Here is a 72,089-nt window from a genome sequence, read left to right as displayed (position 1 = left end):
ACAAGTGTCTGGTTGAACGAGACCAAGTGATGAGATTGACACGCGTGCATTCGCCATCTATTTGATTTACACGTGCTCATCGGCGATTTGCCACTTCATAACCTGTCCAAAATAGAAACCTTTTCCTTAAGTGTACCAAATGGATATATTTTCTATTTATTAATTCTAGTGTTCAATAACCATGAACCGAACGATGCTGCCACTTGTATCTATTGTAATAATTATAAAGTTCAGCGTTGGGCGACGATAATCAAAAAATTTTAAAAGCTTATTCGTATACATTTACCTGGCAATCTTTCTCTCAACTTCATTTAAATGGTCTTCGCGATGTCCTTGCACAGTTGTCCAATCTTGACAAGTCAGTTTGGGATTTCTTGGTTTTTCACAATACCAGTTGAGACCGTAATTTTCTTTTGTAAAATTACATACATCCGTCAGTCCAAACACGCTCGGTTTCACATTACACGGGGTTCGTTCTTGAAGGTCATTTTTGTTAAATCCGGCAGCCATGTCATGCAGTAATCCGTGTTTCTCAATAAATTTATGAACAACCGCAATGTGTTGTTTAGTTGCAGCTATTGACGTCTTTATGACACAACTACCTGTCCATAATGCCCTCACGTGACCTGTATATGATCCGTTCCCGTGATCAATGACGTAGCCATTTGCGCTAGCGTTCTTGGATGGAGTTGTTAGCCAAATTCTAAGAATATCTCCACCATATGTTAGGGGTTTCCCATATCCATCAAAGAGCATGATTCGCACCCTGATCAAATCTCCGAGTGAATATACTTCCTGATTTACAGCAAGTATTTGTATGGAATAGGTATTGCTTGCAATGCTTCTTAAATCGATATCGTCGTTGATGGACAAGTATGCTTCATAAGATGACAAAACATTTCTAGATACGGAAGCAGCATAATCGGAATCGGGGATAGCCTGGACGGCCCTATTGAAGATTTCCTGACTCAGCACTGCTGGATGGGTAGAGATCGTTCGTGTATCTAATAAACTGAGCGGCACATCAAAGTGTCGGACCGATGGATCATCACGGTGCCTGAAAAATATGGTTATAATCATAAACAAATATCATAAACAAAACCACGTTTACCTGTTGTTGGTTTCTTTTTTATATAGGCATTACGGTTTAAGGGGAGATAATCCCATTCCGTATATATATATTTTTTTTTTTTTTATTAGTTTGTACGTTAAGTCCAGATAAGTTAACCAGCACTTTGTTTTCATTTAGTCATGACTGAAAGAATGAAATTTGGCAGAATAATGTGAGTCAACAGTGCCGATGTTTTATTCTAGACTTACTTGCCTGAGATATATATATAACAATGACACCTCTCAATTCATATTATTAATGTATGCAGCGTTGACACAAAGACTCTTTGTGCCTCGCAAGGCCGCTTTATGCCATAAAAGAGATTTGGCTGGTTGCTATGCCTATTTCCCCAAAGTTGTGATCCGCTAGTGCGCGCGTGCCACCGTGTATTGTCATGACGCGTCCTCGTGTATTTTCATACGGGTAGCTCTATCGGACCCGAAGGGACATGCTCATACATTTATCACGAGATGCCATCTGTGCGCACAAGTTAATAATCAGTGCGCACGGTTTGGTAATCGCTGCGCACGGTTTAGTAACTCGTGCGCACAGATTAGTAAATGTTATATCATGTCCCTTCGAGGGCTCCGTAGAATCCTGTGTCTAAGAATAGATTATTGTAAACAGCCAAATTCAAGGCCGTGATTATTGATACATGCGTTTTCGCGATAAAGACTAAACACAATGCTTATTTCGCGTTATTTCTATGAATTCAAAACAAATAATATGCTGTTTGTAACGCAAGTTCGTACAAATATTACCAAGTCGTTTTGAAAGTATTTAATTTTCATTACTACTGCCTGCGTCATGTCGTTACCTGCTTTCATCTAGAATATGTTTTTCCTGCGCCTATGAATGGAAAAAATGATATATATATAATTTTCGAAAAGCCGGTTTTACACGTGTATTGCGCTCCTTACTTTGTCATGCGGTCTTCCTGCATTTCAAATCAATGAGACTGTCCTCAACGATGAATTTCCCCATATATTTTTTTTAAAATAAAAATGAACCTGAACGTGGATTCGAACTTGCACCGTGGCCAGTTCTAATGTTTTGCTCATGCTCAAAACTGTTGAGGTACATTCAAAGTGGGGAAATATCGAACAGCATTTACAGTGTATTCTAACTGCATTCTGACTGCATTTGAAGTGAATTCGTACAGCATTTGAGGTACCTTCCGACCAGAATTTGGGAATCGATACTCAGTGCGATGCCATGTACCTGGTACCCTGTGACTATGTACATTATTACCAAGGGATACAATGTTTTACTATAACCTACACAGAAGTACAGTGCTACCATAATTTAATAAGTTACGGACTTAACCTACATGCCGCGTGTTCGTTTTAAAATATTTTATTGTTAATACAAACAAAGATAATTACAGGAACTACAGACGAAATATAACAGTACATGCATAAATGCAGATCCTGCGAATTCCTCAAAATTGTATTAATTGTTTATTTATGTACATTGTACTGTAGAGTGCTTTTTAAAGATGCTTATGTTAGCTAGATAGGGCGCTATACAAAATGTTGAATATTATTATTAACAAATGGATAAGACAGCAGGCTAAGCCTGTGTAAGTCTTTTCCTATAGATAACCGGTATCAAATTATTTTAATTTCATTAACATAAGCATTTTTCATGCATAAAACAATATCTTAATTGTTATGATTCTGACTTCCAGTATGCATTTCACAAAAAGTCTTACTGCGTATTGAGCTTATCAACGGCGTCATCTGAAATTGCGTTATCTACATGGACCCCCCCCCCCCCCTTCAGCGTTTTACCACAGAGGCTAGCAACAATACGTATATGTATAAAAAGTAAGAATAATAAGTAAATATATACGCAATCAAATATTACAATACTAGTTAAGATTATTTTTTTGTTATTTAGTACATATACATCGTTGCTAGCTTCTGTGTTCACAGCTTAGAAATCATGCGACTGATTAATTTATCTGGAATAAAAAAAAAAACTTTTTAAAGCCTGTTTTAAAAAATAAATACAATATAAAATCAGTGCATATATCCCAGTACAATACAATAAGCTCCCAATACAAAGACACAAAGACACAAAGACAATATATTAATCGTTTGCAGACATGTGTGTTGTCTGGATTTCATTATGCACCTGGCGTAACTATTTTTGCAGTAAAGCACATCACGCCCTTTAACGGATATCATACATGATTCTAACACCATTTCTGTGAAACTACGTAAACTACGTATACTATAAAAATCATAAACTCACATAAAAGGGACAAAGTTCCACGCCATCACGAGTGCAAGCACAGAAATCGCCAGCCCAGTAAATACACACCTTACAACATACTTCATGTTCGATCTACTATTCTATAAGGGTAAAATAGACGAGCGTGTGTATAGTATACGTACAAGTACTATCACGTGTCTTGGTATCTATTTATAGAAATAGTTACGACAGTTATATACTCACTTTGAGCTTCAAGCTCATCAGTATACGTTGCGGTGATTCAATTACAAATAGAAAATTCACGTGCAAAATATCAGGCTAAAATATATGGAAATCAATTACCAAAAAAATACATTGTAAGACATACACATGATTTCACCGGCAGAGATTTGGAATCGATACATTATATTAAAAAAAATGTAGAAAAGATGACGAATTCGAGTCATTACCACACGTGTTCATTGACGTATCAAGTTGTATAAGGGCATTGTCCGTACCTGGTACAATGTAAGTATAATGTATGTGTACAAGACACATGGTACAAGACTCTTAGAATATAAGCCCTTATATAGGATTGTATTTCTACTTTGAAGAAAACGAAGATGAGAACACAACATACAGGAACTAAAATTTACAGAAGAACTTGAAAACATAAAAACGCTTCTAATAATACAAAATTACTGAAATAATAATTACTGAAATAAAAATTACTGAAATAAAAATTACTGAAAATAATAATTACTGAAATAAAAATTACTGGAGGAAGACGAACACATGCACACTATATGTATTTACACATTAGTATTGTAAAAGCCAAGTGGTTCGACCAAACCACCAATATGGTAGCGTGGCTGACTGCTACATACATAAGAGTTGGTATTAATCTGATTAATACCAAGTCCCCAAAGGACTAAAGACATGTCATCCTCGAAAGTCCCAAGTAATGTCGACTATAGTAAAAATGTCGTCAATCTCTTCTTCATAAACTGCTTTCATTTCCAGGTACTGGTTCCAACATCAATAAAGGTTGTCGATACAAACTGACTTCTGTTGAATTACTCAGTTCCAATTGACTAGTTGGATACTGGTAAACAGGACTAAACCCCTTTTGCGTTTTCTGCCCTTAGACCATTGCTATGACTTTAGACCAGGGATAGAGTTACATAAATTGTTATACTCTCTAAGGTAGTTCATTATACCCTGGATTCAGCAAAGACCCAAGAGTGAATTCAAGTTCATTCCCAATCACATAAGGTCATAATTAAGGGAACTGCACTGGTGTCGGAGCTTAGTATGCAAAATATTAAGTTTCCGATTTCCGATTTTAAAGTAAATAGGTGGACTTGACTGAATATTTGATGTTAAACAGGATTTGATGGAATTAATAGAGGGAAGGGACCGAACTGAATTTCTAAGTTATTCTAATAGTGAAGAGTAGAAGGTAGAAAAGAAAGGTTAGTAAGAGATAATCTTAAAGGAGGAATCATATAGTTATTATTGTTACGTAAAGCGTAACGATTAATTTCTCCAGATAAAGTAATCAGGAGTTAATTTATTATGCATCTTATACAATAGTTGAAGTTTCCTCCGTTTTCTGCGATTAGATAAAGTTTCAAGACTAGTTTCGTAATATAAAGTGTTAATAGGGGTATATCTTTGCTGATGATACGTCTTTAAAAACTTCTTCATCTTCTTGTCTAGATATGCAAACAGTTTTGAATCGGGACCTGGAAGCTTTAAATAGGTGGGCTAACTCTTGGCTAGTTACTTTCAATCAAAATAAGACGGAAATTATTTTCATATCAAATTCAACGATATAGATGAAGATCTTGAACTGATTTTTGATGGAAATATTTTGAATGTTAACCGTATGCATAGGCACCTTGGAGTTACATTCAATTCAGATGCAAAATGGTCAGATCATGTAGTTGAAATCTATAAATCGGTAATGAAAACAATAAATATTTTGCGAAAACTCAAATATATGTTGAAGCGGGATGCTCTCTTAAGAATTTACAAAACATGCGATGTTTGGGATGGTTGTACTCTGGTCGATTCTGAAAAGTTAGAGAGGGCTCAACGTGAAGTAGCTAGAATAATTACAAGTTTACCGTCATATGCTAGAAATGAATCATTATATACAGAAATTGGTCTTGAATTACTTTCGGATAGAAGAAAAAGTCGAAAACTTCAGTTAATCTACAAAATGGATAGGCATCAAACCCCAAACTACCTAACAAATTTACTTCCCACTAAGGTAGCAGAAAACCGACATGCTCTTAGAAATAATGATAACTATAAAATTCCCAATTTAAGACTCTCTACTACTAGTTTATCTTTCTTGCCTTCTTCATTAAAAATTTGGAATACTCTAGACTATAATATTAGATTCATGTCTTTCTCATCTTTCAAATCAGTCACCAACATACCATATACAGTACCCCCTCATTACCTACGTGGTGATAGAAAACTAAACATTCTTCATACCAAACTAAGACACGAATGCAGTCCTCTCAAACATGATCTTTACTGTGCAAACCTGGTCCAAGACTCCAATTGTATAAATTGTTGCTACCATTGCGAAAATGCCTATCACTTCTTCTTTGAATGTCAACCTTACACAAATGCTCGTCCTGTACTTTTTGATCATATAATCATTTATATGTACATTTAACGTTGAGATTATTACTGTTTGGAAATGAAAATCTGGCTTTGGATACAAATTGTGATGTATTCAAACAAGTGCAAACTTTTATAAGATCCAGTGGAAGATCTTAACATGTTTCGATTATGAACTTAACTTTAAAATATGTTGTTGTTTTTTGTATGTGTAGGTGTTACTTTAAAAATCGCTTCATAACTACTATGAATAGTAATTGACAGTTTATATCATCTTCTGTTGTTTTGAATTATTGTTGTAAGGAGATGGCTTTATAAGTTGTAATAACGTGTGACAAATCCTATTTTCAAATTCTGGTTAATAAAATATGTTTAAAGTCAAAGTCAAACTGTGTCTGACAGCGACGTCACGGAAGTGTTTGACTGTGGTTTTGAATCAAGGCAAATCATGTTTATGGCGGGCCACCGAAGCGTGTCTGCTATAAGATCCTTTAACAGGTCCTTTTTATCAGAACAGAATAATCCACTGTCCTCTAGAATCTACACTAGCGTCCGTTGCAAGTGGCGAAGCAGGTGAAATCGTCCTGGATCGTCGGCCAGTCCCCTCATCGATAGTAATACCACAGGAGGCTGAAGTTCTGTCAATAATGAATAATAACAGTAATACAAAAGAAAAATACCTATAGGTGTTTTTTTTGTATTACTATTATTATTCATTATTGACAAAACTTCAGGCTCCTGTGGTAATACATGCCGAATGCTCAAACGATTAGCTAGTCCTGTTGACACAGTCGATCGACACAAGAATTCAGCCAACAGCATCTTTTAAATCGTCATCTGGTTTCTAAGAAAACTCCACATTTCACGGATGCACTTTCTATCTCGTTGAAAGTCGAACCGCTTCGTTGCCTGATGAGCATAGCCGCTGCACAATCGTTTTTTAACGGTCAGCTTTCTCCGCGAACACGGAATAATTCTGACTTTTTGCAAATAAAATATTTTATATGGTATTTTTGTTTTAAATTTAGATCTACAGTCAATTTTTAAGATAATCAATGCTTGTAAAACATGCTGGTAATGTAAATTAAATTATCAAAAAATATGCAAAGTGGGACTTTTTGTTTATTGCTCAACTATGTATTTCGTCACCGTTGACAACGCATCGTCTTTCCTGCGAAAAAAACTGTTCAATTAATGTTGTTTTCATGACGGTGTTTTGCTTTTTACCGTGAAAAAGACTATTTTTTCTTAATTTCGAAAAATAAAAGTGGATGTAATAGAATGTAAATATAAGTTTTAAATAATGTGCTTTGGAATGAACGGCATACAATGCCTCTATGTAGACTCTTGTTACATATATTTACCTCGGGTATGTCTATAATGAAATGTAACATCGAAGAAAACAACAACAAAGAAACACAATTTTAACAGAAACAAAACAGAGAAGTAAGATAAATCAAATCAAAACAAGACAAATCATATAATGACAAAACAAAATAAATCAAGACAAATCAAATCATGACAAAACAACACAAATGCAAAATTCAACTCAAGCTCTTCCTCGCTCCATCCCCCTTCATCAAGTCTTGTTTAATTTTCACAATTTCTTTTCCGTAACCACAACACTATATTGACTTCTGAAGGAATTGGACTTCACTTCTTCCTTTTTAGAAATGTTAAATTGTCAAGTAAAGGTGTCCAATACACAGTAAGCGGAGACCTGGAAAAGTTCGGCCCCTGGCCCCGCTTGCACGAAACTTCTTAACTCCGTTCTCAATGCTTAACTTTGAGTGTATGCTTAACTTTAAGCATATGCTCAACTTTTGGCTATCTACAAAGTTCGTTATTCTCAATTCTTAGATTTTAAGCTGAGAATGGACCAATACTTGAGAACGGTCCTTAGCATGCTTAAGTCTCATTCTTAAATATGGTGGACATAAATCGAGCACTTCATCGTCCGCTTAAGAGAACTGGATCAAGTCGAGTGAATTTAATTCAGAAGCCAAGCGGGTATCTTTCACATACTTTCATGGTAGGCCTAATTAATGATGCATATGGACCACTTAAAGACATACAGTGGCAGATACCCCGTCTGTGCATGTATTGAAAACGTAAAACTGCCTCTCTGTACATGTATTGAACAAATGCCGCTTTGTACATTATTGAAAAGGTACAACTGCCCCTCTGTATATGCATTAAACAGGTGCCCCCCTGTACATGTATTGACAAGGTGCCCCTCTGTACATATATAAATGTGTAGAAAAACTAATGAAAAATTAAATATCAGTCCCCTAGCAGTAGGTTCAAAATGCCCATCTGGTATAACAATAAGATTACAATAGGAAATAGAAGTATATTTTACAGAGAATGGTACAATAAAAGAATAATGGTAATTAACGATCTTATCAGAGACCTATGCATTTTACACATTTCAAGAGTTCAAACAGATTTATGATATTAATACAAAGTTTGTATGATACCAGGGTCTCATTACTGCCATTAGAGAATATATTGTACAACAAGATAGGTCAAATGTAGAGGTAAGCTATCCATTTATACTAATAAATATAAAAATGATTTTGAAAAATAAAACAGGCATAAGAGATTTTTATAGCTTATTTTGTAAAAATGATACTATTTCAACAGGTAAAACAAATTGAATGATATATTTCAATTTGATGATGAAATTTGGATTTCTTTTTATAAAACGCCTTTCATAAAGACAAAGAATGCCAAACTACAGTGGTATTAGTACAGAATTAATCAGCACATTTTGACAATTACCGGGTAATGCATATTTGTTTGAAGTTGGCATATATAGTAGATAGCCCTTACTGTGACTTAGCATGTATTATGGCCTGGGAATGTGACAAAGTACAAATCTTCTACAAAATTTTGAGTTCTTATTAGATGCATTAATTAATCCATTTGATTTTAATAAACAAACATTTCTATTAGGTGCCTTTATCTATACAAGGATTGAAAAGTTCAATTAAAGAACATTACAATAATCAAAAATATAATGCAAATAATAAAGAGGAAAAATATCTCATTAACTTCAAGAAAGAATGGAAAAAATGGAAAAGACTTTTTGATATTTCCTAAACCTACAATTTGCCGATTATATGTTTTATCTTATTTACAATTGTTTACTATTTTGAAAAAAGGAGACAGAATTGAAACATATTATCTCAATTACGTAGCTACTGACACCTTTATATTACCAGATTTCTAATTTTCTATCCTTTACATTGTTTTGTTTAATATTTAATAGAAAAAATCCTCATAATTTAAGACTTTCTGTAAAACTGATATAGAAGACGAATTCCACTTCATTCTAGAATGCCACTCCTCCAGCGAACTAAGAAGTAAATATATTAAATTATATTATCGTGTTAATCCTTCTGTCTATACATTAATCAAATTATTATCAACCGGTAATATCAAAGAATTGACTAACCTGGGTAAGTTCATATATCATGCATGTTTACTACGTTCTACTCTGATGGCTTCTAACTAGTTTGATTTGCAAGCTCTTAGTTCATAAAAAACACCTGTATTTGTAAATTCCATATGCTGATTGTATCTTACAGCCTGTGCTGATTTTGAATTTGAATATTGATTTTGAATGTACATTATGAAATTTTCCGTTAAATAGATGAGATGTATATGCTCAAGATGAAATAAAGAATTTGAATTTGAAATATTTTGTCTCCTCCTTTGTCTGTCTTTCCAATTGTCTGTCAACCTGTCTTTCTTTCTTCTATTTCTTTGATTTCTTGTTTCTCTTTATCTGATTATCTTTCCTTTCCTATATAACATTACAATAAATAAATTGCCATTTACAAAAAGAGAAATATGGATTAGTATGAAAGTATATATGTGTAAAAGTGGAATGTATTATGCATAATGAAATGTATGTTATTGTAATGTGAAAAATACTTTGAAAAAAAAAGGAAATATTGAATAATTTGAAATTTAACAGTAGTTAAAATTCTCATTAAATGATAGCCGTTTTATCTATTCCTCTGTTGGTGGTAAATTTAACTTTATAACTGACTTATATTTTATATTATTTCATCATTTTACTGGTATATATGTAAATGTTGGTCACACCCCAACATCATTTTGTAAAAGTCAACCCTTAGTCAAAAAGACATACTTGGTTAAATATGTACATTTAAGCTTTGTCACAGCACAAAGCCACAAAGTGTAACAGTTGTAATTTATCTCAGGGGACCGTTAAGGCCCGTGGGCCTCTTCATGTTGATTGGATCTCTGGGATTCAGGTTAGAATCAATATAATAGGACAAATATGTTTCTTTTACTTGAGCATATAAAGGGCATGCATATCATTTTCAATCAACTTTTAAGATTTCACAATCCAAACTCCCTTGGAGTTTTATTGAGGCCACTTCAACGATCATGTTCACTTTGTATTATCTGAGTTACAAGTCATTTGTGCATGCTAGAAATGGCAGCAGTTGTAATATTTTCCTGCAACAGTGTATGGTGTATCATATATAAAATTTCAAAATATATAATTTCATCAGTGTCTAACAATGCCTTGTCGTGTTACGTCCAATTGCCTGCCTTCATCCCCTTTTTATCGGTGAAAGCCTCTTCCCGACTTTCAACTGACGACAACCGCTAAGAAGTTAAAACACCAGGTACATACGGTCACCCTTAAAAGCGTCTTCAACCGATAACAAGCGTCTTAAAGTGACAACCAGCGTCACCTGACAAATTCTTTAAAAATACCGAATATAGTAAGCGACATCAGAACACATGTTGTTAATATGACTTTAATATACCTCTATACCAAATTTCAATTTGATATTTGAAAAATTGGCCGGGTTAATGTTGATAAAATATGTAATATTATCACAGATGTACAATTTGGATTTAGACAAAACCGGTCCACGATAGATGCTATTTTCGTACTACAATCATTAATTAATAGAACTCTCAGAAAACGAAACAGACGTGATTTTGTTAGTCGACAAAATCTTTGGTATAAAATGATTAAGGAAGGTATAGAAGGGAAATTCCTGAAAATAATAAGTCTCTATGCCAATGTAAAATGTTGTGTTCAATTCAAAGGTGTTACTGAATTTTTCAAATGTGATTGTGGTTTATTCCAAGGGGAAATATTATCTCCCTTGTTGTTTACATTATTTGTTAATGATTTAGAAATGGATTTTATAAAAAATAATTGCTTATCACTAGAAACTCAAACTATTAATTTATTTTTACTTATGTATGCAGACGAGATGAATATTGGAAACACCAGAAGACTTGCAGAAAATGTTAAATTTACTACCAGATTATTGTAGAAAATGGAGCTTAACTTTAAATGTAGGTAAAACAAAAATAGTCTTTAGAAAAGGTGGTTAAATAAGAGCAAAAGAAAAATGGTTTTATGATAATAATGCGATTGAAGTAGCTGATGAGTTTATTTATCTTGGTCTCACTTTAAACTATAATGGAAAAATACCAAAAAAACCTTGCAGAACCGGGTCGAAAAGCACTATTTGCCACAAATAATGTATGTAAAAAGAATTATTTTAATAAAGAATCTCGTCTTGCTGTTTTTGACACGTTTGTCAATAATATTTTAATGTACGGTTCAGAAATTTGGGGATTTCATAAAGCACCCGAAATAGAAAAATTGCATATTGGATTTTTGAAATCATTATTAGGATTAAGAAAATCTTCAAACTCTGTATTTCTTTATATTGAATTTGGAAAATCTCATTTAGAGCTGTTAAGAAAGGTTAAAAAAATTAAGTATTGGATTAAATTTCAACGTTCTGATAACTGTGTGCTGAAAGCTTGTTATGATGATATGGTTGAATATAAAGACCCCTGGATTCTGAACTTAAAACATGAACTTTCAAGAGTCGGCCTTGGATACATGTTTGTGACTGATAGTATTAATCATTCTAGTGAAGTATATAAGCAGCGATTATGTGATAGTTTTCAGCAAGATTGTCTAGAGAAAGTTCATTCTTCTTCTACAGGAGTATTATATCAGCATTTAGTGAAAAGTATTAAATTGCAACCATATCTTCATAAGGCAATTAATTTAAATCATCTAAAACATATTTCTAAGATGCGTTTATGTGCGCATGACCTGTTCATTGAACGTGGCCGTTACAGATATATTCCTAGAGAAGAAAGAAAATGTATTTTATGTAATGAAAATGATATAGAAGATGAATTTCATTTTATAATTAAATGTAATCGCTATTCAGACCTCCGGTCTAAATACATAAAGCAATATTATTTCAAAAGGCCTTGCATGTATAAATTCGTTCAATTACTCAAAATCGAAAACACAAAAGAACTTAATAATTAAGGAAAGTATTTATCACTAGCGTTTAAACGTAGAGCAGATTTATTAAGAGGTCATCACTAGAATGTGAGTATGATCAATGACGAATGATTGCTGCTGCTGTTGCTATTATGATGATGATGATGATGATGATGATGATGATGGTGATGATGTGTGCGAGTTACTGTGAGTGTCCTTGAGTCTTTGTCTTATCTGTAATTGCCATAAATTGTAAAACTTCAGCAAATAAAGAACTTGACTCCGACATGTACGTAGGACTTCGATCGTTAACTGAACAAGGCCAGCCTGGATCATATTGCTGTATAAACATTGTTTCACTGACATGCTGTCAATTACGTAATATTTGAACAAGATGTTGCCCCTAAAAAGATCAGTTTATGCATAGTCTATGACAAAGGACATTTCTAAACATTTTCTGCAGGTTGATAAGTTTGGATTATGAGAAGTTCTTTTTTACACAACCAATACAATTTTCTATGTGACGTTTCGTTGACTAGTACGGTATGTAAACTGTCACCTTCATCAGACAAATGACCAGTGAAGCGTATGCACACAAAGGTGTAAAATGTGTACGAGTTGTCCATAAAATCGATGTCGATTTCGGCTACGCTGGAAACGTTTGTACAATAGTACCGAAATGACTCAATTCAGCTACGCTTTGTTAAACTTGGTCATAAATGTGCGAGAGTCTTTGAGCCCCCTCGTCTCGATTTTGAACTGGCCCACTGCAGCGTATACAGATGGCTTCCTTTATCTGCCGCTTGAACAGATTGCTCTCTCTGTCCAAAACTTTGGAGTTATTCCAGTCAATCACATGTTTTTTCTGTGTGGCATGGTCTGTGATTGCCGATTTATTTATCTGGGACTCCGACTGTTTTCTTTCAGATCTGGTAGGAAGTTCATTTGTCTGATGAAGGTGACAGTGTACATATCGTACTAGTCATCGAAACGTCACATTAAATTTTTATTGGTTGTGTAAAAAAAGAACTTCTCATAAAAAATAACACATTGCTGTATAAACATTGTTTCACTGACATGCTGTGATTGTATAATCAATTACTTAAACAATGAGACGTCTATTTTACTATATATATTTAAACAAGATGTTGCCCCTAAACAGATCAGTTTATGCATATTCTATGACAAAATAACACAAGAAAAGTTTATTGAATTGATATCTAATATAAAATCCATTACTATCTTGCAAAAGATTGATGAGTCGTATAGAACACATATATAGACAAAAAAGATTTTACCAACGACCCAGCGCGGAGTGTTTTACAAAAAAGATTGAAAAACAACAATTGCAAATCAATGAATCACATGATCAAGTTTCCAACTTATGAAGTTCCCGATCGAATTCAGGGTTTAGGTACTTTATACCATTCAACAGTCTCAATACTCTGATGTACCATTGAGTTAGATTAAGTCTAAGTCTGTGGATGGTGTACGTACACAAGTGAATGTCTAAAAGGTCGAAAAACAACCATTTCGAAATAATGAATCGCACAATAAGCTTATTCAAACCTCACAAGATTCAGCATGCATCAATCGCAATAACTCTTGATGGTCGTTGGTACCGGTGACTATGAACTGGGCGCGCACGCGCAAAATTTCAAGCTTAGTTGTCTTGCGAGAATTGTCAACATTTTGATAAAGCTCTAAAAGTTAAAAGTTCCCAAAACATGTATGCTAGGAAACCGACTTTTTTTTACTTCTACGAATGACATGGTTAAAAACAATACCGAAGGAATCGCTAAAAATGGGAAAATACCGACGGTATTAAGCATTTAGCTCTATTAAAGTATATATATATATTTTTTTAAATTTATAAGTCTACAAATAAAAAACAGTATTTATATGTTTTTTAAACACACTACATAGATATAGTCACACGAACATATATTATGGACAACGAGTCTATATACAAATCATACCTGAAACTGAAAAAATCATCCATTCTGTTGAGGAAAACAACATTTGATATAAAAGAGTGTTATAGTCATGAATAACATATCGTCTGATTTCGCTTACTTTTTTAGATAAATTTTAGAGATATAGTTTGACGGCGCTTCACGATCTGTAGATTTCTTTACACACGTGTGCAACGCCGCCGATCGTAAAAATTCAACTCGCCATTTCTTTGTCATTTTTTCAAATATCGTCCTGAAATTTGGTACATAGGTGTATCATAGTCATATGAATAACATATCTTCTGATGTCGCTTACTTTATAGGTTAATCTTAGAGGTAAAGTCTGAAGACGCTTCACGATCTGCAGAGTTCTATTCACACACGTGTGCCACGCTAACGATCGTAAAAAATCAATTCATCATAACTAGGTCGTTTTTTCAAATGTATAGCAAAAAATTTAGAGTATATATCAATAAAAGTCTTTTCGTTGCTCTTCGCTGGACTTTTTCGATTGTAATGTTGTCCTTGGTATACAGGGGTGACCATATCACATCGTTGAGGCGTATTCGAGGTGGGGTCGTATAAGAGCTTTGTAGAGTGTTACAAATATGGTTGGGCTCATATATGTAAAACTTCTAAATACTATTCCTGTAATTTGGTCTGCTTTACTGGCTGCTTTTTGGACGTGTATGGACAAATTTAGTTTTTCGTTGATGTGAACTCCCAGATTTTTTTCACTATTTACCTTAGTGATTTCGATGGTGTCTCCATATTGCGTCAGCGTGTAGTTGGATGACTTGGGTTTTTGTCCAATTTCTATATGCTCGCATTTATCCACGTTCAGCTTCATCATCCAATTTTCTGTCCATTGGCACATTCTGTCGATACACTGTTGCAGTCTTGCACGATTTTCTGGGGTTGAACTAATACATCTGGCATGTCGGCCCGAGTACACTCCCTTGAGGAACCCGCTTAGTATTGGCAGATTATTTGAGGGAGTTCCATTAATTATGACTTGTTGGGATAGTCCTGTCAGGAATGCTCTAATCCAGTTTAGGATTTGTCCTTTGATCCCGCATTTTTCCAGTTTGTAGATTAGGAGCCTATGACACACTTTGTCAAAGGCTTTACTAAAATCGAGGTAGATTACGTCAACGTTTTCCCCCTCGTCGAGTGTATTGTTCCATTCTCAAGGATTTCTAATAGTTGGGTGGTACATGATTTTCCTGGACGGAAGCCATGTTGGTGTTTGGTAAATATTTCGTTTCCTTCCAGGTAAGCCATTGCTTCGTTTCGGATTATTTTTTGTAGAATTTTGCATGGAACCGAGGTAAGACTAATTGAGCGATAGTTTCCTGGGTTGGTTTTGGTACCCTTTTTAAATATCGGTGTAACGTTCGCTCCCTTCCAAACATCGGCAATGCACCTTCATCTAATGACTTTTTGAATATGATTTGTAGTGGTTTGGCTATTGCATCACATGTTTCGACAATGAATTTTGGGTGCAGGTTGTCGGGTCCAGGAGCTTTGTTGGGGTTAGTTGATCTTATGGCCGTAGTAACTTTTGTCTTGCGTCAGTTCTATGGATTCCAGTAAATTTTCGTGGGTTCTCTCCCTTAGTTCTGGTGGCTCTCGGTTATCATCATAAACAAATACACTAGAGAAGAATTCATTCAGTACATTTCCAGTGCCTCTACTATTTTCTGCCAGTTCTCCATTGTTTTTAACTACTTGTTGTACAGATGTTGTCTTGGTTTTGGTTTTGTTCCTGACATGTTTCCGGAAGAGTTTTGGGTTAGTCTTGATTTTCGCCGACAGGTCTTTTTCGTAGTTGTAGGTTGATTTCCTAGATAGCATGATGTATCTATTCCTAGCAGATTTGTAGTTTTCAAAGTTTATAGGTGTTTTACAGTGAAGGTATTTAGTCCACTTCCGAGCGTTTTCCTTTCTTGTTTCACAGGCAGTTTGGTCCAGACATGATATACTAGATAGAGGCTGTGGAGTTACTTCCCTTACTCTCGGGTATGAATTTTTCAATAATGTTGTTGAGGGATACAGTAAGAGAATTCCACGCCTCGTCCACGTCCTGTTTATGTTTAATGTTCGTTACGTCAAGCTTGAGGATTTCGTTCTTGATAGTGGGATAGTCACCTTTGTAAAAGTTCTTCCTATTAGTTTTTGGTGTCTGTCCGCTTGGGGTGTTTAGGTAACAAACATAATCGAATGTTAAGATAACATGGTCACTTTTTCCAAGACTCTCTTTGTATTGCAGGTTGTTAACCATTTTCTCTTCGTTAGTGAATATTAAGTCTAGAGTCGATGGGGTTTGCTTGTCACGATATCTTGTAGGCTCATTAACATGTTGGTACCAATAGTTGTCCATGGTAGTTTTTAAAACCTTGCTGGCTGGGTGGTTGTCGTCTACTGTAGTAGTCATGTTCTCCCAGTCAATTTCTTTATAGTTGAAGTCACCAACTACCAGTATTGTGTGGCATGGTGGTTTCCAATATTAAGCAGAACTGTGTGTGGCATGGTGGTTTCCAATATTAAGCAGAACTTCATTGACCTTTTTTGTTGTTGGTTTCTGTACTGTTTGGACTTCTATAGATACAGCATAGTAGTAAGGTGTCGTTTCCTTTAAGTTTGATAGTACATGCCACATCTCCTGTAATTCCACTTCATGGGTAGTGATACCTTTTTTACAGTATAGTGCTACCCCTCTATTGTTGGTTGGGCCAAACTGATTTAGTGCGTACACTTGCAGGGCAGTTTCGGTACATGCGTGTTTTGGTAGAACTTCGGTTAAGCATATGATGTCTGGCGAGTGAGAACGGATATGTTCTTCTAGTTCTATCTTTTTGTTGTTTGTCAAAGTATCTACGTTGCTAAAGAATATCTTGAGGTTTGTTTAGTTGGTGATGTTATTGTTAAAGTTGTTAAAACAATGATCCTATACTTGTTTGACACTGGTTTCTTCACCTTCGCTTCCGGATAATGCTGATAGAGTGTCGTTAAGACAGTATATCATGGTCTCGTCTCCGTTGTCTTTCTCGAAGGATGGTATGTTTTCGGGTTGGGTCAGTTGGGGGTTCAAGGAGAGTGGCATGTCTGTCGCTAGGGTGACGTACATTTTACCAGCTTTTTTTGTGATGGGACCTACTCTGGTTTTATGATGAGACGCTGGAATTGGTGCAAATTCGGCCCATGCGTCACAAGAAGTCGTGAAGTTGGCATGAAAATCGAACGTTGCACGATTTATGAAGTTAATATTATGCTGATTGCAAAGTGGGCCTAACTTACCACATACTGTCTGTCCGAACTTGCCTCCGGGCGGGGGACGTTCGGCCGTCCAATCTTCCGACAGAAAAGGTTTAATAATTCTTCAATACGGAAGTGTTTGCCCTTTTCTTCATTATTTTATGAAAGTTATGGAATTTTCTCTTTCCAAATGGTGTATATAAACATAATTTTCAGCAAATACCATAGCTACATTCGCTTATCCCGGATGAAACGGAACGTGTAGGGCAGAAATAAGCGAACGCACTTTGACCGTTCTGTAAGTAAAGCTAAAGTAAAGCTACAGTTTCGGAAAATAAAAAACAATGTATCAAGAATATTATGTCCTTCTTTCTTGCGTCCACTGAATTACATAACGTAACGTTATCTTAAAAACTACATGTGACTTGACATCATTGTTTTAGAAAGAAATAACGCAAACTGGCAATATTCAGCATTTTAAATTAGTTTCGACCGAATTTTCCTGAGGTCAGGCTCGGTTCAGATCTGTGTCTGTCGTTTTCTTTACATGTTCAAACGGTTCAGCCGTTTCAATCGGATACGCGAATGAATAAAAATGAATCGAACTTGTTCCGGTCTCCCCTACAGTTTGTCCGCTCAAGGCTCCTTAAATATTTTGTTTTTTGTAACGGAAGTTAATGAAACCGGCTACTTCCTTTAGCAGAACGAGGCTTTGTAAACTTCCGGTGACAGATTTACTTTTACTTCATGAAGCGAATACAGTAGCTTTCCAGTATATATTGTGAGATATATGTGCTGTTTCCTGATGCAGAGTTGCAGAGAAAAGAAGTTTTCAAGGAGGTACATAAGATACTTCGGTTGCATACACGAAGTAGGCTAATTATAATCTTACACCCGTTAATCGTCCGAGTAACCATTTAGTAGGCGGTGGCTGTAACCATTATTTTTGTCGCATCACTCTGGCTGTCTGGAAAAGTTATAAGAGAATAGTTATCTAAATTAGGGCTGTCACAATATATAGGAAAACAGGTATATCGCAATACACGGTATATGGTATCGTACCACAATACAGAGATGAAATATTGCTGTATCGCAATATTTTTTAAAAGCTTATTTTTATGTATGGCCTATCTCATTGGTTTTACCATCTCATTCTGCTTGGTGTTTTAACTTTGCAAATTACTAAAAATTCCAACATATATGCCAATAAGCATAAAACATGCTTTTAATTATGGTGGGAATTAGCTCAAATTTTGTAATCGATGGATGGTTTGACATAAATCTTGTAACTATGTCACAATTGAGTATGTCACAATGTAATCCATATTATAGCTGATTTAGTTTGATAACATTCTGACAACAACTTATTATAAAATCGAGCACATCTTTTCTATGACAATATATCGGGATACGTATCGCAATATATTCATTATGTATTGCATTATATCGTGATACACTCTTGGCGTATTGCGACATCCCTAATCTAAATACAAGATATATATCTGGTGTGGGGCCAGATCGAGTGCACTACTATATGAAAACGTGGAATTCTCCGACACCACTTGGTGTCGGAAACAATTGAGGTGTTGACAACAGCAATTTCCTGTGACGATATCAATAAATCGGTAATTAATTTATTTATCACTAGCCGATACTAGATTCTGTCAGCAGAGTCCTCGGTATTCAATCGACACTAAATAAAAAAGATAAAGTTTCTTTTATCTCGGAATTGTTCCAAATTTCCCACCTGAGCGACACCATTTTGTAGGTAATGCAAATAATACGGAAGTGTAAAACAATTTGTTTTAATTGCATTTTGAACCAAATGAGACCATGTACAAAGAATGAATTATATTGTTTTGAATCATAATTAAATATATTTAATAAAGGATTAAAATGTACGTTTTTGTAATGTTAGTGATGGTATTGCAATGCAGATCCGTTCAAACATTCTCCAAGATGCACTGACTACCACACATCATGGAATTATAAAAATAACATTTAAATGGAACTGTGTTGCATACCACCATCTTTGTTAAAAAGATGCACATTACATCAATCCCTAAATACACACTGTATGTTTTCTGTGTCCAGCACGTGCAAGTTTGATCACATAATTTAAAGACAATGGTTAAACAGGATGTTAACCTTGCAGGTGCAAAGGTGAAAGATGTTTTATTTAGAGTTCTAGATAAAGACTGCAGACATATTTCAATAGTAAATATTGAGAAATGTTCACTAGTTCTAACATAGATTTTTAGACACAGGTATATATGGGGTATGTACATTGTATTTCAGGCTAGGGAAATTGTACATTCATGAGGTGGTATAGGAAAGTAGAGATTTTTTTACACCAACCTCAGTCTCACAAATGTTCCTAATTTACGTAAGAAAATTTATTTACTTAAGATAGCATTATTTGAGTAATTTATTTGTGAAATTATGGACAGCCATTTGTGCAAATTGTTTGTATAGATAATGCTAATCTTAGGGTTGCTTTAATATAGTTAACAATAGAATACGTACCTATGTTTTCTTCAAAAAAAATATTGAAACTAAACAAAGTTAATAAACCTGTGGTCAGGATTGTAGCTCTGTTGGTTAGAGACTAAGAGTTAATTCTGAGACTGGCTTGTGTGTCTTCATGATCAAAGGCTAATCTCGTCAAGGGGGGATATACATGTAGCGGAACCAGATATAGCTCAACTGGCCTGGTAGAGCGTCTGTCTAGAGTTTGGAGGGTCCCAGGTTCGAACCACGGTCTGGCCGTGCATTTTTCCTGTTTTACAAAAATGAAGTTGACTGATTGTGACCAGCTGGGCCTCGCATTTAAAGGGCTTTATCCAGGTCTTTTTTACTACTGGTATTGTGTAAATTCCCCTCAAAAATCATGCTTAAATTTTCCCCTTTTTCAATCACAATTTCCTCCTGTTTTGAAGCTTAATTTCCCCTTTAAACAAGAAATATTCCATCTGAAGTCTACGTTTGTAATAAAATAAAAAATAGATCGCCAAATTCAACTGTTTCTTCTGGTCCCCTATATGGAAAGCCTCACTGCATACATCGGTTTGCGAAATCATTAGAAAGTTTGTAACTGATGGGGATTTTTCGATACAAAGCGTTCACCCCCTACACCCCTTATTTTTCAGTTTATAATATGATGCTACTCTACACAATATATTTATGTAGTTTTTATTGTAATGATCACAATTTATTCATTAATATTAACATGCGCTGCATGTGTCATAAATGGGGTCCTTTTCAAATAGAACATGTAGGGTCTTTTTTGCAAACATGTAGTTCAAATGGAATTATTGAGAGGAAGAGGGGGTTCTTTTGAAATTCTCTGCTTCAAAATGATATGGAGATGGCGCATATGCTAACCCTGTTTGTGGTTTCTATATATGCAGATAAATAGACATCGTTTTATGATCTATTGAAGATGTAAAACAGTAAAAAAAAAAAAAAATGTTTGGTGATAATTGTGAAACTGAAGCTGAAGGTCTTAAATGAAAATTTGCAAACATTCCTGCAAGTAATTATAATGAAAATTTTGATTCAAAGGATACTGTGAGGTTGTTTTTTTCATTTTGTTACTCAGATAATTTAAACAAAATGTACTTTCAGTCATTAACAGGTAAATCAAGATGACTGCCATTAAGCACACTCTCCATCGTGACGTCTTTCTGCCTCATGATGAACGCCTCGTCGGGTTTGTCCATGTCACCAAAGTTGGACGGAAAAAGAAAACAAGTTTTCTGTGTGCAGCTTGTAAGTTAAAAACAACATACTGCATGTATGATGGTATTTATTGCGACATATCTGATGTCATTGATATGGAGATGAGATGTGTAACAAAGTTGTAATGTTAGTCACTTAATTGGTTAAAGGTTTACCGGTAATCAATGATATTGTGTTAAAGGTTAACCAGTAATCAATGATATTGTGTTTAAGGTTTACCGGTAATTAATGTTATTGTGTTTAAGGTTTACCAGTAATCAATGATATTGTTTTAAGGATTACAGGATATCAGTTATATTGTGTTAATGGTTTACCGGTAATCAATGATATTGTTTTAAAGTTTACCGGTAATCAATGATATTGTTTTAAGGTTTACTGGTAATCATTGATATTGTGTTAAAGCTAGGTTTACTGGTAATCAATGATATTGTGCTAAATGTTTACTGATAATCAATGATATTGTTTTAAGGTTTACCGGTAATCAATGATATTGTGCTAAAGGTTTATCGGTAATCAATGATATTTTTTACTAGGTTATCATATTGTGCTGTACTACCTCAGTGTTGCAGGAAGTTTTTGGTTTGTCTGTATTCATCACATATTTGGATTCATAAAAATTAAATCATCAATCAATTTACAATCATTGGGATGCTATACCAACTTAATCTTGTTAACCGTCATGTTGTAAACTCAAAATTTGCCGATTAACAGTTTTTAATGACATGGTATATATATCAGATGGCAGACTGTCATAATCCTTCTCAAAAATGTTTTTTTTGATTGTGTGATCACCTCCTGGCTGTGCAACCAGACACTATGAGCTATTGTTATTATATAATAATATGAATACTATTGGCCTGTCAAGGGTCATTTTCAAAGTGTCCATTGGCTTAAAATATTAAGAAAATAAATTTAAGTCTCATGATCTGATCTGTAACATCAATATTTTTTTCTTTCAGACATTTGTTAATCTTGACATATTATTTCTTGGAGCTAAAGTGGTTTGATTAACAAGGTTCATGCTAAATATTCTATAAAAGAAAAATGGAAATTAACTTTTGATTTTTTTTTGAAAATTTGAAATTAAAAAGTATCGGATAAACAGAAGTAATGTGTATGCTATGTTTATGCTACAGTGAACAATGACCACGAAAGCTCCGTCAAGGCTAGAGTGTGTCAGGTGATCAAGAAGACCGACAAAGGAGAGTCCTACAAGAAAAAATCTACTTGGTTGCTACGTGAACTGAAGGTCGTTGATGGCAAAAGTTCAAGCAAGGTCAGCAAAATGTCAAACACAAGCTTTAGAGGTCTAGTATATGTACATTATAACTGAAATTGTATCCCTGTGTGAAATCTACATTGAGTTATAGTGAGATCAGTGTCAGAGTTTCGAAACAGACTACAGCTGAAATCTTATCACTGTGTGAAATCTACATTGTGTTATAGTGAGATCAGTGTCAGAGTTTTGATACAGAATATAGCTGAAATCTTATCGCTGTGTGAAATCTACATTGAGTTATAATGAGATCAGTGTCAGAGTTTTGAAACAGACTATAGCTGAAATCTTATCACTGTGTGAAATCTACATTGAGTTATAGTGGGATCAGTGTCAGAGTTTCGAAACAGACTATAGCTAAAATCTTATCGCTGTGTGAAATCTACATTGAGTTATAGTGAGATCAGTGTCAGAGTTTTGAAACAGACTATAGCTGAAATCTTATCGCTGTGTGAAATCTACATTGAGTTATAGTGAGATCAGTGTCAGAGTTTTGAAACAGACTATAGCTGAAATCTTATCGCTGTGTGAAATCTACATTGAGTTATAGTGAGATCAGTGTCAGAGTTTTGAAACAGACTATAGCTGAAATCTTATCGCTGTGTGAAATCTACATTGAGTTATAGTGAGATCAGTGTCAGAGTTTTGAAACAGACTATAGCTGAAATCTTATCGCTGTGTGAAATCTACATTGAGTTATAGTGAGATCAGTGTCAGAGTTTTGAAACAGACTATAGCTGAAATCTTATCGCTGTGTGAAATCTACATTGAGTTATAGTGAGATCAGTGTCAGAGTTTTGAAACAGACTATAAGTGTTTCAACGAGCACTCTAAGTCTGTCCTATATTTATACAACTGAACACTCCAGTTTACATAAAATAATTGTGGTTTAATTGAAAAGGTTGACCAAGATATGCACCACTGTAGCTGTAGCCATGCAGACTGCTGTCATTAGATACTTTCTTATATTTCACAGGAAACAGCCGAGTTTGACCTCCATTATGAGAAGATCTATAAATGGGTTGCAAGCAGCGTAGCTGACAAGGAGGCCTTCATTTCTTGTCTGTGGAAGGTAAATATGTTCATTTATCTTAATAACAATGATGCATGAATTGTACAATCACATCTTTTTAAAAAGAACTTACTTTCCATTTGTCGCGTAAAATAAACATGTAGGTCTTGGCTCTGTTAAGCTTTATTATAAAGATACAGCAGAATTGGTAAGAAAGTGTTCTAGTTTATTTATATTTCAGTGGTTATCTGTTTAGTTGTTAGACTACTGTCCTTCCATCTAGACTGTGAGTGGGCTTGAATGAAACCTTAAATACTCTTGTTGATGATGTGGTTTAAGTATTTAGTGATTATAACTTGTTGTTAATATCAATTGTATTAGTGTATACAATTCATCATTCTCATATAGGCGGCCACGGTGGTCACATGGTTAAGGCGTCTGACATTTTGCTACCACTATAGCCCTCCACCACTGGATCGCAGGTTCGAGACCTACGTGGGGCATTCGCCAGGCATGCGCACTAGCCATTGAATTGGTCGGTGTTTTTCCGCCGGGCACTCCGGCTTTCCTCCTCAACCAAAACCTGGCACGTTCTTAAATGACCATAGCTGTTAAAAGGACGTTAAACAAAAACAAACCAAACCAAAATATCCTTTTCATGTGAGATTTATTTTTTACAGTTGAGCCAGAGATGTCTTGTACAAAAGCCTGATTTCATCAATGTCCCCAAACAGTTATTGGAGGGTAGGTATTTTATATAAACTAAAGGGTATTATATAGGGTGGTATAACATACTCAATGTTTATTATATGAAGCTTTCACAGTGAAGTCATGATAAGAGGCTGTACAGAATAAAATAACAGTTAGCCTATACATGCTTAAATTTTCCCTTTTAATACATAATATATATATATATATATATTGTGTTTTTGTCTTACTGTTGATACAGTGTACAGTCTTAATATTGTTTAATGAAAAATTGATTGTCATCAAAGCAGTTTGTATATAGAACAATATTTTCTCTCGCCTCTGGATATGAAAAATACAGGTGTCCCATGTGGAACACCCGTATGGGAAATGTGTTTCTCTTACCCAGGACAGGTGTATCTAGACTTTTACCGGTGAGATATCCTTATCTCACCCTAGGGTTGAGACGGGGGGGGGGGGGGGGGAAAAGATTCTTAAGTTGCCAAACTCTCGGCACAGCCCCGTGTTTGGCAACTTAAGAATCTTCTCCCTCGGGTTGAGATTCTCCTTTCTCGCCCCCAAGGGGGGTGAGAGATTCTATTAATCCCACATGGGTGTTCCACATTGGACTTTAATTGATGATGTATGGGTGATTAGATCTGATATACATTTTTGTGTGTTTGGCTCAGGAAAAAGATGGTGGAGGTCACAACAAAGTACCCCCATCCTTATACATGTATTGATGTAACTGATCTTGAATATCATTGCAATGCATTTTAGAGGTGAGTAAGCCATCAGGTGTGGGCCACACTCCCCAGACCGGGGATGACATGGCTGTCCTGGAGGAGGACTACCAGGCTTTGACAGGGAAGGAAGAGTCGGACCTCGCTCTTCTCATGTCCGAGTCTCAGGCTGCCATCAGTAACGCAGAGTCCTTCGCGGAGCAACTTTCCAAACAGCTCTCCGTGCTGGATGGGGTAAGGAGTAAGGGTAAAATGAGTATATTGAAAAAAGGTAAAACTGGACCGGGTGGGAAAATTTTGTATTGTCAAATGAAGTTGTAAGCACATTGATTTGTCAGCTTTAATTATCCTTATGCTAACATGGTAGGAGACAGAAGAACTTCACATTATGTCATTACCTTGTTATTGGAGCCAAAGACTTTGGGAGGGGGAGGGGGGGGGGGGGGGGGGGGGGGGGGGGGGGGGTACAGCATTTGTTTATCAGTAGGCTAACTGCAAGAAGTTAGAGACACCGCTAAAGAGTTGACCGGCACGTGTCATCTATCATTTGGTCAAATTGGTCCTATCTAGTCATGTTGCAAAATATGATAAGCTCAAAGCAATGTGCATAGAAGGTTGGCAATTCCCCCTCAGAACATGAACTAAAATATTGGATGGGACCTGATCATGATGGGACCTGATCATGATGGGACCTGATCCTTTGAAAGGTAGAATGTAAAAACTGCTCATGTTTAATTTAGACAAGACAAGACAAGACAAGACAAGATTTTATTCTTTTAAACCACAATTTACATGTGATATTAAGAAAATATACAATGGGTACATTCAAGATAGAGTACGTGCTGTTTTAACCAGGAGAACAGACTCTCTCTATTACTGTATCAATATATTTGCATATTTTAACTAGTAAATCTTTGTTATTTGTTGAAAAAAGTTGCTGGAATTTTAAACAGTTTGGTTGCCTGCTATAATAATTTGGAATATACATTTTTTTTTCATTTGAAAAATTTGGACAATTAAACATATAATGAAATTCATCTCCAACTTCAGTATTACACAAATGGCATATTCTATTTCTTCTCTCTATATTTAACCATCTTCCTCTTTCTATTGGAATTCTGGCATTGCCAGTTCTAAATTTACAGAACATAATGGCATTTTTTGTAGACAGGATATTTAGATAATTTTCTAATTTTAGTTCATCTTTAAATAATTTATAATTTATTCCTTTGCTGGATTCATTTTTGTCAGAATCCCAATTTTGCAAAAATTGGTCAAATAAAATTCGTTCAACAGTTTTTTTAACCACAAAATATTTGGAAATGTTTGTGATATCCATATATTGGATAATCCACACTCTTCATTTCATTTCATTTCAACAAATTTTATTGACAAAGATGATACAAGTCAATTGGATGGAATAACAGGCAAAGCCTATATAAATTCTCTCCAGCGGTGGCTAAATTAACGGATTCTATTATTTTTATTTGATTAAGTTAATACATCAATTTTGAAATGAAAATTATAAAAAAAATTATTAAAGGGATGTAACTCCTTCTTAATTAACATAACTGAAATACAAATACATTCACACTTCTCACATCACACACAAAACACTTCCACAAGTATTATTTATTTTTATAACATTTTACAATTGTATATAAGCTATATAGCTATCAAATCACACAGATATTGGCAGACATTGACCAAAAGTCCATGTGCAAATATATGCACAGGTCACAGTCGCCAAAACTGTTAAGGTATTGTAGTTTAATATGAAAATAGATAGCTAGTCTATGTGTAATTCAATGTATAAGATGGAAACTGTAAAACAAGACAGATTGAACAAATCTTACAACAAACAACAACAAACAAACATGCTCAACTTAAAACTCCTATGTCCGTAGAAGAATAACATTTATAGAAAAGTAGGTAAAGTTACTTATTTGTGGAGTATAATTGGAATAGGAATAGTAAAGTATAAAAGTATAAAGTATAAGGTCATGGCTGGTTAGATCATATAGAGATTAAAACGCCTAGATTTACCAATAAATAACTGTACATCATTAAGTAACTGTCTGTTTGTTAGTCCATCACAATCAGGACAGCCTTGTAGAAAAATGTTTGTATCAATATGGTTATGATTTCCATAATTATCAACAGAAGTAAATAAAGTAAGTCTGAGATCATTATACAATGGACATTCAAGAAAGTAATGGAAAACTGTTTCATATTCAAAAGAGCAAGCACAAGAGGGACAGTCAGTTAAATGGTCATTGAATAAATCAAAATTTAAATTGCTACATAAGTTTCTAAGTTGACAAAGAATAATGTTGGCCCGTCTATCACCTTCAGTTTTAAAAATTAAGGTTGATTCATTATCGATAATAATATCTTTATTTAGTTTGTGTTTAAAGGTTGCAAGAGTTGGGGAGTTTAAGAGATCATTATCAGTAGTGTTAGTTGTGCGGCACATTAGAGGGAGGAAACTGTCAAAATAATTGTTAGTTCTGCATATTGGTGGATTAAACAGTCTTGTTTGTCTGAGGAAATAGGGATTATTGTTTTGATTGTTAATGAAAGGATTTAAGACATCTTGTAAGTATTGAGGTGACAGCCCATGCATTATTTTATACATCATTATGTGTTTGTGTTTATTTCTTCTTGTTGACAGAGTTTCCCAACCAAGTTCATTATAAAGTTTATTATGAGATGTTCCAGATCGAAGTCCAGTAATGATTCTGGCTGCTTCTAATTGAATAGATTCTAGAAGTTCTTTAGATTGTTGAGTGCAATTATCCCATACTATGTCTGCATATTCCAAAATTGGCCTGATAAATGCTATATAAATTTTAATTAATGATTTACGATTGACTTTAGTTTTAATGTAACGAAGAATATTTAATCTACTATAAGCTTTTTCATATATATTCAGAATGTGTTGATTCCAAGATGCATCATCTTTTAAAGTCAGTCCTAAGTGTGTATGTGCTGTTGAGTCAGTGATTTGGCTGTTTTGGAAAGTTATTGGAGGGTGATGTTTGTTATGTTTTCTAGAAAATATTACAGATTTAGTTTTGGTAGGGTTGAACTTGATGTCCCATATACCTGCCCATTCACCAATGTTAGAGAGATCATTTGTCAGAACTTGTGCTGCATGTGCTGGGTTTTCATCTATAATTACATATAAGGAGGTGTCATCTGCAAAAAGCTTAATATTAGTTGAAACATTGTCAGTGATGTCATTAATATAAAGGAGAAATAGTAAAGGTCCCAGAACAGATCCCTGAGGTACCCCTGCATTTATACCCTTAAACTGTGAGTGATAACCTTCAGTGGTGACTCTTTGCAATCTATCAGAGAGATAATTTTCAAACCATAAAAGTAAATTTCCATCAATTCCATACGTTTTAAGTTTATGTAAGAGACCTTTATGCCACACCCTATCAAAAGCTTTGCTAATATCACAAAAAATAAATCTGAGCTCCTTCCCCTGGTCCATATTGCTAACAATTTCATTATAAATAAATAGTAGTTGATTAACAGTAGAATCACCTGGTATAAAGCCAGACTGGTGCTTAGTTAAGATAGAATTTTCTATTAGATAGTTGTAAAGATTTTTGAAGACAATTTTTTCCATTATTTTACTGAAACATGAGGTTATTGAGATTGGTCTATAATTTAAAACATCATTTGATGAACCCTTCCCTTTATATATAGCATTTATATTTGCTTGTTTCCATCTATTTGGTAATATTCCTGATTCAAGTGTTTTATTAAATAAAAGACAGAGGGGTAATGCAAGAGAGTTACTCAATTTTTTTACAACTTTAGGGATTACACCATCAGGGCCAGGGGGTTTATTTACATTAAGAATATTAATTTGGTCAGATACATCTTGTTCAGTGATATGAATGTTAGTTAGTGAGTATGGAGTATAGGGCTGTGCTGTCTGAGGTAATTCAAGGTCAGGGGATGACGAAGAGATATTAGTAAAGTGATTGTTAAGGATTTCTGCTTTGTCAAGAGGATGGTGAATGAATTGGTCATCATGTTCAAGAGGAGGAATAGAAGAGGATTTATTGGAGAAATTAGTAATAGATTTTGCAATTTTCCACCATTTGCCTGGGGAGACCATGTTTTCATTAAGACAATTTTCAAGTTTTTGGATATAATTTGCTTTTGCCTCACGAATCAAGTCAAGTATACTTTTCACATATCTCATCCAGGAGATGTAATAACCAGTTTCCCCATTTTCTTCTGCAATTTGCAAATTTAAGAGGCCTTACCTACAGGTCAAACTTCATTATAGACTTAATGTATCAAAATACAAATGAAAATCATAAAAAGTGTATTAATTTCTCTATTGATTTTTCTAAAACATTTATTTGTTCAGGCTAACATCCATTCCATTATGGGGTCGGAGGACCAAGTCCTGAACCTGATGAGGTTGTTAGACGACGGCATCAACCAAGCGGAGAAGATTGAGGATCGCTTGGACTCTTACGATAAAATACTTCAGGTACGTTCGTTTGTAATGAAAAAACAAACCTTACTACATGCAAGGTGTCTTTTTATTATACAAGTGATTCTAAAAACACCTTAAACATATACTGGTACCCCTTTTCCCTACCGTAATACAATGATATCCCTTGTAATCAGGTAGTCGAAGTATTACACGTAACCTGTAATTTACATTGCCTCTATACATTATCCCGCCCCTGACATACACGGGGTGATCCATGTCCTGATGAGCTGTATGCTTCAGGTCAATAAAAGAAACTGATAAAATTTGATAAATTTTAATTCAGCATGATTTCCTTTTAGCCATTCAAGGTTTGCATTTATGCATGCCATCCCCCATATCTTTTTGAAGCATAGAATTTCAATTAAACTGCACTTTTTTTCAATGATTCTATTTGATCTATGCAAAAGGACCCTGTTTCATTAGAAAAGTCTAGTTTATGACACTGCAGTCAAGTGTAGCTATGGTCACTTTTCAAAGGTTTCATGAAGATATGATTTGCCTGTAAACTGCTCGGTCATGTACACCCAGATTACTGTTAAGGTGAATGTTAACTGTTAAACAGAATGCACCAATCAAAAATGGCTAATCCTTTTCACCCTACCTGCAGACTGTAACTCTCAGCAACTTTATGACGTCACAGTTATTCTTTATTGTTCTAGTCACATGACCTTTACTGTCATTAATGTACCCTAGTTGCAAACATCATGAAACTGTGCTCTGAAGACGGCCTCCCTTTGGCCGAAACATGTCAGCACTTCGGATGTAAATCAAACATAACATTTTGTACCGGATTCAGTGGTGTTAATGTTGTTGCTCATCATTTCTATTTTCATTTTATACAGAATGTGAAGGACCAGATGGAGATGATGAGAGACAAAGATTCGTTGATCAACACTCGTAACAAGAACCACCAACAGCTGTTAGAGGACCTGGACAGCCTGGTGGTCAGTACACTATATAAATATAGGATCTTACATGAGTTTCTGAGTTTCATATGAGATTTATGAAACAAGTTTATAGAATTTTTCAATTAAGCGAGCCTCTGGCGAGCTAAATTGAAAAATTTGTGACAAGTTTCTTAAATTTCATATGGAATTAAAACGAGTGTAAGATCATTTTTATCACATAATCAAGACTGGCATTTATTCGTGTAAAACAACAATTTTCACGCAACCATTTTGGCTCTAGTGCGTAAGTATGTGACGTCATGAACTTTTCCTAGGCGTGACGTCACAATTGAAACTTTTAACCAATCCCATGGCTGATATAAGCAAAATAATATGACATGGGTATATTCACTGGATAACACACAGTACATTATGTGATAAATATAAATATAAACTTTATCTAATTTACAATAATTAGGAAACAAGTTATTTCAACTTATATCTATCAGTCTTGTTGGCCCAGATGTAGGCACGTCAGGGGTCTTAATGTGGGGGGAAACCAGAGTACCTGGAAAAAAAAACACACGGTTGGGCAGGTGAACCCATACCTTTTCATGTCCGATCGGGGAGTCGAACCCCAGACGCCTTGGTGAAAAGCAAGTGCGCTGTCCACTGCACCACCCGACCACCTTATAAACACTGTATTGTCAGACTGTCTGTTGTGTGTCTTAGGTGTCCGTGTATCCTTCAGTTAAGTTATTAATTTGTGGAAAGTTATTGACTATTGGAAGTTAGATCCATGTCAATTATTATCTACACACTAGAAACTGATGTTCGTTTAACACAAACTCTTCTTATCAATCAATCACTTGTAAAAAATACTTGTAATTAGCTGTAGGGTAAATTATTAGACCAATCGCCTGTTCAAGAATTTTAAAATCTTCTTTATATTCATGGTCATGCAAATTCCCACTGAGTACAAGTTTGCAGACAAATTTCGGAAAATTCTGCTAGCTTTTATCAAAATAAGATTTTAAAATCTTATTTATATTTATGTATTTTCAATGTCTGATTGAGTACTAGCTTGCAGGCAGATTTTGGAACATTCTACTATAGCTTGACCTATACTTTCATAGTAAATGTTGAAAATGTTCACCAGCCCTGCAATAGAAGTCCAAGCTATACCGCTGAATGTAAGCTTAAAATTATGATGAAATGTTCAGCGAAGTTTATTATAAATCATCCTCTGAGCTTTGAAATATACATGGATGATTGCTATATGCCACTGTTTACTTGTATCGTGTTGATGTTTGCTATATGCCACTGTTTACTTATATCGTGTTGATGTTTGCTATATGCCACTGTTTACTTATATCGTGTTGATGTTTGCTATTTGCCACTGTTTACTTATATCGTGTTGATGTTTGCTATTTGCCACTGTTTACTTATATCGTGTTGATGTTTGCTATATGCCACTGTTTACTTATATCGTGTTGATGTTTGCTATATGCCACTGTTTACTAATATCGTGTCCAGAGCCAGCTGGACCTGGATACCCGCCACCTGAAGGCACTAAGCGATGGTGACCTCTCCACTCCGGGCGGGATCTACGAATGTACGAATGCTGCCAACGCTCTCCGTAACTGTATGGCTGTACAGATACACCAAGGTAAGTACTACTTATATGGTCTATATTAATTTGTAATTTTGATTACTTGATGAAGTTGTAGCAATTTCAAGTTCTTGTTTTATGAGTAGTTGTTTATGATGATGATGATGATGATGATGATGGAATGAATTTCACCATTTCAGCATGTGTGAATGTGTGAAGGTGTGTATGTGTGATGATCATGTACTGGAAAAATTTGAAAAAAAAAAAAAAAAAAAAAAAAAAAATTTTTTTTTTTTTTTTTTNAGAGAAACGTCTTTCTACTGTAGGTAATTTGATGATAGCCTGTGATTAAAAAATATCACAAACTCATTTCTAGTCCTTACGACAAACAAAAACATGTTGAAGCTTCTTAATTTAGAAAAATAAACAGTTTCATCAAAATCTTACGAAGTGAAAACAGTTCTGGTTCAAGTGCCTTCGTTTATCACAGAATATTTCTGCATCACCTGAAATGTTTCAATCAGAATATGCCAAAGCCAGCTTAGTAAAATCTTGTTCATCATTTTTCTGAAGAGCTATGTAGACATGATTTTGTCTAGATTACTCTTCTTAAGAAGCTTAAGTCCACCAATTTTATTGACACTTTGCATACATTTATGCGGAATAACCAGTTTGTCCATTTTTAAATGTAACAATTTTGGGTATAAATCCTGGCAGACCTGCAAATGTTTATGCAGGCCTTGCAAGGCTTTGTCAAGGCTCACATGAAAGCAGCATCAGATTGCTAGGTCCGAATTTATGTAATAAACGAACAACTGTGGTCCGACCAGTTCAACCATTTAAACGAAAACGGCCCTGGCTTGTGTGACAGGCATGTTCCTTCTGTTGATATCAAGAAAGTTTAAGCCCTTGATATAATTAGCCTAACAAGGCCTTCTAGTCTACTAATTCTCTAATATCAGATGGATTTCAACATAACTGAGGAATTTTAGGCTCATTATGTAGTTATCCTACTCATTCTCTTTCATGTTAAATTGTTGTATTTTTTTTTTCATTTAGTCCCAATAGATATGAAATAATTACTAAAGTGAGGCACTTTGAATATCCTCTTCAAAACCTCATTTATTTATTTTATGTGAAAAAGGTCAGATTTTATCTCGCCTCCACAAAGTAGTGGAAGCAAGACTAAGGCGTTGCTTTTCTGGCACCGGCGGCGTCAACATTACGTTTTTGCGTTTTAGTTATACTATAAGTGCTAGACCAACCAAACTTGGACCATAGATGCATCTTAGGTAGTACATCTCAACCCATGCATCAAATGCTGGATGCGGCATACCTTTCATGGTCATTTGACTTTGTCAGCATCTCCATCAACATTAAGTTTTTAGATGCATCTTAGGTGGTACATCTCAACCCATGCATTTAAATGCTGGATGCACCCTGCTTTTCATGGTCCATTGACTTTGTCAGCATTTCCATCAACATTAAGTTTTTAGATGCATCTTAGGTGGTACATCTCGACTCATGCATTTAATGCTGGATGCGGCCTACATTTTGTGGTCCATTGACTTTGTCAGCATCTCCATCAACATTAAGTTTTTGCGTTTAAGTTAGTTTCTCTGAAACAATGAGTGCTAGACCAACAAAACTTGACCTGTGCATTGTTGGTGAAAACGGGGCACAGGCGAGACCTATCAATCGGAATGGCTTGTTTTTAAAAAGATTTGATTTCTTACATACAATAAATCTAATAGATAATATTTTATCTCCTTATTTCTGTTCTAGCCCTGAGAAAGATGTCAGCGGTGGAAGAACAACAGAAGCGTTACAGTAAATTCTCTGCCAGCTTCGCAAAACGTCTGGCACATCATCTTAACAACTTATTCATCCATCAGGTATGCAGTGAACAGCAGACATCTTTCTTTAATATGGAAGCTTTTTGCTTTTTCCGGAAAATATATTTCATCCATTTTGAACTCATCAGTGTTAGTAAAGGGCAATAAGATTTATCAGTTTGGAAATATGTTATATCAAAGTTTAAATTTATACACTAACAACGGACATATCAAACATGTAGCATCATTTCAAGACTGACTGGTCCCTTTGTCGAGCTATGACTTCTAGCTTGACTTAGGGAGCAATCGGCCTTGAAACATTGCGACACGTTTGATACTTACATTTGTAAGTGTATAAAGTAAAACTTTGATATATGCCTAAAAACCAATAACAAAGAAGTAAAAAAAGGGAAAGGCAAGCATTGACAAATCAGGTAGAATTTTACTGGAATAGCCATTAAAAAGTATCTTGTTTTATTATATTGATACATTGTGAGGAATTTTGAGCTGTCTATATTTATGATAACATGGTCACATGTTGTTTTGTGCAGGGTAACGAGATGGGAGAGACCCTGAGTAGACAGATGATCGACTTCAAGATTCCCCAGCATCATTCCAGTCATCGGGACCTTACGCCATATGCAGATCTCATGTCTTGGCTAAAAAACGCAGATCCTAAGAGTTTTAAGGAGCTCTCACAGGTTTGTATTATGTTTGACCATATATTACTTTGTGGCAGTCGGCTCCTTTTTGGCCAAAAGTGCAGTGTGAGTCCGGTTTTGTTGACTTTGTGAAAGATGTCAGGGTATTGGATTCTGAAGTATCAAAGCTTAAGAAGTGAAGGGGCAACAATGGATTTTTTGGCAACAGAAAATTGAAATTCAAGTTCATGGCTTTGTGTTTTGAAAAGATTGATGTGGATATTGAGACAGCAATGCGTGCGTCCACTAATGTCCTATTAAATCCCACTGAATCTATTATAGCACCTCACAAAGAGGTGTGGAAATCAGTCAAGTCAAACATTTAAAGGTAAGATTGAGTTATCCTAGGACATAATTGTGATCTGTGTGTAGAGAACAGATGGTGTACGTACGGGGGTGGTCTGTGTATAGAGAACAGACATTGTACGTACGGGGGTGGTCTGTGTATAGAGAACAGACGGTGTACGTACGGGGGTGGTCTGTATATAGAGAACAGACGGTGTACGTACGGGGGGGGGATTGTGTATAGAGAACAGACGGTGTACGTACGGGGGTGGTCTGTGTATAGAGAACAGACGGTGTACGTGATTGTGTTGTAGGTATACACGACCAGCCTGAGTCGACTCTACACCAAGGAAACACAGGACTTTATAGAGTGTGCTAAACAGAGACTTGGAACAGGAACAAAGACTGACAAGAACAAACTAGGTACAGTATATACACAGGAATTTATACTGTAGGAGGGAGTGTACTGTCTCCCCCAAATCAGTCACTTCCATGTAAACAATTTTTTATTTTTTTTGTTACAATTTATATTTTTGTATTGTTTTGCTATACACTTTAACAAATTTGAATTTTAGATATACCTACTTTAAAATGCTCTCTTAAAATGTCATCTTAGCTTATTGGTTTACAAAATATTTGTTCTGTTAGAAGTAGTATACCTAGTACATAATACATTTGAACTACTTTTATGTGTAGCACATTGTGTTGCTTGTGAGTATATGATCAAATATACAGTTTTAGTTTAAACATATTTTATTTGATATAATCAAAATCAATTGGACACAGGTTATAGCAACTTATCTATATATATAATTATAAGATGTCCTCTTCCTTATAAATAATATACAATTATTATGGTTTTACAGTGGCAGTAGATACATGGAGATTTTGTAATTATTATTTTAAGCAGAAACATTAATTTAATTAACAATATAATTAATCAAAAGAATATTTGTAACAGTGCCCAAAAAATATTTACTGAAAAGGAACATCTGTAAGTATTTGTCATAATATTTTTTTGAACAATTAAACATAGATAATGAAATCAACTTTTCCCAACCAACTTCATACACACATTGTCCTGCTTCTTATAATCAAAAGTCTTCAGCACTGTTCAAAATATGTACAGATGTTTGAACTAATGGTTTGTATAGAACTATGTGTTGTATGAACTTTCATTCTATATGCCATACATAATGTCCCTGTGTTTTTCTAGGAGCAGGACTTGCAGGTCAAAGTGCATCTAAGTTGTCTGGGTCCTCTACAAGTCTACAGGGGAAAATCCACGATGCCCGAGGAAGATCTGGGTCGATGCAGAGTGTGGACTCAGCCTCTCTGTCCATGCATGGCTCTGACTCGGATCTTGCTATGAGACACTTGTTTGACCAGGTACAGTAATACCGGTAGTCATCATATACCTGGCTAGGCAAGATAAGCAATTTTAGGTATATGACCTGTTGCAAAGATCTGTTAATTTGCATGTGGATAAGTGATAAAAAAATCTTCATCAGGTGTTGATTGTATTACCATTACACTTCATTTTAAAACTCATCCTCGATATCCAGGGGTTATGCTCACTTTCGCTCTCTGCACCCCTGGAATATGTCATAGTAAAATTGAAGGCACGAAGATAGCTGTGTGATTGGTCTCAGGTAAAAAAACCTGACCAAGCTCTAGGCTGATATGTACTTGTCCTTTAAAAGATTACAAAGGAGCAACACCAACTTCAAAGCCTGTCAATTTTTACTGTTACGTGACCGCGAGATTCTTTTGATGTACATCAAAGGATAAACTATAAGAAACACATTATTGATCTATTAAGAGGTAAGATGTAAAATTACCAAGCAGTTTGAAATTTAAGATTGAGAATCTAACCACTTTACTACTATGTACAGACCTTGAAAGTTATTTTCCTATTAGATTTATATTACGTATTACCTTTTAGTTTATAAAATCAAAAAGACATTTATATGTTGTTGGACATTTTCAGAGAATTCAGTAATGTCAGAAATTATTGTTTTAGGTCAAGCTGCAGCAAAGTGTTAACGAAGCAAATATCATAACCAGTAGCATAACAGATGAGCTCTTAGCTTTTAATCAACAGGTTCGGAGATCAAAATCTGCATGGAGGATATGATTTTGTGAAAAACGATATTGTGCATGTAATGTAATGGATATGCTTCTTTCACATACATTGTATATCTCTCAGCTGTTGTTCATGAGCAGACAACTCTCAAGTCAGAAAAAATGCCGAACTATTTTGTACTTTCTTCCTTGGAGATATGCAATGTAGAGCACTGTGACTCTAAGTTACAAGATTGTACAATTTTGCAGCTAATTACAAGTCTTAAATTGGAATTGACAGTAAAAAACTTTTGAAGAAAGGAGCTGCATAAAATGTTAAAAGTAATGCACAGATTTTTCGATAATTCATCAAAGCTTGTGTTCATTGTGTAGGTGCTAGACAAGGTGTTCAGCGAACTGGAACCGTTCTGTCTGGCGGAACAGGACTTCTGTGTCCGATTCTTTCACCTTGTGGCTGAATCACAAAAAGGAGAGAAAGAGGTTTGTATCACAATAATTAATTTAGAATTAGTTATACAACAGTATTGTATCAGATTCTATTGATGGAACATCCAAATAAGTTTTGAATCAAAACACATTAAGGATCCCTGTACCACTGCCAAAGACTATAACTAAGTGTTGGAAACTGTTTTTACTGGCATGACTAAATTAAAGCTATGACTGATGAGATTCGAACCCTGGACTTAAGATTGTTATACTGTTGCACTAACTAATTTAGCTACCTGCTGCTTAAAGCTGACAGTGCAAGTTAAGAAGTATCCAATTTAGGTTTAAAAACGAAACTTTTATTTCATTTTTTTTGCTGGGTTCAAGATCTTTCCCCATTGATAATCTCTTCGAGCTATTGTATCTGAGGAAGCAGCGACATTTTAGTTTTGTTTTGTTTTGTTTAAACAATATTTATTACTTAAACTCATTTACAATACAATACAATCACATAAATTGAAAGGATCTGGCGACAAGATATAAAATCTTATATTAGGCCATCTCGCTGGGTATATAAAGCAGATCACTTGTCAAACTGGATATCATTCTACAACTGAATTGTCTTGCGATTCAAACCACCATGCACCCTGATCGGCAACCAATATAAAAAAGCAAACGCATTAACCTAAAGACATTGAAACACTGCCAAGCTGGTTGTTACATATGGGTGGCACATTCTCGGAAATTGTGTATCCAAAATAAAAGATACATTACATTTGATTTTTGATATCGGTTGGAAGTTCCTGTATACACTGTAAGAAAAACCACAATACAGTGGGACAGGGATCCTTAATATCTCCAGATGTTTTAGTGCACTGTGGGAGAGAAAAATAGTCGCAGTATTTAGTAGCATGAAAATAATGTTTTTCAATAAAGGCAGACTGTATTGAGGTTATAGGTATTGATTTGTTGCTTTAACTTTTAGTATTGGTGCTCACTAAAAGAAATGCATGTCATGAAATGTTTGTTGTGATAAATTCTCATGTTCTGACAAAATATGTTAGTTCTATATATTTGAATTTGAACGAATAGGAAGAAGATAAGGAAGGTGGAGACATCTGGCAACCCCGTAAGCCTGTTCAGTCGGTCGAGTAAGTATGTCGGCAACAAACCGTCAAACATTACTAAACTGTCCTCTAACTGTGTAAATGTTGACTGTCACTCTACTGTTGTATAACGGAAGCTTTCGCACTGAATGTGTAACGTAATATTAACTCTCACTCAGACTCTACATTTCAACTCATTTTCACCCCTGAAGACACATTTGAACTCTTCCAATTCAATGGTTTGAATAGTTCATAATGAAATTTCAGGGGTGAATTATATGAGTTAAGATAAAAGTAGATGTTTTGTATGCTACTTCAGTCATGAATGTTACCGCTGGTACCTTATGTATTTGTTTCACTTAAAATAAAATTAAAATTAAAATTAATTTCAAATACATGTGTTTATACAGAGGTGTGACAATAATTCTGTTATGACATTAATAATCATATCACAATTTGGACTTTATAGACCTGTTGCCTAATTTGACTTCAAGATGTCATTTGTAACTTGATAATGAGAGAGAAAATATCATGAGGTCTTTTCTAGAATATATGCATGAATTCTTGATTAGGTAACATTAAAGGATCTTTAAATAAACCAATTCATCTTCGGATTTTCATGGTTATCTTCCTTTCTCTCATCATATGAAGTTCATAAAAATTATATAGGAAAATCGTATGTGAGTATATATCCAAAGATGGATCACTGGAGTAAACCTGTTTCATGAACATGTTGTAGTACCTCATCAAGACTGCTAGTGGTAGATAATTAAAAAAAAAATCATTTAAAATTTTGAATTAGTTGTGCCTGGGTGCGGCCAGATTGGATGGATACAAATACATAATAACCGCCTGAAAATTCCATTTACTAGTAATTGTTTGCTTGATTAAGTGAACATGGTTATTTTTAATGTATGATGACCATCTTCTTTGATAATGTTCTGGCAAGCTGAGCTGTTAACCATATCTTTAACTTCAAAACTATTATTTCTGAGATATATGTGGTAGCTAGCTGACATTTTCATTGTTTCTTACCTTCGAGACTTAGTTAGAGCTAGTTGACATGTTCACTTTATATTTAAATTTGAAAACAAATATCAGATTCTATCAGTATATGTATTTGAATGAAGCATATTGAATTTTGTAAAACACAGAGATAATGCATGTTATAAAACTATAAAGGCACACAACTGTTCTGCAGGTCTAGGCCTCATCTATATCTATCACATGTTTTATAACATGTTCTCATCTGGGTCAATTACATGTTCAATAAATAAGGCTGCATCTGGGTCTATCAAATGTTTATATAATCATGGCGACATCACGCCATGGGTCTATTACATTGAATGGCATGTTTAAAATGTTCATGCCAGTATGAACGCAAATCTTTTACATCCATAGCAGGCTTCATATTTAATATGGATATAACCAATTTGTGTTCATACTCAAATGAAATGCATTTCTGCTGGTAATGTTCATATAGTGGGTGGCAGCGCAAATGTAAATATACTTGTATGTGTTAAATAAACATGGCCTCATCTGGGTCTCTCACTTGGTTATTAAACTCGGGCTCATCTAGGTCTATAAAATTGTTATATAAACACGGCCACATCTGGGTCTATTACATGGATAATCAATATGCTGTTATCTGTTACAGTTAAACTCAACTGTTCTATGTGAAATTCTGTACTTAATATGCTTGGGTACTAAAGCGTCTATTTTAAAATATAAAGGCAGAGAAATTTTGCATCTTACGAAGAATATAAGATTATTCCAGGTTACAGCAGTTACTCAAAGACCTCAAAGACCCTATGAAGATGGTCATATATCTTGTTATAAGATTAAAACAAACTTTTCATGTACCATAGTTTCTAAGATACCTAATATGTATTAATTGAAATTTGTTATTAAAAGATTTCAACTGCTTATGATGTGGGAGGAAAAGAAACAAACCAAAAAATGAAAAAAATATTCATGTAACATTTAAGTCATTTATCATTTCAACTAACAAATTGGAAAATTGGAAAAATTGAGTTTCGGATGTTAAACATTAAATTCAAAGTCTCGAAAAGATCTATCATTACAAGTTTAAGATACTGTTGTTTTAATGTATATGTTCAATTGTAGAAGATTTTGGTGAGACTGTAGGATGAATTACATTAATTCTACGCTCGACTTACATTTATCTTGTATAAATGGCTTTGACTCCTTGTAGGAATTACTATATGGAAAATTTAGGGGAGGGTCTTTTTCAAAGACGTGTCTCAACTCAAATGTAAGTGTGTTCTGTGTGTGAGACTAAAGGCTTTGACAAGCACCGCAACCACCTGCAGGTATCGCCTCTGCATCTTCTACACTCAAACGCCGTGACCTTCAGGCAGAGGCACTTCTATACAAAGCATTACATGACAATGCTGTCACCTTCTCCTCGTCCAGAAACTGTAATGAACTTCGACAGACTTGTGCATTATTGTTGATGATCGGGTGAAGGTGATCAGATAAAATCTGTGTATGAATAAATGCTTTCAAGCTTTCAGTAGGAGGTTTTATGTAGAATAGATGCAACAGACACTTCTGTGATTAATCTGTGATGCTTATATACAAGTTTTCACTGGGAAGCTTATTCTCTAGACTCGCTTCTGAATCTTTTACTTCTAATATCTTTCATTAACGTTATCGCATCTAAATTACAGTGTGTCTCTGCCTGGTCCCATCACACAAACCATACCCTACCATATATATATATGTCTGTTGTTCCTTTATTTTCTGTTCTGTTTGTCTGTCTGTACCTTTATCTGAATGCTGCAGGGTTGAAATGTATAACTGTGCATGGTCGTGGCACTGATGTATAATTATATATTATAGTCAATGGTTGAAAGAAGGACTGTAAATATAATAGCTCCTGATCCATGAAATTTTAATCATGGTAGTCATATTGTTTTTATACGTTATCTTATTGAATTAAAAGAAACCTTATCCAATCTGTTGTAAATTACTCCTTTGGTAGTCTATACAGTACACTTACACGACGGATGTCATGTCATTAAATTGCAGCCCTTTACACCGTCATCATGTATTTCAACTTGTATTGCTATCCCACATCCTTAAGTTATTAAATTAAAATTCCCCATGATCATTGACCAGCCTAAAATATCTTCCTATTGCCATCCCACACATACATGTGCATATTTGTTTTATATCTACACATCACCTTGCCCAACAGTAAATTATATGCTATGGTACAGTGTCTGTTTGTCTATCAACTTTTTATCAGAATTATGCATACAGATTTTGACCAAAGTTAATATGAATAACTTTGTCATATTATTAAGCTATGTTTCAAAATTCAAAATGTCCATTATGGCTTTTGATTGGCTGATACATATTAGCGTATTTCTAATATGGTCCTGAAGTATTTTTGTTATTTTTATGTTGATTGTGAGAGCTCTTATTGTTCTTAAAAAAGAGTTCATTTAAGTAATTCACCCCTGAAGACACATTTGAATTCTTCTAGTTCAAAGGTTGGAATAGTTCATTAAAAAATTTCAGGGGTGAATGAGTAAAAGAGTTTATTTTAAAAAAAATCAGGAGAGTGATACAGGCCTGATAGACCTCTTGATCCAAACACACAATGCAGCTCTTCCTCTATACTCATCCTGTGCCTTATATATAAATGTATAAAATAATATTCCTTTTAGTAAAAATCATAGATATTTAGGACAATGTCTTATTTTTCATTTTGATACACATTGTAAATATGGATGAACATTGTACATAAAATTATGTACATTTAATGCTTGATGATTTTATGTCTTTTCATATGTCTTGTCGCTTATAAGTCCCAAACTGATATTAGTGAAAGGGATTTGGTTTGCAGTCAGTCCATCAGTCTGTCAGTGTACGGCTTTTTTCCCCTGGAGTATATCTCATTTACTCTGTTACCAGGATGTAATATTGCAAATGTTTGTGTGTGAATACTTATGCAAATGGCAGAGTGTCATGCACTGTTACTCAGTCGTGTGCTCCAACTATACACAGAGTTATTGCCCTTTGTTTTATATATCCTTGTCTGAGGATTATATCATATACTCTAATAGCTGCAATTGCCAAATTTTGTATGTGAGAACCCCTTGAGAGGGAAGTTTTGTGTTCTGGAGTCCCACTACACAGAGTTATGGCTTTTTGTTCATTTTTGACAGATTGTTTACAATACTTCGCCCTGTTACTATAATTTACAGTATGTTCCTGTCAGAATAAAAACAAGGATTCAGTGTCAAGTTTGTGTGATGGCACTCATGTTGTTTCAGATGTAGATGATTGAATAAACAACAAACTAAACTTTTAATTTGTTTTGATCCAAACAAAAATATCAACCATTTGAAATTCTCCCATGATAGATTGAATACTGAATATTGTTTGTGAGATTTTCATTTGCTGTTTATTTTTTATTTTTCCATTAACTTTATCTAATTGTGTGTTTATTTCATAGTTTCAGTAAACATGTGAAGACTTGTGTTTGGTGATTGTGTGTGGTGTGGTTATATGGGTGACTTTGGGTGTACACTGTTGTTTATGACCGCCCAATTGTAAACACAAGCGATAAGTCATGAATATTACAGGAACGTAGCTTTTGTGTGTCTCCAACTACGTTGAGTATAGTCATAGGTGGGGTCATTGCTATTGTGAGTCTACAAGCACATTGAGTTTAGTCCCAAGGGGGGAGGGGACATAACTATTGTGAGTCTACAAGTACATTGAGTTTAGTCACAAGGGGGGAGGGGACATAACTATTGTGAGTCTACAAGTACATTGAGTAGAGTCACAAGGGAAGGACATCGCTATTGTGAGTCTACAAGTACAATGAGCATAAACACAAGGGGGGGCATTGCTATTGTGAGTCTTCAAGTACATTGAGTATAGTCACAAGGGAGGTGGGGGCATTGATATTGTGAATGTACAAGTACATTGAGCATATAGTCACAAGGAGGAACATTGCTGTTGTGAGTCTACGTATATGTTGAGTAAAGTCACAAGGGAGCTCAAGGGACATCACTATTGTGAGTCTATAAGTACATTGAGCATAGCCACAAGGGAGGGACATTGCTGTTGTGAGTCTACAAGTACATTGAGTATAGTCACAAGGGAAAGAGGGGGGGGGGGGGCATTGTTATTGTGAGTATCCAAATACACTTAGTGTGGCAACTAGCTGGGGGTGAATGCCATTGTTATAAGAGGTCTCTCAGTAAACTTAATGGGGCAACTGGTTAGGACAGGGTAGGGCAGTTGCTGTTTTGATTGTCCCAATTGCACTTAGTGTAATAACTTGTAATTAGTCTTAAAGTACACTTAGTGTAGACATTACAAGGGAATGGGACATTGTGATTGTTAATCATTAAGTACAGTATAAGTGTGGTCAGTATTGGGTGTAGCATAGTCATTGTTAGTCTCTAAGTTCACTTAGTATAGATATTAGGGAGAGGAACGATATCACCATCGGGTATATGCATGGGTATTGTAGTACATAATTTGGTTTGTCAATTGCTATATATTTTAAAATCAATTTTCATTTCCTTTCATGCAGATGATGGTCCAGTATGTCGTGGTCTACAGTGTTTGATATTGTTTTTGAATTTGAACTTTTCATGTTGTTATTCTATACTCCTGAGCTGTACATTACAAATATTCATGAGTGTATTTATTAACATCGGCTCATTAAAGCAGAAATATAACATCCGGTGAAATAGAAACTCTCTAACATTATGTATTGTCATATGGTCCTAATATATTGATTTCTGTAAATTGTAACATATTTCTGCTTCCTCAAACGTTTCACCATAGATTTTTCCGTTTCGACGTTTAATTGTCAAGCATTTAATTCATCATTTTATTAGAGATACCTTGTTATTTTCATTATGTTTGACCCTTAAGTGTTCAAATGCAAATATGAAAGTTTATAAATAATAAATAGATTGATTTATAAGTGAAAAAGGCTTAGCTATACCTGTTTAGTAAAATGGCAACCATTGGCTGTCTTGTATCTCGGTCTAAGGAAGTAGATGGACATGCTGGGGTTACAGTGCCTGAGAAACCCAGTCATAATGCAGTTAGTCTTTGGTGTGCTGATTGTGTATTGGCTGTTGTAGGCGTCATATTAACGAGGAAGTGCGGGGTATGATGAGGGACCTCTTCCCGTGTCTGGAAACGAACCTGGACGATTTCTTTTCTTACTCGGACAGGATTGATGGGTTGTAAGTACTACCTTATCAATGTGCTACATACAGAACCATTTTAAATTTAAAGTAACTTTATGAGTCACAGATCTTAATTCAAGGGTAATATTATAACTACATTCTGCTGATATATTTGGATCAGTAACTGTAATATATACATATATGCATGTATAACCCCCAAAGTAGAAAAACTGTACAGGTATTCCGTGATGATGTCTAAATCTTAATAAAATAAAATGTCTTTGGACTTGGATAATATGAAGAAGTCTCACTTTCCTGTGGTTAAAATTAGAAATATTTTAATATTGTAAACTATACCAGGTAAATGTTTATTTTTAGGAAATTATTTATTGGAGTTTCTAATTTTGAATATATATCTAGAAATGAAACAGAAATAAAGAAATTCTTTTTCACTTGCAATTTTTTTTAGTTTAGATTTGTCCTGGGGCCTGTTCATTTATGTGGCATAACTGGTTTGTCTGTTTTTAAATGTACCAGTTTCAGATATAAATCCTGGCTGACCTGCAAAAGTTTATGCAGGCCTTGCAAGGCTTTGTCTAGGCTTGCCTGAAAGCAGCATCAAATTACTAGGTCTAACCTTATTTCATAAAAGAAAAACTCTGGTCCAACCGTTTGGATTGTGAAAACGAAAGTGGCCCTGGACACATATATTTATGAGATCTGTGTTACCTTTCTCCCCAGTAACTCTATGTATATGTTGGTGCAGATGGCCCTGGACACATATATTTATGAGATCTGTGTTACCTTTTCTCCCCAGTAACTCTATGTATATGTTGGTGCGGATGGCCCTGGACACATATATTTATGAGATCTGTGTTACCTTTTCTCCCCAGTAACTCTATGTATATGTTGGTGCGGATGGCCCTGGACACATATATTTATGAGATCTGTGTTACCTTTTCTCCCCAGTAACTCTATGTATATGTTGGTGCGGATGGCCCTGGACACATATATTTATGAGATCTGTGTTACCTTTTCTCCCCAGTAACTCTATGTATATGTTGGTGCGGATGGCCCTGGACACATATATTTATGAGATCTGTGTTACCTTTTCTCCCCAGTAACTCTATGTATATGTTGGTGCGGATGGCCCTGGACACATATATTTATGAGATCTGTGTTACCTTTTCTCCCCAGTAACTCTATGTATATGTTGGTGCGGATGGCCCTGGACACATATATTTATGAGATCTGTGTTACCTTTTCTCCCCAGTAACTCTATGTATATGTTGGTGCGGATGGCCCTGGACACATATATTTATGAGATCTGTGTTACCTTTTCTCCCCAGTAACTCTATGTATATGTTGGTGCGGATGGCCCTGGACACATATATTTATGAGATCTGTGTTACCTTTTCTCCCCAGTAACTCTATGTATATGTTGGTGCGGATGGCCCTGGACACATATATTTATGAGATCTGTGTTACCTTTTCTCCCCAGTAACTCTATGTATATGTTGGTGCGGATGGCCCTGGACACATATATTTATGAGATCTGTGTTACCTTTTCTCCCCAGTAACTCTATGTATATGTTGGTGCGGATGGCCCTGGACACATATATTTATGAGATCTGTGTTACCTTTTCTCCCCAGTAACTCTATGTATATGTTGGTGCGGATGGCCCTGGACACATATATTTATGAGATCTGTGTTACCTTTTCTCCCCAGTAACTCTATGTATATGTTGGTGCGGATGGCCCTGGACACATATATTTATGAGATCTGTGTTACCTTTTCTCCCCAGTAACTCTATGTATATGTTGGTGCGGATGGCCCTGGACACATATATTTATGAGATCTGTGTTACCTTTTCTCCCCAGTAACTCTATGTATATGTTGGTGCGGATGGCCCTGGACACATATATTTATGAGATCTGTGTTACCTTTTCTCCCCAGTAACTCTATGTATATGTTGGTGCGGATGGCCCTGGACACATATATTTATGAGATCTGTGTTACCTTTTCTCCCCAGTAACTCTATGTATATGTTGGTGCGGATGGCCCTGGACACATATATTTATGAGATCTGTGTTACCTTTTCTCCCCAGTAACTCTATGTATATGTTGGTGCGGATGGCCCTGGACACATATATTTATGAGATCTGTGTTACCTTTTCTCCCCAGTAACTCTATGTATATGTTGGTGCGGATGGCCCTGGACACATATATTTATGAGATCTGTGTTACCTTTTCTCCCCAGTAACTCTATGTATATGTTGGTGCGGATGGCCCTGGACACATATATTTATGAGATCTGTGTTACCTTTTCTCCCCAGTAACTCTATGTATATGTTGGTGCGGATGGCCCTGGACACATATATTTATGAGATCTGTGTTACCTTTTCTCCCCAGTAACTCTATGTATATGTTGGTGCGGATGGCCCTGGACACACATATATTTATGAGATCTGTGTTACCTTTTCTCCTCAGTAACTCTATGTATATGTTGGTGCGGATGGCCCTGGACACATATATTTATGAGATCTGTGTTACCTTTCTCCTCAGTAACTCTATGTATATGTAGATGTGGATGGCCCTGGACACATATATTTATGAGATCTGTGTTACCTTTTCTCCCCAGTAACTCCATGTATATGTTGGTGCGGATGAGTCAGCACGTGAACAAGGCCCAGAACACCGGCTCCTTCCTCAGTGTCACATTTGCCAGCTGTCTTGTAAAGATCAAACGCAACTTTGATAGATTCATAGTAAGTCATATTCTGTCAAAAATTAAAATCTTTTTTTATATATATGTCATATGAAAAATTTTCAACTGAAAATTGAATTAAACTAAAAAATTATATATACCTTATATGGCATTGTTGATTGAGAAAAATGAATGATTGTCAACAGTGACTGTTTACAAGCTGGTGAGCGTTTTAATTGTTATGCAAGTAATAGTGATATGCACTGTTAAGGCATGCACAGTTGTTTACCAGTATCATTATAACTCATTTACCCCTGGAATTCCATAATGAACTATTCCAACCTTTGAATTGGAAGAGTTCAAATGTGTCTTCAGGGGCGAATGAGTTAAACATAGTTAACTTTTGAAGATCAGCTTTTTCATCCATCTGCATGCCAATAATTATACCTTTATACTTTACCCCCAGAAACTTTCGCCCTGTTTAACTTTTTTCCTTCACAGGTGAAATCTACATTCACCAAGCATTGGTTACTATTTATTGAATACTGTAAAGTGTTAACTAATATCCCTATCATGATAATATAGATCTGCCCTCACTGCAGAGGACAAAAAAGATGAAAGTTTAAATGTGGTGAACAGTTTCCAGCATATGCTTTATCTATTGACTTTGTCTTCCAGCAAAACCAGATTCGTGCTATCCAAGAGTGTCGAGTGGCCAAGAAGACCAAATGTGGCATCATCAGTTTTGTTCATACATTTGAGGTATCACAAGTAACCTAGTACCTTGTATAATTTATACGGATGTTGATGAAAATGAAAAGCTCCTTATTTATGTTCCAAATAGAGCTATACCTTCTGTAATAATTCGGCAAACAAAGATGTTGTGCTGTCACTGGAACAGTCTCAATTTAAATCTTCATTCCAGTTATTGATAAAGTAATGTTGAATTTCAGAAATTTAACCTGAGTGAGATTTGATCCACTAATGGAACATTTTGTAAGGTTCATATTAACATGTAATACAGAAGACATTTTAATGTCAACTTCATTCTTTCATGGTCATGTGCTGTGGGATCGTATTCATTAAACCGTTCTCATACTCAAGCAAGGATTCTACTAGATCTGTGCTTAACTCATTTACCCCCTGAACTTTCATAATGAACTATTCCAACATTTGAATTGGAAGAGTTCAAATGTGTCTTTAGGTGTGAATGAGTTAAACCAACTTTCTTGTTACTTGCTTTAATCATGTCAAACGATCAAAAAGTCACATTTAAATATTAGAAAACAGTATTCGGCTTTAAGTCTCCTCAATTTTTTTTCAAATCATTGACAAAATAAGATTTTATTATTGATTTACACCTGGAACAAGAATTTAGGCTTGAGCAAAAAATCCATACTTGAGCATGAAAACGTTTTCATGAATATGGGCCCTCGATTGATTAAAAATATAGTAAGGAATCTCTGAATTTAAAACATAGTAAAAACTGCCGATTCTGCTGTAATAATTGTCTGTGTAAAAGAAGTGCATGCATTGATTAGGTTGCCTTAAAAGCATCATCTGTAGGGAATTTCCCTTTAGCTCAGCAGTAGAGCATCGGGCTGGAGAGCCAAGGGTCGCGGGTTCGAGCCCCAGCAATGGCACTATCTTTATCTCTGTTCCTCGTCCTATTACAAACTGGTGCCGTTGACCCTCCCCATTCAAGGTAGGAGAACCCTTGATGGGGAGTCGAAGAACCTGGGATGGTGTTGGGTTGGTATTAGAAAAAAGGGGGGAATAGTGTTAAAGAAGTGCATTGATTAGGTTGCCTTACAAGCGTCAGCTGTAGGGAATTTCCCTTAGCTCAGCAGTAGAGCATTGGGCTGGAGAGCCAAGGGTCGCGGGTTCGAGCAAAATTTGAAATAGGTCAGGGTATACAGGACATGTTATTGTAGAAACTAGAAATTCAAACCACATTCCAAGATCAGACATGTATATAAAAGTGGTTAGATAATTGTTATTGATGTGTTTTGTTTACAACCTATTTCTGTGTCGTTGCACAGGACTTTGCTAACCAGGCAGAAAGTATATTTCGTGGATCAGAGAATCGCCATGCCCACCTGGACAAGTCATATGTCACACTTGTTGCAGTTATATTTGAACAGATTGCAAGGATCGCTTCAGAGCATCCCAAGACTCCACGGGAAGTGGTCATGATGGGTAAGTACTGTAAGGCCCAGGGGGAGGTAACTGTCATAAGTTTTATCAGGATGTTGATTCAATCAGCTGGGGCCTGTTTGTTTATATGGAACAACCGGTTTGACTGTTTTTAAATGTAACATTTTCAGGTATAAATCTGTTTATGCAGGCCTTGCTTATAAAATTAATTTTTACAACCTCAATTTGTTAGGCTTTTTTTAAGTATCTTCAATTTACTGATCAACCCAACTGAGTATTATTGGATTACCTGAGGTATGTAAATCAATTGAATTTAAATGTTTTTTATTATTCATTTTTTCAGAAAACTTCCACCACATGTTTTGTAAGTATTATGGTTTATGATAACTTTTGCATAATCTAACATTAATAGTGGTATAAATTCTATAAATTTGCTTTTTGATAACTGGATTGGAGAAATTATTTAGTGTGTCAGTAAAATGGATATATTCAGAATACATGTACATTGTGATGAAAGTCTCAGAGAGTTTTACACTGTTTATCGTAGAAAGCTTCTTAGACAGTATGAATTCCATACCAATTAGCCTGTTGCAAAACAGTGTGTCAGGAACGATAAAAATGGTCATATTACAGTGTTTTTTTATTATGTACATGAAATTCTGACATATCTAATAGTAAGTATAAGGTGTTTTCAAATTCAGATTTAACCTTCATTTGGACAGAAGTGTCTGGTCTCTTGAGTGATAATAAAAGCAAGCGAAACTGATAAATTACGAATATACAACATTTGACATAATACTGTATTTGATTGTCGTGGATTTGAAATTTCTTTTTCTTCATATTAGACTTTTAATTATTAGGCTATTTACCTTTATTCACAAAGTTAATCCTCTGAAAGCACACCTAAATTATTACTGTATGTTCAATGTTAAAATCTGCTACATTCATTTCAGGTTAGAATACTTTGTTAATAAGCTATATTGTTTGACATTTAGTTGATTATACACAGATACAATGTACTAGCGTTACATACTTGTGTTATTGTAGCTGTGCTGTCAGCTCTGAAGATACCCTGTCTGGAGAATGACCGGAAAGAGGCCAAACAGACGTACCAGGACAATCTGTACCAATACACAACTCATCTCCTGGGTAGGCCCATGGAGAAGTTACATGTAAGTATACCCACTGATCAGCAACAAGTAGAGAAACCAAAGATAAGTCCGCAACAGAGCATGTGCAACCCACACAGAAACTACATGTAAGTTCACAACACAGACCCATTGAGATAAAACGGGGTAACCTTAAGCACACAATAGAGGGGCCAATACACAAACAAAGCCCCATGGAGAAGCTTCAGGTAAGTTTACAGCAGAAACCTGTTGTGGAACTACAGTTAAGTAAACGACAAAGACCCATAGAGAAAAATGGGGTAAGTACATAATGCAGTACATATCTGTCCATAGAGAAACAAAATTAATTACACAACAAAGACCCATAGAGAAGCTTCAGGTAAGTTAACAACAAAGACCCATAGAGAAGCTTCAGGTAAGTTAACGACAAAGACCCATAGAGGAACTACATTTAAGTTTAAGACAAAAGACCCATAGAGGAACTACAGTTAAGGTTACAACAAAGACCCATAGAGGAACTACAGTTGAGGTTACAACAAAGACCCATAGAGGAACTACAGTTGAGGTTACAACAAAGACTTCCAGAGAAACTATGGGTAAATACACAAAAGAGACCATAGAGAAATTATAGATAAATACACAGAGACCCATAGAGAAGCTATGGGTTAATACAGAACCAGCAAGAGTCGCATGTAAATACATATAAATGCCAATATGTTACAGTTCGGGTGTTTGCATTTAGCTTTTCTGTATGTACTAGTATGATATTTGGCAACTTTTCCTGACTTGTTTGAAAAGTTTTCATGGGTACACTTTGTTGTAGGTGTTTTTTGACGGCGTACAAAACAGGGTGGCGTCGGGGGTGAAGCCGGAGGAGGTGGGATACCAGCTGGCCTTCAGTAAACAGGAGATGCGCAAGGTCATCAAAGAGTACCCAGGCAAAGAGGTAATAGCATACTAATTAATAATGTCATTAGTTGATATGTATTACTTTTCAGGTGTCATCGTATTGGCCGCTATGTTTGTTCACTGTGTGAAGTCAGGATGTGGAGTCAATGGTGTATTGGATCACTTGCAGCCAGAGGCCAGAGTGTGAAAATTTCTTGTGTGAGGCAACTTGTGGCCAGGGTGTGGGGTAACTTGTGGCCAGGGTGTGAAGTTTCATGAGTGGGGTAACTTGTAGCCAGAGTGTGAACATTTCTTGTATGAAGTAACTTGTGGCCAGCATGTGTGGTTTCAATGTGTGATGTAGCTTTTGGCTAGGGTCATGTCACTCGATGTGAATTTCAATGTGTTTGAACACTTCTAGCCAGGGTGTATGGAGTCAATCTTTGGGGTCACTTGTTACCAAGGTGTGTGGTTTCCATATATGGGATGTCTTTTGGTAAAGGTGTGTAGAGTCATTGTCTTGGATCATTGTTAGGATGTCAACCATGTATGTTATTGAATCTGGTCACTGGGTTGGTTCTGTGTGTGAGGTCACTGTATGAACTCCATGTGTGAGTGGGGAGGGTTACATACAGCCGTGTGTGGGGAGCCTTTGTGTTGTTACTCGTTTATTTTAGTGAAAGCCTTATTCGAGTTAAAATTCTCAATAAACTACATCAAAGATGTTTATTCAGACATAACTGCATTTACTGTAAATTAAGTACTAGCTGTAAGTTTCCGTTGAAACAATTTATCATGTTCAGGGACACACATTTTTTGAGATTTAAAAGGTTTCCTAGAGTTTGTGCTGGATTTATAGTGATGTTAAATATCAAATATCATGTATTCTCATTCAGGTGAAAAAGAGCCTCGAACATTTATATAAAAAAATCGAAAAACAGTTGTGTGAGGAAGAAAACTTGCTGCAGGTAAGTTGTAAAGGATATTTTACTTGTGTCAATACCAAACACGACAGATATTATATGAGTTCCTTGACATTTGCTTTGCATTGTGAAACTGAACACAATTGTGATGTCACTGATATGATTGCGCCAACACTGACTTTAGTGTTCCAAGAAGTTCAAGAGCTGACATTAGGAGCATAATAAGATAACTCAATGAAGTATTACTTTATTAATGTTTAGATATAAACAATGACTGTTTTAGCAAATGGTGTTATGGTCCTTTAACTTTCATTGCTGTTGCGGACAACCGATTGGAGTTGTTTGTTTATGAAATGAGGTCAGACCTAGTAATCTGATGCTACTTTCAGGCGAGCCTTGACAAAGCCTTGCAAGGCCTGCATACACATTTGTAGGTCCGCCAGGGTTTATACCCGAAAATGTTACATTTAAAAACAGACAAACCTGTTGAACCGTATATACGAGAAAGGGGCCCTAATCATGCCCAGCCAGGCCATATTAAGTTTGTCACCAATAGCAATACATGTTATATTATAAGACCTGCATGTCATCATTTGCTTAAACATTTGTTACATAAACATAACCCATCAATGATATCTGTTCTGTAACTCTCTGGTAATGTAGAACACATTGTTTGTGATATCTGTAGCTTTAATTTAATTTTTAAAGTGGTTAAGGCGTATGACATTCTGCTACCACTAGCTGTTCCACCACTGGGTCGCGGGTTCGAGACCTATGTGGGGCAGTCGCCAGGTACTGGCCGTCGGTTTGTGGTTTTCTGCGGGAACTCCAGCTTTCCTCCACCACCAAAACCTGGCACGTCCTTAAATGACCATAGCTGATAATAGGACGTAAAACACAAACAAACCAACAAATTTGAAAGCATTAATTCCTTACCTGTAACACATTGTATGTTTGACCTTTGTTTTCTTTTATACTACACTTCGTGATGATATTTACGATTTTCTTGTAAACTACACATAGTCCAATATATATGCAGTTTTCTACTCTACCTCAGTTTGAATTATGTCGTTTGATGATCTTACCCACCACATGTTTGCCATTTATGTGTAAATATGTACCCCGTATTTCAGGTCACGTGGCTCGCCATGCAGGACGTGTTCATCAGACAGTGTAAATCTCACGAGGACATCATCAACAAGTGTTACCCTGATTCAGGCATATCCCTGGAGTTTACTGTCGGGGACGTCCTACAATACTTTTCGGACATTGCCCAGTCACATTAGGAGTGATGCTGAAATTATTGTTGATGACGCTTTACAATATGACATTCACTATAGTCATATTGGGAATAACACTTGAGTTTCACATTAATGACGTCCTACAAAGCTTCTATGATATTGCTATATCATATTAGGAAAAGTGCTGAACTAATGGTGTTATATTTTCGATTATTTCGCTGGTGTTAAAAATTTGCGGATATTAGTCAAAGCGCGAATATAGCGAAATTAAAACCCCCGCGAAATATAACTGCTATACAGTAATCAAATACTATCTGGTATGAGTAGGAACACAATGATATGTAAAATATCACACTAGAGGGTACAGGTAGATTTAATCATCTTTGGCTTTTCATCAGTAGAATCTCTTAAATGGCCAGGTATTCCGTCTTTGCGTATTGCAGTTATCTTCTCTTGGGAGCAGGTATTTATTGTTACGTCACTTGTTTGTGAGAAAAACGGCATCAATTTTTGAGAAAACGACGTAAATTTCTCACACAGACCAATGACGTAACAATCAATAACTGCTCCCAAGAGAAGATAACTCTGCAATACGCAAAGACGGAATACATACATGTAAGCATTTATTCATATTCTGAATAACAGATATTTTACCTTTAAACACTCTAAGATTAAACAACTGACATTAGATAACTCAGAAAGTGACAGATACTTAAAAGCATCATTTTTGGATAGACAATAAGGGTAGCCCAATTGTCTGAGACTAGTGAAATCTCCAGCTGGACTAGTGGTTCTAAAAACTACCGGTAGTCAGAATTTGATACTGCTTTTCTTGTTAGATATTATTGATCGAATTAGCAGTATTAGCACATGTACAGGGACTAGTAAAATTTGCAGACTAACCCAATGGACTAGTGGTATTCAAAACAAATTCTAGCCCTGCTCTTAAGCAAACATATATATCAACATTCCCCTGATCAGACGTCATATTGTCAATGCAATGTTGCATCGAAATTCACAACATATAATACATTATGTATGATTTAGAACTATATCTCGTGATAATATAGTCTGTATCAAACTGTCTTGCGTTTGTGTAATTAAAGGCTTCTCATTATCTGATAAGTAAAAGTGTTTTCACTCTCTGAAGCTTATAAGGCTACGGCTTTCAACTACCTAGTACTTTTTTGGTAGATTTGGTGCATGTTACATGTAGGTATCTTGTGTTCGTTTGTTTCAGAGGTAGATCAGGATTTGTGAAGTGCAATATCATGTTGCTTTATTTATAATTTAATTATTAATGTATTGAATGTGTTATGTATATGAATGAATTGCAATCATGTCTTGTTTTTATGTGAATAAATGGTCTATCAATTCATCTAAGTTGTTGTTCTGCTTATTTACAAGATTCTTCATTTTCACTGCTACTATATATAGTCATGCGAGAGATTAACCCTCCCCCCCNAGTCCATTATGATCTACAGTGGTGAAAGAGTTGATGGAAACCTCAGCAGGTCACGTCCTGTTTTGGTCAACTCTTATGATCATGCATATATATAGTTGGTAATTTTGCATCCTCTACACTCCTAGGGGTTACCCTCACTTTCGCTCTCTTCACCCCTGGAATATGTCATAGCGAAATGGAAGGCTCAGTGTACACCACCTTGTGGACGAGACAAGAAGACTATTTCCATCCTTTGATGTTCATCAAAAGAATTTCGCAGTCACGTAACTGACAATTGACTGGCTTTGAAGTCGGGTGTCACTCCTTTGTAATCTTCAAAGTACTGGTATCAGCCTGGCGATTGGTCAGTTTGTTTTTTACCCGAGACCAATCAAACGGCTATCTTTGTGCTTTCATTAATTTTGCTATGACATATTCCAGGGGTGCAAGGAGCAAATGTGAGCATAACCCCTGGAGTATTGAGGATGGTAATTTTCTGGTTTGACCAATACTCGATTGAATGGCAGCTAGTACCTCCAGTTATTGTCAACTAATATTTAAAAACAAAACAATAAAAATCCAACTGTCTTGGACTGGTCAAAAAGGGAGCAGTAGATCCCTTAAGACCTGTATGTTTGGCAGAACTAGAATTGATAGCAGTCATCCAATCAAAATCACTCCAAATGTGACCTTGCACAAAAGAAACTTTCACCTGGCCTCCTCCCAAGGATTTTGATCTGAATTATATGCCAGTAGTTGTTGGCACTTAAAGACTTTCAAAGTATGGCTCTGAAGAAAGAACACATTTAAGGTTCTACATGTACATAGGTAAAACTTAGATTATCTACACTGAATTCAATGAAGATTGAAATAAAAGATGTCCCCGAGCCAGGACCGTGACTGAACATGAAATTATAATAGAACATATTTGAATATTATCAAGTATACTAGCTAGCTATAGGGTCCGGTCCCACAGGGTTTAGAACAGATGTGAGTACCAAACCTTAGAACGTTTCCACATACAGGGATACCGCATACATTATATTACACACGCTCCATCAATGAACTCTCTTAAATCAAGACTGAACCGTGCATGGAAGGAACACCCGCGCAAATCTGGAGGTACAGACCGGGAGTGTGTACCAGTTACACCAGTAGACGTGTCAATAGTAGTCTTTATGACATCAACGGTGAGTTAGCAGCGAGTGAGTATCCAGATTGAAGTAATTAAAGTTAACCCCGAATCAGAATCATTAACATGAAAGTTGAATAAAATTTATCAAAAAGTATCGAGTATAGGGCATGGAACATAGGTACACACCATTTGAATGGTTCAACATAAAGTGAATTCCACAAAGAACGTATTGCCCATATATTTTATACAGAAGCATATTTTATAATAAACAGTTGACATGCTACATCACAACCATTACATATAGACTCCAAAGTTTTGCAGACAAATTGGCCCATTCATTGTATGATTAATTCAATCAAGAACAGAGCACAGGGACCAGATAATTTGTTACATTATGTATATCGGGGGCCTGCTCTTTCATGCGGAACAACTGGTTTGACTGTCTTTAAATGTTACACTTAATTGGGTATAAATCCCGGCCGAACCTGAAAATGTTTATGCATGCAGGCCTTGCCTAAAAGCAGCATCAGATTACTTAATCCGAACATATTTATCAAACGGACAACTGTGGTCCAATTGTTTAAATGAAAACGGTCCTGGTCTTATAGTTGTAGCCAAGTGTTGATCAGGATCAATCTAATCATTCCTACTTTAACAAATTCTCAGGTTCCTGATGAACAGGGGGTTAGAAGATTTAGGTTTCTGGAAAAATTCACTATTGGTTGAACTTGAAGACTGTCTTCAATCACTCGATGCCATTATTGAGACTGCATGTTTAGTAAGACATTGTTTTCACACAGTATGAATTCTGAACAGGTTGTATTATAAAAGTGAATTTCAACTGACCATCATCATACAATAGGGAGAGTCCCCATACTTTTAGATCTATTTTATTGTTCTTTTAGAATAGGGTCTGAACCACAGGGACCTGAAAATTTGTTAAGCTATATTTGGACCTAAACTAAGGTGTTCAGAGTAGTTTTACATGTTTTAGGGGTTTAGATTGTCTTTTGGTAAAATGATCATATACCCGTCCAAATATAGCTGTTACAAATTCTCAGGTCCCTGTGATCTGAACATGTTAAAGGAGTCTTGGTCTTGTTTGGCATCTCCTCTACTTTGGTCTTGTTTGGCATCTCCTCTACTTTGATCTTGTTTGACATCTCCTCTACTTTGGTCTTGTTTTGCATCTCCTCTACTTTGGTCTTGTTTGGCATCTCCTCTACTTTGGTCTTGTTTGACATCTCCTCTACTTTGGTCTTGTTTGGCATCTCCTCTTCTTGAGTGCGGGGCTCAAAACCCATACCATTCCTGTAAAACTGGGGAACCATGCATCTGCTCTCTAAAACATGATGAACCTTGCCCCCTTCCTTTGGATGCATTTCATCTTGTTCACGTCACATCCCCAAGTATGTTTCCACACGATTGAGCTGTATATACGAACACACACGGTAACTTCCATTCATTATCCACATCTTTAAAATGTATTCATCTAGCTAGGAGATGGGCATATCATTGAGCACAGGCTTATTATTGGTAATATATGGTGGAGGTTCAGGAAAGGATACAAAACAGACAAAATGATAGTCATTCTTTATGATTTTTATTACATGAAAACCGTCAATACATGTCAAAAGTCAAATATAATAAATTTAGAAGTCAATAACTGATGCGGGCCGCACACGTGACAGCCGGGTACATCCAGGCAGTACACACATTGTCGGCCTCGTACACCGAATTTAGTTTCATACAGTTTTTTGAGATAAGGTTTTTATGGCTTCCATCACTTGTGTACTGTTGAGGTCTGACAAGGCTTTGCTCACTTCTACACCCTGCTCTGTGAACAAACGAAAATGAAAGTGTTTACATTTATATGTAATACGTTAATAACAACTTATTACTTTTATCCTAACATTGAAAATTCTCAAATGGTGAACATGCTAATTAAACCATTCGTATTTTCTAAGATCTGATGATTTTAATAGCTCAAATAATGCCATTTCAAAGTGTTATTTGTTCTCTAGAGTGTACATACACTCATTTGATTTATGTTTTTAATTCTGAACACCCCCCAATCTCCCCATATGAATTTTAAAAAGTTGGTAAGTATGTAACTTTGTGAAACATTACCCAAAGAAACCTACTGATTGTCTTTCTAGAGTTTTGAGTTTTAAGTTTTGAGTTCAGATTAAGGTGTGATTATTTATATAAATGAGAGAAGAAAATTACAATGTATTTGGTACATTCTCTTATTTGTTACAGTGATCATCACTAATACTCTTAAATGGTCTGTAGTACTGTAATAACAAAATACTATGGTTAGCCATTTGTCATGCAAAGAAATGAGGTACTATGTGCAATTTACACTATCTGAATTCAAACGAAAATTGATGATTTTTCGGTAAAATATTTTCAGTTTCAAAATTAGAAAATGAAGTCAATATGAACCAAAAAGAACGTATAGATCTACTATAGTTTTGACCCAGTCCAATGTAGCCACAGAATGTTTTGAAAGAAGCATGGTATTTCAATATTTCTGTTAAAGCAGCACTTTATGTAAAATCAAAGCAGCATGGTAACTTTAGATTTACTATGAATATATAGCAGAGAAGATCTAGGATAGCAGCATGGCAAGAACTTATAGGAGCATGGTGCCATGCTGCAAAAACAGCCTGGGGAGAACACTGCACATTCTTTCAAGGGTGTCGATCTAGAATGTATATTGTAAATGTACGCCGTAGCAGGAAGATTTAAAACTGGGACCTCTCCTGAACTCTTTGACCGCTGTTTTAATTGACTGAACCACTAAGGTCCTTAATCCCAGCTCATCAGTTCTACTATGGTATAGTATATTTGTCACGTGTTTTCTACTTCCATCACAAAGACGTAATAACAGATAACACATTTTCTACTTCCATCACAAAGACGTCATTACAGATAACATATTTTCTACTTCCATCACAAAGACGTATTTACAGATAACACATTTTCTACTTCCATCACAAAGACGTCATTACAGATAACACATTTTCTACTTCCATCACAAAGACGTAATTACAGATAACATATTTTCTACTTCCATCTCAAAGACGTATTTACAGATAACACATTTTCTACTTCCATCACAAAGACGTAATTCCAGATAACACATTTTCTACTTCCATCACAAAGACGTAATTACAGATAACACATTTTCTACTTCCATCACAAAGATGTAATTACAGGTAACACATTTTCTACTTCCATCACAAAGACGTAATTACAGATAACACATTTTCAAAATCTTACCATAACGAGCATACAGCCTAGGTTGTACACCACTGCATTCTCTAATCAGAATAGGAAATTTAGGATTTGCAATCTTCAGTGGTACATATCCATTCGAAATGAAATCCCTGTAAAGAATGAACAAAAGTAATCATTAGGTATATAAAGTAATACTCTTTGACTTCACCACTAATTGCAAAATCAATGCACATTGTAAATCCAGTGAATAGCAGTATATATGGTCAAAGTAGTTTTTCAAAATGAAACAAGATTTTGGATTAACTCAGAGATAAAAAAAAACCATTGTTAACTCATTCACCCCTGAAGTTTCATAATGAACTATTCCAACCTTTGAATTGGAAGAGTCAAAATGTGTCCTCAGGGGTGAATGAGTTAATTCAACTGTCAATTCCATCAAAATGCAATATTTGATATTGACTTTAAACCCTTTCAACACTGAAGACCATAATGGACTCATCCAGATCAATGTATGGTAGAGTCTACTAAAGTTACATGGGGGTGAAAGGGTTAGGTGAATTCGAAGATATTTTTAGGAATGTAGCAAAGGTTCCTATTTTCTAGTGCCTCAATCTCTGTACTAGGCTTCAAAGCTAGTGGCAAACACTTCAGAATACTAGCCAGCTATACTCTTCCAACTGAGTGAAAGGATGAAAGTTCCCTAGAGTATTCATCCATGGGAAGACATTATCTTCAGGTCTTCTTGAGTACATTAATAACCATGTCCGAGATACCAAGTTTAAATAGACTGTCATACATGAAGGTGTGACTGTTCCCATGTAAGTAATTACTATGGGGTGCCAATAGGTCCTTATCCAATCTCAAGAGTCTTCTTAGCTAGGAGTCAAACCATGGAATATACACATTTATTATAATTTACTAGTCTGCTGTTCTACTAGTTATTCTTCTAATTTCTTCTAATGGTACTACCAGTAAACCATGTATTCCTTGCTTCCCACTGATCCTAGTTAAAAGCAATGTCTATGCATGCCATACTACCTATATGATGATTTCCTGCATGCGCTGACACACGGTACATAGACTGTAATTTCTCTACTTTGCTAGGGTAATGGGAACTAAGCCCTCACCCCACCCCCAATAGCCTCTGAGATGATTGCATGACCTAACTGTTAACCTCAGCACAGACCTGACTCTCTAAAAGCAATTGATGATGAGGGAGAGGAAGAAGTCAGTTCTGTCATTACTCATCATTCACTTCAAGCTGTTTCTAGGGGGTAAACACACAGATAGCAACAGTAGTTGATCACCAGGACCAGGAGACCTATGTACCCCAATGAAATTAGCCAAGTCAATCTTGGGGAAACAAATAGATATGACCACAGATCAAGTGTGATGTTATCTCAAAGTTTTATTTAATAGGTAACTGTTAACAAATAAAGATTAGCCAATTCCTATGCCAGAGAAATCGCTGATCAACTTAGGTTTCGACATCTCCGCGCGTTTTCCCCATAGGTGCGCAAATTACACAGGTTTTTACGGTATACGGCCTGCATGACCAAATATAGTATTACTACTAATGCTGTCATGTTTTCTACAATTTCCATATTGGGTCATAACACCCATATATATAGACGTCTTGACTTCTATCCGAAGTGAGACGAAGTTTCCAACATGCAGATCAATTCAGAATTTGACATGTTAACTTGATAATTTAATGACATTTTAGGCTGAGTTTAACTTCAAGTTAAATATTAGGAAATCAACAGACAAAGTTCATATTTCAAACCAATTCATGGATGCTGACCAATGTGCTGTCAATTAATTCTAAAATCGCCCTAGTGTGTTGATTCACACCGGGCTTACAAGGGGTAACGGGTTGTTTCTCCATAAATCATGTTCGCACTAAGGGTTGTTTTGCCCCAAACCCTGTTCGCCCGAGGTTGTTTCGCCCTAAACTATTTTTTTATTGATAACTTTCTATATTGTTGTTAGATATATTTCATGTAGAAAAATATGCAACTGTGTGAAGTCAGCTTTTCACAGCTGCCCTTTATCACACTCGCTAAAAAATAACACAAACACATTTCTTTTTATCAAATTTATTTTAATTTAATGGAAGACTAAGAAGATTTAATTTGTGAATTAATACTACTAAAATTGAAAGAAAATATCAAACAATGTTTCGCCCTAAGCGTAACAACCTATATAGGGCGAACAGGATTTTGGGCATAACAACCCAGAATCATTACAAGGCATGGGATCGATTTAATACCCGACAGAAGCATGAGGAGGCCGGGTATTGATATTTGTACTAAGCTTTGTCATGGCTTGCCTGAAAACAGCATCTAATGTACTAGGTCTGCCCTTATTTCATAAACAAACAACTCTGGCCCAACCGGTTCGACCGTTTGGATCACAATAAATGAAAGCAGCCCATGTGTGCAATAGGTCAGGGCACAGGTTTAGTTATCAGCGGCCACGTAGCTCAATTGGCAGAGCTTTCATCTAGAGTTTGTTAGGTCCCAGGTTCGACCCAAGGTGTGGATGTGCATTTTTCCTCTCCAGTTACACAGGTGTACAACGGAAACAGTTCCTTAGACGAAACTTTGAAAGGTATCTGTTTTATGGAAAGCTCTTCACCACATGACTTTGAACTTTTTCAACACGATGCACTGATACCATTCAATCATGATCCAGCCATCCTCGATACTACAGGGGCTTCGCTCACTTCACCTCTCTGCAACCCTTCAGAAATATGTCATAGCAAAATTTAAGGCAAAAAGATAGCTAGTGAATAAAAATGACCAATCGCTAGGCTGTACTTCAAAGCCATTCAATTTTACCGTTATGCGACCGCGAGATTATTTTGATGTACAATGTACCATCAAAGGATCACACCAATCTAGTCTTTATTGTCTCATCAACACGGTGGCGCCCATTGAGCCTTCAATTTTGCTATGACATATTCCAGGGGTGCAGAGAGCGAAAGTGAGCGGAATCCATGGAGTACCATGGATGGGTTCTATCACAAAACAAGTTATATGAATTATTCAATAAATCAGTTTTTGGTAAATGGTGAAGCCGACGCAATGACCACTGAAGGTCATACATAACCACTAAATCAGAATGTGTGACAGGATTGGTTCTCGTAAAGTTTCACCTCAACTGTGTCTTTCTTGCTTACCTTACACCTTGGCTGGTCCGGGAAGTTTGACATAAGTGAATTCTTAGTTCTTTTAGCTGTCGACCGAACGCAAAAGCCCCTTTAGACGCCATCTTGTAAATATTAAGAATCCTTAAAATAATTAGCGGAATAATACAGATAAAAGTATTTTATTATAAATAATGTCAATACTACTTAAAAAACAATTTATGTTTCTTTTAAAAATATTTTTATTTTTTATGTATTTTGCATATTTAATTATCTGTGCCTATTTATAGTCTTACTTATTTCGTTTTTAATCATTTTGAAAAATGTATCTACCTTGAAACCAAACATGGCCGACGTATACATCCGGAAAGGCATTCCACTTTTTCTTGAGAGTTTTTCCTTTCCGAAAGAAAAGAGCTCGATATCAAATTGAATTAAGATAGAATTTATGCAACCGTAATATGGACATGTTAATACAATTCCAAGATTTATCTTACAGAAATTGGAAGAACCTAATATCTGGCTGTTAATGGTTTATTTTTTTATTTTCACTTTTTGGTTCCTCAATGCCAAAAGAAATTTCTCGTGTTTTTGGCTACATTGGCCATTAAGTCCGATACTTTCAAGGCGCAAATATTAACATAGGATGGATAAGTACGTTAAAGTAAGACAAATAGGCGAGGGTGCCTTTGGTAAGGCGATTCTTGTTCGACAAAAGCCGAACAACAAGCAAAGGGTTATCAAAGAGATTAATATTTCAAAGGTAAAATTTTGAACTACTGTGTTGTTAATAGCTAGTTTATGTATATGAACTATTAAAATGCGGACATCGTGGTTGAACTGATTTTCAAAAAGCCTCCATTTTTCATTAATTCCGTAATGCAAAAAGACGACGTTAAATTTGAAAATGAACGAAATTTATGATACCTGCAACGATAACATTGGTAAATTAATTTCAACTTTATAAGCTGTTAAAATAACATCAATGCAACCCATATTCTCATTTTAGTATTTCTGCAGTGTCAGACTTTGAAGATTTTATCCACATCACATGATTTTTGATTGCCATATTTATATAAACCATCTTCAATATCCAGGGGTTACGCTTACTTTCGCTCTCTACACCCCTGCAATATGTCATGGCAAAATTGAAGGCACGAAGATAGCTGTTTGATTGGTCTCGGGTAAAAAAACAACCTGACCAATCGCTCGGCTGATCCTTTGAAGATTACAAAGGAGAGACGCCCGACTTGAAAGCCTGTCAATGTTTACCATTACGTGACCGCGAGATTCTTTTGATGTACATCAAAGGATCGAACTAGTCTTCTCGTCTCGTCCACAAGGTGCTGCACATTGAGCCTTCAATTTTGCCATGACATATTCCAGGGGTGTAGAGAGTGAAAGTGAGCGTAACCCCTGGAAATTGAAGATGCACAAAAGGGGAAATGGATGGTAATTAGGATGTATTGTCTATTTAAACTTACAGTATACCTTTGGAAATAATGACAGATGCAAGACGGCATACATATAAGATTTTTAAAGGTAACTAAGAATTATTTTTTACAGATGAACTCAAAGGAAAGAGAAGAGGCAAGAAAAGAGGTAACAGCTTTTTGATTTATTATCTATTAGCTTAATATACCATTTACAAATTTGTCAAACTAAAGTTTGCATGCTTGTGAATTAGATCATCAATGTTTACTATATGTGTTCATTGTTCGTGAAAGCATATAGAGTTTGAACTGGTTGCATTGCTTAATTTATCATAATTTGATTTGTTTGTTTTAGGTGGCTGTATTGGCTCAACTCCATCATCCTAACATAGTCACCTATCAGGAATCGTTTGAAGGTACTGCAGTCTAGATCTTTCTTTACGATAGCATATAACAGATGTAGTGTACAAAATAAGTCCTTTATAATTTAGTCTGATAAATGTCGTCAGATTAAATACACCTGATGAATTTTAGGAATTCATTTTGTTTAAAATGTTATTAACCATTGTATAAATTTTATTGAATAATTTGTTATTTTTCACACTGTAAATAATTTGAAAGAACAACTGGAAAATTGATTCGAAATTTTTGATTGGCTCTTTAAAGGTCCCAGTGCATGTTAGCTAAATCCCAGAGGGTTGATACAAATACATGTATACACCACTAAAACTCCCCTGCCATATATATTCAGAGTAATACTCTTGATAACTTTCTTTTATTATATTTCATAGCTGCATCTTATAGCTATGATGTATCCCTCAAAAATATAACTGCTCTGTTCCTGTAGGGAGATCACTTCCTGTTGGAATAAAAAGTTTGTAGTGCATGTGAAATTTGTATTGACTAAGTATAAATTTTGATAATTAATGGTTTGTTTGATTCCATTTCAGAACGAGGATTGCTGTATATTGTCATGGATTTCTGTGAGAAAGGTATGTACTTTGGTGTAATATTTTTTAAAAAATCAGTAAATCTAACTTATAATCTTTTGAATGTGTTGCCAACTAGTAGGCCTAGAGTATAAAAAATATATAATACAAAAATTCAATTCATGTCGCATTGCTTTTAAATAATTTCATCTGTTAAATGACACATTTAGTGATTAGATATGATGGAATTATAATATAATTAGCATAACTGTGTGATTTGTGTAACATCTTTAATTCTGGTTTTACAGGTGACCTTTACTCCAAGATAAATTCACAGAGAGGAATTCTTATACCAGAAGACCAGGTAACCTTTTATAATTTGAAGTTTTCAAAGAACAGTGGCCACTGCCTATAGATCTCTTTCCTGCTGTTCTCTATATGTTTGTCTGATTTCAAATACACCAATCTTGCACACCATACACATAAGGGTTGAACTGCTGGTTGGCATTACTGATGTCACAACCAACTGTGTCAATAAAATCTCAGATAATCTTTGAAGCCATTATACCTATTCTTAATATTGATTGGCTACAAGCTCATGTTTGATTTGTACCTGGAAAACTGGTTTAAAAGCTCTTAAAAGATATCTTAACATCAATGCACAGATACTAGTTATAAGAGCATGCAGTTGTTGGTAAACAACTTGACTGTTTTTTCATGTGTATTGTCGCTATACACATGATGTCATTTAAATGATTGGTTTATTAACTAGATATACAGTCAAATCTTATTATCTACTAATGCAGCGACTTTCATTAAAGAGACCACCTATGTTGACTACTTTTAATATTCCCTATTTTAGTGATTTCATTGTGGGTCTGTTAACGCAGGTTAAACTATATTAGTCATTGACACTTTCATTCTAACTCCTTCATGTCCACGTTAACTTGTCTCTACAGTACCTGTTCAACCCATTAATTTATATGTTAATTTGCTGCTACAGTACCTATTCAACCCATTAATGGACATGATGATTTGTCTCTACATTACCTACTAAACCCATTGATGTACATGTTATTTTGCCTCTACATTACCTGTCCAACCCATTGATATACATGTTAATTTGCCTCTGCAGTACCTGTACCATGTTCAACCCATAGGTTTACATGTTTGCTTCTGTTTTCTGTTATACAGGTGCTGGATATGTTTGTACAGATGTGTCTAGCCATCAAACACATTCACGATAGGAAGATCCTTCATCGGGACATCAAGTCTCAGGTTTGTACACAGAACAAGTACACACAGATAACTCATATTATGTCAAGACTGTTGAGACATGACAAAACTTTTGGTAAACAGGTGTTGAATACCCAAATTAAAATACATACAAATGGTATAGTAATCAGGTTTAGATTTGCTTTGGAAGATCGTGACTATACTGTCATAAATATGTTTTTATAGATCTTCCATCGCCAGGAAAACTCCATTGTTTACAGGATAATCACAGTAAACTGCTGCAAATCGCACAATAGGGTATACCGGGGCTACCCTACATGACTATAGCCTAAGATAGCTTGTTTACTTTCAAGTCAAATACAATGTATCTTAAAAAAAGCAATGTGTAGTACATTTATGACATTCGTCTTTATATCTAAACTTTATTTATTTTACAACAGCTATGAACAAGTTCTATCTGTCATTGTATAATCATCATAATCTCCTTTATTGATGAAAGGCGAGTGAGCTATCACAGAACCACCAAACCATCAAATTGTCATACAGATTCATGTCAACTGTCATACCATTGTCATACAGATTCATGTCAACTGTCATACCATTGTCATACAGATTCATGTCAACTGTTATACCATTGTCATACAGATTCATGTCAACTGTTATACAATTGTCATTCAGATTCATGTCAACTGTTATACAATTGTCATACAGATTCATGTCAACTGTTATACAATTGTCATACAGATTCATGTCAACTGTTATACCATTATCATACAGATTCATGTCAACTGTTATACAATTGTCATTCAGATTTATGTCAACTGTTATAAAATTGTCATACAGATTCATGTCAACTGTTATACCATTATCATACAGATTCATGTCAACTGTTATACCATTGTCATTCAGATTCATGTCAACTGTTATACCATTGTCATACGGATTCATGTCAACTGTTATACCATTGTCATACAGATTCATGTTCTACCATCTTAAAGTCCAGTCACTCTCAATTTGAGCACTGTAGGTACACAAACATTTTCAAATTTATCAGAAATATCCCAATATTTACCAATCAATCTATAAAATCAAATACATATTGATGAATGTAAAATAAATATTATGCCAGTTGCTGATAACAGAAATGTTTCTTTCGTTTCAGAATATATTTTTGACAGCTGAAGGGATGGTCAAACTAGGAGATTTTGGAATTGCAAAAGTTTTGAACAGGTAGATATAACTTATAATATACCGGTATCAACAAATCAGTTTTTATTCAAACATAAAAAGATGTACATGTCCTAAAAACAGTTATGCTGTTAATTAAGATACCCTAAGATGTAAAGTGTATACATACATAACAAAATAAATTCATAATTGGCTTCACAGTCTTTCTTTGTTTACATCTCATTTTTTGAATAGAAAACTTTTTTTATGAAAAAGACAGTCCTTATAATCAATCCTACCAACTTTCCTTAGAAACGATCACCAGGGGCATGTTCGTTTATGCAGAACAACAGGTTTGGCAATCTTTAAATATAACAATTTCGGGTATAAATCCTGGCGGAACTGCAAATGTTTATGCAGGCCTTGCAAGGCTTTGTCAAGGCTCGCCTGAAAGCAGCATCAGATTGCTAGGTCCGACCTTATTTAATAAATGAACAACTTTGGTCCAACCCGCTTAACCGTTTAAACGAAAACGGCCCAGGTAAATGGTGACCCAAAGTAAACAAAAGTAAAACAAATTGTATTTTTTTTCTTCTTCAGTACGGTGGAGTTAGCGAGGACTTGTATAGGAACGCCTTACTACCTATCTCCAGAGATCTGTGAAAACCGTCCATACAACAACAAAAGGTACCCAGTACCCGATCTACCAGATTCTCAAATCAGGATTTCAAACAGAAATGTTTATCTCATTTACGATCAGCCAAGATTTAGTTGGTGAAGTATCTTCTTCAAAAAATACAACACCAGTACTAATTAAATTGCGGTTCAAATGTCATATAATCATTACAAGATCAACGATTCAATTTTTCCATGATGTGTACAATTTAAAGGATTATTTTCTGAACGTCAACCTCTACTATTCGGTGAAATTCCTTAAACTTGTGCATCCTGAAAATCTTACCTCAAGAATTGAGATTTTCTGTCTCATCCTCAATTTAAGTTGGGAACAGTTGTTTTTCTCTCATTCCGAAAAAAGACAACAAATTTAGATTTAATTAATAGAGCCTCTTTTAAGAAATTATTCATCCTGGATATGGTTAGCTAACTTTGTATTCCCTACCTTTTCAGTGATATCTGGTCACTGGGCTGTGTACTGTATGAGATGACAACCCTGAAACATGCTGTAAGTATTGAACAAAAAGATTCCATGATTTAATTTTATGAAATTTTCAAACAATTGTGAATACAAATATTTGAATATCTTTCAGTTGATTATTTTTAGCTCCCCTGGCCCATAGGGCCAGTAACATATTTTACTTTAAACAACTTCTTCTTAATAACCAAGAGGCCTAGGGTGATGATATTTGGCCAGAAGCAAACTGGAATGAAGGGCTACCAAATTTGTTCAAATAAATGACCTTCACTTATTTTCAAGGTCACATGGGTCAACTATGTTAAAAACTTGAAACAAATTCTTCTGAATAACCAAAAGGCCTAGGGTGATGATATTTGGCCAGTAACATGCTGGGATGAAGGGCTAGCAAGTTTGTTCAAATAAATGACCTTGACTTATATTCAAGGTCACAGGGGTCAAATATGTTTAAAACCTTTGAATGACTTCTTCTTAATAAGCAATAGGCCAAGGGTGATGATATTTGGCCATTAACATGCTGGTATGAATGGCTACCAAGTTTTTCAAATGAATGACCTTGGCCCATACTCAAGGTTACAGTTGTCAATATATGTTTAAATCTTTAAATGATTTGTTCTGTATAACCAAAAGGTCCAGGGTAATGATATTTTGCTAGAAGCATGCTGGGTTTGAAGACTATAAACTCTCTTCAACCTAATGTCCTTGTTCAACATTCAAGGTCACAGGCATCATATGTTTAAATCTTTTAATAAGTTTTTATGAATCAAACACTGATATTCTGTCTGTAGTCATATTTTAGTCCACTTTTAAGATTGCAAGTGTGAGATTAAAACCAGGTGAGCGATTCAGGCCCATTGGGCTTCTTGTTTTTTATCAAATCTCTGGTAAATGTTATCAAGGGTATTAAGATTATATATTAAAGTGTATCGCTTTTGGAAGAATTATTAGCAAAATTTTCTTGCTTGTTAGTCTTGTAACAATGAAAGTGGGAAGATCATACGGTTTGCACAATGTCCATCCATCCAGTTGCCTAGCTAGGCTGTAACTTCTGATTGAATAATCTTGTGAAATAAAGCTAGACAAAGAGGGTATAGAAAAATAAATCTGCTTTTATTACTGCATATATATACAATAAATATAAAGATTTTACTTCAGACCCTGTTAAATTCATGGTACCTATTATATGTTGTAGTACGAAGCTGGAAACATGAAGAATTTAGTATTAAAGATAATCAGGTATGTATTAGTTTAATATCTCAGAATATTTAATTTCTACAAAAATAAAAAAATAAATTATTATTTAATAATTAGAATTTCTTAACTGCACAATCTTATATTTTCATGTGTTTAGAATTAACTGGTTTGATACCAACATCAGGGACACATAATTTCATTGGTAGCATGCTTTTCCTAAAAACATTGTACAACTATGTAATTATACATTGTAAAGATTTCATTTGAAGAAAGGCGAAACAAAATGACTGAAAGCTGAATTTCCATTATTTTGATTGTCAGGGAGATAGGGAGAATGAGATTAGGGTTTTATTTTATTCAAAATGTTACGTCAACATGAACTTTTATTTGTTATCAGAGGTTCCTACCCACCTATCCCACCAAAGTACAGCTATGAGCTGCGAGGGCTGATAGCCAAACTCTTCAAGCGAACTCCCAGGTATGTAAATACAACCTGTAAAATATTGAAATCTTTCAAGGTACTGGTACTTGTATATATTATGTAACTTGCTTTTCCTTGCATTTAGTACAGCTTCTTAATATATAAAAAGTTATAGAAATATAAAAGATTTGCAGTAATATTTGACAATTGGTTTCAGTTAATCATCCATTCACAAAAGTAATGCAAGTTAATAGCATCTTTGCCTGAGATGAGGTTCATAGTGTATAGATCATTAAGATGATTCAAACTGGAAAAGTGAAATACTAAAAAAAATCAAAAAAAATCTGTGTTTATGTGAAGGGTTCGAATCACCTATCTATATTTCATCCTCAAGGATAGATTTTATTTCATTACCTACTGTTAAAGTGAAAAACAAAGATTTTAAAATGCACAAGGAATATCAGTGCCATTAGGAGTGACAAACACTGTTTTTCTCATATTCTGTCGTCAGAATTGCCGCTCTATTGCTTAGTAAGGTCACAATACAGTGATCCAAACTTATGGGTAAGATTAATTTTTATAGCACCAATGGTCATAGGGATATCCCAGGCAAAAAATAATATCATATTTGTATGTGATGACTACCCACAGAATATCACTGTAATATCTTGTTTTGAGAAAGAAAGAAGTGATATAATATATTTGTATCAATGTATGGATATTTTATTCACAGGGACAGACCTTCAGTCAACTCTATATTGAAAACAAACTTTATAACAAAGAGGGTGAGCAAGTTTCTCTCAGAAGATGTAAGTATTAACTCATTATATTTACTAACTGTTTAACAAATTCCATTTCATATATTACAATAGAATACAAGAATGTACATGTCTGATTTATCTTAAGTAAGGCATAAAACTCTTGACATTTTTTAGCAGTTATTTATAGGTGAAGCATGGTTGAATCATGATATTAAATCTTAGTTTAAATTTATATTAGGTTTAATCATGATTCATTAATGGTTTATTAACATTTCAATGACTAAAATACTGAGACTACAAAAAACTTTGATTTACTTCTTACTTGTATCCAAAATTAATTATTTTCTATCCTCATTTTAATTCCCTTGTCCACCAATCTACTTTCATAACAGATATCATTTAATTTGTTAATTTTGTATGTATGAATAAGACATTATCTTATTTGAATCATCTTGAAGCAAATCCAAGAAGAGTTCAGTCATACAGTGATGCACGGTAAAAAGATAGCAAGGAAGTTGCCTCCTCCTCCTAACTCCTCCAGACCCCCCTCCGGTGAGCATGTAACAATATATAAAGTCAAGTTCTCAAAACTTTATTGAACCAAAAGTCGTTTTTTTTTCTTTAAAAAGAATGAAAATATTTTTAGAAAACACAACAACATAATTAAACTATTGTTTTTAAGATCACTCTGTATATTTTTGAATTAATCTGTTAGTTCAGAACTTTGGTTTTTCTCAAAATGTTAACAAATTGTAAAGGAAGTACAAAATTAATATGATTACAATATGATTGTTTTGGAAACAGGCATATTGACTTACAATTAAGTGATTATTTTATCTGAAAATGATAAAATTGTATGCTGCAACTTGTCAATGTGAACCTGTTGTTTTGTGAGCAGCAGGGGGTGTGAGGAAAGCCGCAGTTCAGCCTCCAAGTCGCTACAACCCTGCAAGTGTGTACGGGGCTCCAGTGGGGGCACCCAGGAGGTCTAAGGAAAACAGGTTAGTGGTGTTTGTGTATTATCTATATAGCCAAACTGAAAAAAATAAATTCCTGGCTTTAAAACCATGTAGAGAAGTGTAAATAAAATTTGCTAGGAATTGAATTGGAAATGTAATGGTCGCAGACATTGGGTTGCCTCTATATCCATATCTTATAACGTGTTTGTGTATTATCTA

At 35.3% G+C, this 72,089-nt stretch overlaps 4 protein-coding genes across 5 annotated transcripts in view; 2 read left to right on the top strand and 2 right to left on the bottom strand.

The window, feature by feature from the left end:
• The window catches only part of LOC110466252 (NXPE family member 4-like), an 8,713-nt gene extending 5,258 nt beyond the window's left edge, over positions 1 to 3,455 (bottom strand). The window contains exons 1-2 of the mRNA XM_021522659.1: positions 3,371 to 3,455; positions 287 to 1,057 (exon numbers count right to left, since the gene is read on the bottom strand). Coding sequence (XP_021378334.1) covers positions 287 to 1,057; positions 3,371 to 3,396 — 797 coding nt within the window. The 5' untranslated portion in view covers positions 3,397 to 3,455. The remainder of the gene's footprint in view (positions 1 to 286; positions 1,058 to 3,370) is intronic.
• Positions 3,456 to 18,192: 14,737 nt separating this feature from the next.
• LOC110466214 (exocyst complex component 1-like) lies at positions 18,193 to 54,120 on the top strand. Of its 2 annotated transcripts, XM_021522593.1 has the most exons (25): positions 18,193 to 18,319; positions 21,107 to 21,250; positions 22,357 to 22,496; positions 23,473 to 23,568; positions 24,189 to 24,252; positions 24,976 to 25,172; positions 29,335 to 29,460; positions 30,309 to 30,410; positions 31,890 to 32,022; positions 33,751 to 33,860; positions 34,352 to 34,501; positions 35,101 to 35,209; positions 36,003 to 36,175; positions 37,244 to 37,351; positions 38,390 to 38,448; positions 40,619 to 40,678; positions 44,547 to 44,651; positions 47,237 to 47,363; positions 47,981 to 48,064; positions 49,345 to 49,501; positions 49,803 to 49,823; positions 50,507 to 50,631; positions 51,413 to 51,535; positions 52,374 to 52,445; positions 53,534 to 54,120. In XM_021522593.1, exons 2-25 carry the CDS (start codon positions 21,127 to 21,129, stop codon positions 53,684 to 53,686), a joined length of 2,718 nt encoding a protein of 905 aa, XP_021378268.1. In that variant the 5' UTR covers positions 18,193 to 18,319; positions 21,107 to 21,126; the 3' UTR covers positions 53,687 to 54,120. The 2 variants fall into 2 exon arrangements, with proteins under 2 accessions (XP_021378268.1, XP_021378269.1); XM_021522594.1 differs by lacking the exon at positions 40,619 to 40,678.
• Positions 54,121 to 57,806: 3,686 nt separating this feature from the next.
• LOC110466235 (NADH dehydrogenase [ubiquinone] 1 alpha subcomplex subunit 2-like) lies at positions 57,807 to 62,763 on the bottom strand. Its single transcript, XM_021522629.1, has 3 exons — positions 62,651 to 62,763; positions 59,509 to 59,615; positions 57,807 to 58,057 (listed from the first exon to the last, which is right to left on the bottom strand). Exons 1-3 carry the CDS (start codon positions 62,740 to 62,742, stop codon positions 57,966 to 57,968), a joined length of 291 nt encoding a protein of 96 aa, XP_021378304.1. The 5' UTR covers positions 62,743 to 62,763; the 3' UTR covers positions 57,807 to 57,965.
• A 201-nt stretch (positions 62,764 to 62,964) lies between these two features.
• The window catches only part of LOC110466249 (serine/threonine-protein kinase Nek1-like), a gene marked incomplete at its 3' end in the record, with an annotated part of 40,930 nt that continues 31,805 nt past the window's right edge, over positions 62,965 to 72,089 (top strand). The window contains exons 1-14 of the mRNA XM_021522653.1: positions 62,965 to 63,380; positions 64,184 to 64,219; positions 64,406 to 64,466; positions 65,001 to 65,042; positions 65,288 to 65,343; positions 66,174 to 66,257; positions 67,378 to 67,445; positions 67,983 to 68,069; positions 68,511 to 68,565; positions 69,728 to 69,771; positions 70,127 to 70,207; positions 70,884 to 70,959; positions 71,370 to 71,463; positions 71,810 to 71,912. Coding sequence (XP_021378328.1) covers positions 63,264 to 63,380; positions 64,184 to 64,219; positions 64,406 to 64,466; positions 65,001 to 65,042; positions 65,288 to 65,343; positions 66,174 to 66,257; positions 67,378 to 67,445; positions 67,983 to 68,069; positions 68,511 to 68,565; positions 69,728 to 69,771; positions 70,127 to 70,207; positions 70,884 to 70,959; positions 71,370 to 71,463; positions 71,810 to 71,912 — 1,004 coding nt within the window. The remainder of the gene's footprint in view (positions 63,381 to 64,183; positions 64,220 to 64,405; positions 64,467 to 65,000; positions 65,043 to 65,287; positions 65,344 to 66,173; positions 66,258 to 67,377; positions 67,446 to 67,982; positions 68,070 to 68,510; positions 68,566 to 69,727; positions 69,772 to 70,126; positions 70,208 to 70,883; positions 70,960 to 71,369; positions 71,464 to 71,809; positions 71,913 to 72,089) is intronic.

Source organism: Mizuhopecten yessoensis, unplaced genomic scaffold (genome assembly GCF_002113885.1).
Source record: "Mizuhopecten yessoensis strain PY_sf001 unplaced genomic scaffold, ASM211388v2 scaffold11125, whole genome shotgun sequence".
Lineage (NCBI taxonomy): Eukaryota > Metazoa > Mollusca > Bivalvia > Pectinida > Pectinidae > Mizuhopecten > Mizuhopecten yessoensis.
The sequence above is the reverse complement of the archived record's forward strand: the minus strand, read 5'-3'. Positions and strand labels throughout refer to the sequence as shown.

What these genes read in the sequence shown, in the direction of transcription:
- LOC110466214 (XM_021522593.1), top strand. Translation starts at nt 21,127, where the DNA reads ATGACTGCCATTAAGCACACTCTCCATCGTGACGTCTTTCTGCCTCAT. An exon ending in ATGGCAAAAGTTCAAGCAAG is followed by an intron (nt 22,497 to 23,472) that starts GTCAGCAAAATG and finishes TATATTTCACAG; the next exon opens with GAAACAGCCGAGTTTGACCT. An exon ending in GGCTGTACAGATACACCAAG is followed by an intron (nt 32,023 to 33,750) that starts GTAAGTACTACT and finishes TTTCTGTTCTAG; the next exon opens with CCCTGAGAAAGATGTCAGCG.
- LOC110466235 (XM_021522629.1), bottom strand. Translation starts at nt 62,742, where the DNA reads ATGGCGTCTAAAGGGGCTTTTGCGTTCGGTCGACAGCTAAAAGAACTA. An exon ending in CGGACCAGCCAAGGTGTAAG is followed by an intron (nt 59,616 to 62,650) that starts GTAAGCAAGAAA and finishes CATTCTTTACAG; the next exon opens with GGATTTCATTTCGAATGGAT. An exon ending in TAGGCTGTATGCTCGTTATG is followed by an intron (nt 58,058 to 59,508) that starts GTAAGATTTTGA and finishes GTTTGTTCACAG; the next exon opens with AGCAGGGTGTAGAAGTGAGC.